Source organism: Meriones unguiculatus, chromosome 9, assembly GCF_030254825.1.
Source record: "Meriones unguiculatus strain TT.TT164.6M chromosome 9, Bangor_MerUng_6.1, whole genome shotgun sequence".
Lineage (NCBI taxonomy): Eukaryota > Metazoa > Chordata > Mammalia > Rodentia > Muridae > Meriones > Meriones unguiculatus.
In genome coordinates this window covers 9333108-9403930 of record NC_083357.1, presented here as the reverse complement: position 1 = coordinate 9403930, position 70823 = coordinate 9333108, and the positions used below count along the sequence as shown (strand labels likewise).

The following is a 70823-nucleotide window of genomic DNA, read 5'->3' as shown; positions in this document are numbered from 1 at the left end:
ATACTGCTCACAAAAATGCTTAGCAGCAAATGGAGCACACACACACACACCCTCCGACCTCTGTTCACACGCTGGACCCCAACCCACAAAGTAAAGGGTCAGGAGAAGTTCTTCTTTGGCTCATTGTGGAACCCTTTGGTAAGCAAAGTCCCCACAACATACGGTGATTGTGTGTCTGACAGTCTGGGGAGGCCACATTTCATTTGGCAGGCTTCCTTCCACACCTCAGCACAAGGCTCAGCTGTATTGTTAGCTCAGTAAAGGCCCATTCATCTGAGCCAAACTGAATTAGCCAGGGAGGTCGGCAGCCAGGAAGTCACATGCTGCATTCCCAAACCAAGTAGAAATTAGTTTTAAATTATTTGTCGGTTGCTATTATCCATGCCACAGCTCCCTCCTATTAGGGCACATCAGAGAAAATTGGCTGCAGTCGATGAATGGATGTTTGGCAAGCCATTTGCTAGTGTGGGGCTGTGTCCTTTCATGTGTGAGGAGTGGAGTCTGCAGCCCACGTTAGCACTGAAACCAACCGGGGGGCTTCAGATAATCTTGATTATATTGGAATCTGTCATAGCCACAGAGCCACACTGGTTAACAACCCCCCCCCCCAAGTATCCAATGTCCACCACAGTGTAAAAACAAGTGGAAGATAATAAATAATAAATAAAAACAAGGAGGAAAAAAAACAAGCGGAAGGTAGTTTCAAAGCTTCCGCTTCTAATCACAGGGACACAATGACCTTGAAGAAAGCGTGGCTCACTTCCATTTTGCTTTATGTATATGGGAGTTTTGCCTTTATGCATATGTGGGCTGATTCTCGGGGAGGTCCTCATTGGCCCATATATTTGAATGCTTGGTTCCAGTTGGTAGAACTACTGGGGAAGGATTAGGAGGTGTGGCCTTGTTGGAGGAGGTGTGTTACTGGGGGTGGGCTTTTAAGGTTTCAAAAGACTCATGTGATTCCCAGTGTTCTCTCTCTCTCTGCCTTCTGGTTGTGGATTAAGACGTGAACTCTCAACTGTTCCTTCTCTACACCATCAAGGACTCCAGCCCTCTGAAACATGAGCCAAATTAAACGCTTTCTTTCATAAGTTGCTCATTCATGGTGTTTTATCACAGCAACAGAAAACTAAGACAGAAGCCATTTCGCCTGCTCGCCCTCACTCTCCCTGGAAAGTGCATCCACCCTGTCACTGAGACGTTCCTACTCTGGGTTAGAAGCCACTTCCTGGGGATTCCAACAGGCTGAAGGCCTGCAGCATTTCTCTAAGACTTCCCTGGGACTCCAGCACTAGACTGGAGCCGCAGAGGCGTCCAGTCCCGTGGACCGAACAACCAGCATGTTCTTGGCCTTTCTGTCGGGAGATGTCCATTGTCTGAGTGACTGGTCCACAGATTGTAAGTCACTCTAATAAATCTCACATATATATATGATTTATATATTAAATATATTAAGTATATAATATATTTCAATATTTAACATTATATATACATATATTTGTGTATGTGTGTGCATTCATTCTATCAGTTCTTATCCTTTAGAGAACCCTGACTAATACAAGGGCATTGGATCCCTTGGAATTGGAATAACGGATGGTTGTGAGCCACCATGTGTGTACTGGGAACATAGGTTCCCTGGAAGAGCAGCCAGTACTCTAACTGCTAAGCCAAAACTCAAGTCACTTCTAAATGCTTAGACTTAGTGTTTTATGACTGACAATGAAGTGCCCTCCAAAAAGGCCCATATGTCTAAGGCTTGGTTTCCAATGCAGTGCTCAGAGGTGAGCCTTTAGGGAAGTGATCAGATCAGATGGCTCTGGTTTTGTGGGTTAAGGCATTGATGGATTCATAATTTGATAGTTTTATTGGAAGGTGGTAGAACCTAGGAGATGGGACTTAGCTGAAAAAAAAATGAATATGGACTTGAAAGATCCCTCTCCTTTTCTCCCTCCCTTCCTCTTCTTCAGCTTCCCACCTCTTTCCTCTTTCCCTTTCCTTTTTTTCTTTGCCATCATCAGGTAAACAGGGCACCACAGCACCTACTGCCTTCATATTCTGCTTCACCTCCCATCCAACTAAGGGTTGAAACCATGAACCAAATAAATTCTTCTTTCCTAAATTGTTTTTCTCCAGTATTTTTTGTCCCAGCAATAACAATTTATGAAACTTAGCTCCTTTTCTCTCCCTATTTCTTCCCTCCATGAGGATGATCTCAGAGACGATAAGGCAGTATATATACCATCCTGCCCTCAGGGGAGAAATTTGCTGCACTGTTTTCTATCACAGTGTGAATGTGACATCAATATTCCCCATTTTGTCCTGCCCCATTGTGATACCAGAATGCTCCACTGTGTCCCACTGTGACATTAAAATATGCAATTATGACATCACACTATCCATTGTGATCTGACAAGTGTAAATTGCAATGATTCAGTGTTCCTTTGTTCCATCACTATTTTGTGTTGTGATGTCAGAATTCACCATTGTGTCATCAGAATGTGAACTGTGGTATCACATCACTATCCTCTCTTCTCGGCCATCAGAATGTTCCATTGTTTCACCCCATTGCTGAATTATGTCTTTACAATGTACCATTGGCCAGGTTGCACCTTTGTGATGGAACAATGTTCCATTGTGACTACCAGATGCCTTATTGTGACATTAATATAATCCTCTATTGTGTAGTGGAAGGGATATTAGACTCTAGAGGGCTTCTCTACCCCAGCTAGTTCCCAAATAATCGAGGCAGAGACCTTTTAGATTAACAAAAGCATTAAGGCACCATAACTGGGCAGACATCAACCCTCTAAGCTATTTTGCTATTTCCCAGCTGCCCACTCTAAGTTACTTGGCATAATTGTTCCTGCCTGGGCTGCTTCTGTTCCACCAGCCCAGCCCCCGTGGCCATGTGCTCATGGTCCATACTGCCCCATGGCGACTTCCTTCTCTCCAGCTTCCTCATCTACCTCTCTCTCTCTTCTTGTCTTGTGGTCCCCATCTGCCCCCAGCCCCATCCCAAGTCTGGGAAACTAAGCTCCTCCTACTTCTGTCCTGTTATAGGCTTCAGCAACTTTATCAACCAATTAATTTTAAATTAGGTAGAGCAAAGTGTACACAACAAAGACTGGTGTATATAAGGATGTACTCTCAACTGCAACCAGATCTTAGGGGCCAGTAATTTAGCAATTGAGTATACAGCACCAGACCAAACCCAACACTACTGAGCCATGATAATGCTGCAGTGTTCAATCAGTGTTCTGTTGTGACACCACAGTACCCCATTTGGCCATGAATATCAGAATGTTCCTTTGTAATGTTACAATGCACCATTTGGCCATCACAATGTATAGGGTGTCACAATTGAGGCATCATGGTACTCACTGTGCCGACACAGTGGGACAGTGATGACAAAGGGAGCATTATGACGTCACAATGCTACCTGTCATGGCAAAGTGGAGCTCTTTGATAACGCAATTCGACACTGTGACAGCACAAAGGTGAATTGTGGTGTCATTTAATGCAGTGATGGTACAGTGGAGCATCTGCTCATCACGATTCACATTTGTGATGCCATGATAGAGAATTGCAATGGTATAATTGAGCATTGTGGTGTTATAATAGGGTATCATTCTTTTTTATAGCATTCAAATATGTCAAATATGTCCTGTGCATACACATGTACATATATATATATATATATGAATTATTCATGTAAATTATAGAAGGTTATACTTTTTTTTGGATTTTTTTGAGAGGGTTTTTCTGCATAGCCCTGGCTGTCCTGAAACTTTCCTTGTAGATCAGGCTGGCCTCCAACTCATAGAGATCCATCTGCCTCTGCTGGGATTTAAGGCATGTGCACCAGCCTTGGCTAGAAGACTATAATTTTATCTCCCAAGTCTTGCTATTACTAGTGCTTGTATTCTGTCTTTTATTTTTTTGTGATAGCAGCCTGTGTGTATGAGGTATATGTGGTACACATATGTGTGTGCATTCATACACACAAGTGTACACAGGGGCCAGAGAACAACTTTGGGTGTTTTCCCCTATGGAAGTCCACCATGGTTTTTGAGACAGGGTCTCTTCACTGAACTCGGAGCTTGTCATTTGGCTAGACCGGCTAGTAAGCAAACTCCCAGAGATCTTTCATTCTCCATGCCCCCCGCCCCCACCTAGGAGTAGAGGGGAGCGCTGCTGTTAGGGCTGCACTGCCCATCTTTATGTGGGCTGGGGGATCTCATGTCTCCATGACTGCAAAGTGAGAACTTCCCCAGCTCTACATGTTGGCCCTTGAGGTAAGTCTCCCACTGGGACCTGCGGCCAGCTGATTAGGCTGCTCGGCCCCGGGAGCCAGTGTCCCCTCCTGACCAGTGCTGTGATCACACACATGCCACCATGCCTGGCTTCTTATGCAAGTGTTGGAGATCAAACTTGGATCCTGCTTACGCTACAAGCACTTTCCCAACTAAGCTCTCTCCCCAGGCCCCGGCAATGGCCCTTCAGTACGGGAGAGAATATCTGTGGCTACACTTCCTTCCCTAGAGATGAGCCCCTCCCCCCAAGGTCCCCCCAAGGTCCTAAAGAAAAGTGAAATAAGATCCTACCACCATTTTTTGGACTTCCTTACAGAGCATGGATGAGGAGCACAAGTAACCCCAAAAGAGCTGCAGCATGAGGTCTTCACCCAGCGTCGCCATGTCCTCCCGAAGCCCCCTTCCCTAGTCCTCCCCAATGTGCAAGTCCTGGGACCCTGTGTAAACCTGCACCCCAATGGCTGGGAGGAGAGGCTGGAACATCCAGGCAGCCCCCAGGCCCATTGTGATGGGCCACAGCAGGTAGACGTAGCTTATCTCATGAAGATGGAGGCAGCTGAGGGGGCAGCATATCTCACTGTGGTTCTGAATCGCGTTCCTCTGATGATTACAAAACTGGGCATTTCCTTCATGTACTTGCTGGACCTTTTCATATGCCTTCTTTTGAGATGTACCTAGTTTTTAGCCTAATTTTGATTTTTTTTTTTTTTTTTGGCATCCATCTTTTGAGTTCTTCATGAATTCTGGCCATCATCTCTTATAAGATGAATAATTTTCAAATATACTCTCCAATTTTGTAGGTCGTCTCTCGGCTCGGCTGACAATTTCCTTTGCTATGCAGGAGCTTCTTGTATATGACATAGTCTGACATAATCCCATTAACTGTACCTCTGGTCCTACCAAAATTATCATCGCCTACAGCTGGCCTCGTGCAGCCTTTTGACATTGCAACATGATATTGTCATCTAGCAAGTTCATATTCCAGACCTGCCCAATTGATTTACAAAAACAAAACACACAAACGTCTCATAACGTTGTAAGCAAGCATGATTTGGTGTTGGTCGCCATTTATCTAGGGGTGCATGCAGACTGCAGGTCTCAGGGTGGGCTCACCCATGTGTGTTCCCCTTATGTTTTCTTGCAGTAAGTTTGGTTTCAGGTTTAAGATCGGGCCTGTGATCCATTTGTGGCTGATCCCTGTGTCCTGTCACTAGAGGACGAGATCTAGTTTCAACTTCCACAGGTGCAGTTTTGCCAGCACCATTCCACGACGTGACTGTCTTTTCTTAGATGTTCTTGGTGCCTTTGGGAAAGATAAGCCATCTGCGTGGATGAGGATTATTCTCTGGTCCTCTATTCGGTTCCATTGTCCTGTGTGTGTGTGTTTATACTATTATCATGCTGGCTTAGTTATTATAGCTTTGCATTATATTTTGAAATTAGATATTGTGACACGTCCAAGTTCTCAAGACAGTGGTTTCTTTTTTCCTTTTTTTCTTTCCTTTTCTTTTTTTTTTTTTTTTTTTTTTTTGAGATAGGGTTTCTCTGTGTAGCCCTGGCTGTCCTGGAACTCCCTCTGTAGACCAGGCTGGCCTCAAACTGAGAGATCTGCCTGCCTCTCCCTCTCAAACACTGGGATTAAAGGTGTGTGCCACCAAGGCCCAGCAAGACAGTGGTTTCTTGTTTGTTTGCTTTTCTGACAGTGCTAGGGACTAAGCCTAGGACCTCAGGCATGCTGAGCAGTGCCCTGCCACTGAGCTACCACCGTAGCCCTTTGCCTCTAGGGTTTTTTTCCTCCCTTCCTCCTTTATTTTTGGCTCTGCTTAAAATTATGTTGGCTATTCATTTTTTTTTTTTACGGTTCCAAATTAACCAGGAATTGTTTTGCATTTCTGTGAAGAAAGTTGTTGGTGTTTTGATGAGATTGCATTGTAACTATAGATTATAGCTATAGTATGGTGATTTTCATGCTACTGATTTTTCCTATTTGCAAACTAGAGCATATTGTTCCATTTCTTCTGGACATGCTCGCTATACTTTTTTCCATCAGTGTTTTGTAATGTTCACTGTAGAATTTTTAAATTTCCTTGGTAAGTTTATTCATAAACTTTTACATGGATATTGCAAATGAGAATTACTGAATTTCTCTGTATAGGGTTCATTATTTGTACACAAACTATTACTGTTTTTATATGTTGCCGTTATAACCTCTGGCTTTGCTAAATATCTAAAAATGCTTTTAAGACCACTGTTTGCTTTTTAATTGAGTACTTGGTTCTTTCTATGGATAGGATCATGTCATCTGCAAACATGGATAATTAAACTTCTTCCTTTCCAATTTGGATGCCATGTGTTTCTCTTGATTAATTGCTCTTGTTAAAACTTCCAATACTTTATTAAATAAGAGCAGTGAGAGTGGCTGTCCTTGCCATATTCTAGATCTTAGAGGAAATGCTTTCAGCTTTCTGATATTGGCTGTGTGTGTGTGTGTGTGTGTGTGTGTGTGTGAGTTATTTTCCTTCTAATTGGACTTGGAGTATGATCTTTTTGATGTGCTATTATTGCATTCAGCTTGCTACCATTTTATTAAGAAGTTTTGTGTCTGTGTTCATAAAAAATATTGATCTATAGTTTGTGTGTGTTTTAGTATGAGTACTGCCAAAGTAATGCATAAAGGAAGTTTGGCAGAGTTCTTTCCATTTCAATGTTTTTGGTACTTTTAGTTCTATTTTTTTTTTTTTTATTAATTTTTAGATAGGGTCTCAGTATGTAGCCCTAGCTGGCCTGGAACTCAGAGATCCACTTGCCTCTGCCTCCCAAGTGCTGGTACTAAAGGTGTGTGCTGCTATACCCAGCCTTGTATTTTTATTGTTGTTCTTTTTTTCTCTCTTATTTTCTTATTATATATTTTCTCTTCACTTTCTATTCTGTGTGTTAGTTCATCTAGTAAAGTATATGCATGTGTGCTTATGCACTGTTCATTATGGTAGTTATTGTTAGCATATAGGCAGCCAGCTTCTGGGTTGCTTAGTAACCTATGATGTCATCATGTGTCGTCCACCAGGTGTGTGTGGCAGGTGTGGTTCAGCTGTGCATGCACAAGCTATAAAAGGACCAACCCTCCACTTTGTCCCTTTCTCACCTTCCTCTCTTCCTCTCCTCTCTTGCTCTCTCTGCGTCCCTTTCTTTCCTGGAGCCCCCACCATGTCTCTCTCTTTCCTTTTCTTCACTATCTCTCCACCTCTGTCCAGTCAATCTCTTTCATATAATATCTGTTGTGTTTGTGTCATCATTTAAAAATAAATACTGTTATTATATTTTTATTTTTCTTTCCTTTTTTGTTTTGTTTTGTTTTTTGAGACAGGGTCGCTCTGTGTAGCCCTGGCTGTCCTGGAACTCCCTCAAGACCAGGCTTGCCTCAAACTTGGAGCTCTGCCTGCCTCTGCCTCCAGAATGCTGGGATAAAAGGTGTGCACCACCATGCCTGGCTTACACTTTTATTTCTAATGATTAACTTTAAAAGAAGAATTTGGTGCTGTGGGGGAAGGAGCATGTGGAGGGCAGGGGCAGCATTTGGGAGTCAGTGTTCTCCCTTCACCCTGTTGGGGCTGAGTAGCCCTGGCTTCTGCGTGCAGGTTAGCTCTGCCCACCCTCCCCGCCTCAGAGGGCCTCCAGTCTGCTCCCGTGCCTTGCCTTGGGAGAGCCGGAGCCACAAGACTGGAGCTCACACACACATGAGTTTGACCTGAACCCAACTGAGTGATTCTCAGGTCCTGAATTTCTGCTTTGCAGCAGGAGTCCTGTAAGCATTTCCCCCGAAGGCTAGTCTGGTTGTGACAAAGTGCCTCAATTTCTTCTCTGTTTATCTTCTAGATCTGGAGATAGTTTTACTGGGGGTGGTATTTCTAGTGGATTTGGTTTGGTTTGGTTCTAGTATCTAAATATGCCATTGTATTCTCTGTTCTGAAAAAATTCTTGTGAAATACTCACTGAAAGTCTAGTGGGACTCCCCCTCTACACAACTTAGTGCTCTACTCCTGCTGCTGGGCCTTCTGCTCAAAGAGGTAGCAATCTACCCAGAGGAAGAAAACGGGTATTTAACTACTGCTGTAGGCTGAAGATTTCTGTCCCCTTCAAACTCAGATATGGAAACTGACACCCAAGGTAACCATGTTCGGAGATGGGAACCTTGGGCTGATGATTGGCACTGAGGATTGAGCCATCACAAATGGGACCAGCATGTTGATGATGGAGCCTTGGGGAGAGCCCCGACGACTCCTGCTCATTGGGAACACAGCAAGATGTTGTTGGCAATTTGAAAGTATGGTCTATTATAATGTTTATGATTAGCCCTATAATTACTACAGCGGTATCATCTAACCCGATATTATAATCAATAAAAGACACAGACGCTGATAGATTTTAGAATAGCGTTCTCTTACCCGGGGCAAGGCATATGTTACCTCCTAAGCAATCTTTACCTCCCAAGCCCCCATCCCAGGCCAATTGTTCTAATAATTTCCACCTGGACTACCTCCCCCCATAAACGCTTGCTTCTTGTCTCATCTGGGCCGCTTCCTCCCTCCATGCCGATCCAGCCATGAGCTTCTCTCCACTCTAACCCACGGTGGCTCTGTCTCCTTCCTCTTCTGGTACCTGTCTCCTTTCCAAGATCCTCCTCTCCTCAAAGCCAGAGAACTTTGGCCACACCTACCTACTCTGCCCTGCCCAGATTTGTAGGCATTTATTTGGTCAATCAGGAATAATTGGGGAACATTCTTTATCATCACCATCACACGGTTCAACATTATAATGATACCCATAGCAGGGTGGTAACCAGATCTTAAGGCGTTGAAATCAGCATTTGAAAACACGGCTGGACTTTCCTCCAACAGCAGGAAGACAGGCATTCATGACCCAGGAAACCAGCTGTATCTGCCCTTGCCTGGGCCTTCAACATCTTACCTCCAGACCTCTAAGAGAGACCTGCTCCTGGAAAGCCGCCCTGTCTGTCTGTCGTGGTCTGCCTCTTGCCGTCCACACAGACTAATGGGAGTATTTTACCACATGGACCAGAGCTGCTCTATTCTCTCTCTCTCCTGCTGATGCACTGACAGAGGTGACTGGGACCTCTGAGGAATTGAACCACTATTAATTCTGGGCCAGCAAGACCAGCCTCAGAGCTATGTTTGTCTGCCAGAACCAATCAATAACGCCGTCTGTCCCTATGACATGTGGGCAAAGGATTTGGACTTGGAACATACAGGAGAAATGCCATTTATTTTTCTTCATTACTCCTAAGTTGGATAGAGTTTAATCCTTGCATTGTTTAAAATGAAAGGTAAAATTTTGTGAAAATTTGGGCTGAGAGTCGGCTCAGTGGTTAAGAGCACTTGGTTTTCTCACAGGGGACCTGGGTTTGATCCCCAAGCTCTCTACTTCCTTCGGCGCCAGGCATGTAAGTGGCACACAGACACACATTCAAGCAAAGCACTCACCCTCACACAATAAAATAAATCTAAAAGAAAAAAATGCCTGGTGATGTACACCTTTGAATCCCAGCACTTGAGAGGCAGAGGCAGGTGGATCTCTGTGAGTTCCAGGACAACAAAGGCTACACAGAGAAACCCTGTGTCGAGAAACAGACAAAAAATTGTAAGAATTGACATGACATTTAAAAAGATTAAATAAGAAAGTCTCCATCACAATTTCGGCACTATTTGCATATAAAAAGACTGAGGTTTGCCTGACTGCTCAGAAGTTGACGGACAGAGGAGAAGAATGTGCGGCAGGCAGAGGAGAGTAAGATGCCCCGCTGCATCCCTGTAACGGTCCACGGCGGTCTGCTGTCAGCCTTTCACACCAGGACGCAGGGCTGAGCTGCCTTCGGAAAAAGACTCACTAGTTTGTCTGTTTATTTTGTATGCATGTGTGTGTGTGTGTGTGTGTGTGTGTGTGTGCGCGCGTGCGTGTATATGCATGTATGTGTGTACGCGTGTGTGTGTGCATTTGAGTCTGTGTGCACGTGTGTGAGTATGTCCACGTGTGTGAGTGTATGTGCACCTGTGAGTGTGGTAAGAGAACAACCTGCAGAGCCGCCTGTCTCCATCCACCTTGTGGGTCCTGGGAGTCAGCCTCAGGTCATCAGGCTTGCTGGCGAGAGACCATACCCACTTAGCCACCTCACGGCTGAAACATGTCTCTTGTCTGTGGTTCCGTATGACTTGGGCTTCTGACATCAGAATTCAATGTCATGGTGTGGCTGGTTGATCTTAACTGTTAATTTGATGGGATTTAGAATCAACTAAAGGCTACACCTCTGAGCGAGTCTGTGAGTAATTCCAGAGAGGTTTAACTGAGGAGGGAAGACCCGCCTTGGTTGACGGTGCATCGTCCGTGGGCTGGGGTCCTGATTGGTGGTGCACTATCCACGGGCTGGGCTCCTGCACTGAATGAAAGGAGAAAGCCAGTGGAACATGAGCATCCATCTCTCTCTGCTTCTTGACCAGCTGTGCCATGCAGCCAGATGGCGTCATGTGACTAGCTGGTGTCACGTGACCAGCTGATGTCATGTGACCAGCTGCCTCACACTCCTGCTGCGTGCCTTCGCCAACGTGAACTGTACCCACAAACTGAGCCAGAACAAAACCTTCCTGAAGCTGATCTTGTCAGGTATTTGTCCCAGCAACTAGGAAAGTAATTGAATAAGATTTACACCATCAGGGGCTTTAGCGTCTATATTTTGGTCTATGATTTATTTTGAATTGATATTTTAAGATAAGTCTTGCTGTGACCCTCCTGTCACAGCCTCCCAAGAGCTGTGACTATAGGAATGTCCAGCTTGAACTAATTATTTTTATTATATTTATTTGTTCATTTATTGTGTGTGTTACTTGTGTACGAGTGCATGTGCCTGGCAGAGGCGGCAGGGTGCACACGGGTGCGTGCGTGCGTGCGTGCGTGCGTGCGTGCGTTTGATTGTGGAGGATAGAGGTCGACACTGAACGTCTTTCTCAGTTACTTTTTCATCTGAATTCTTTTAGAGCCTCTCACTGAACCTGGATCTCACTGGTTCAGCTAAGCTGGCCGGGCAGGGCTGGGCTGGGATCCACCACTGCCGGCAGTGTGGTTAAGGTGTGAGCCACCCTGTCTGCCTTTTACATACAGGCGGAAGAGGCACACTACAGTCCTCATGCTTCATACAGCAAGAACCTGCTGAGCCATTTCTCCAGCTCCTGAGCTAATTCTTACAAGTGGGGCAAGGTAAGGGTTAATCTTCATTTCCGTTTTGTAAGTTGAAGTTCCATTTCCCCAGCACCACTTGTTACCAAGACTTTTGAATTTGTTCTGTGCAGGGAGCTCAAGCCCAGGGCCTCATACATGCTAGGCAAGTGTGACACAGTCCATCCATTGACACAGTCCATCCTATATTCTTTTTAATGACTGCATTCCATGGACCACTGCCTCCATGTTTTCAGTCTGATGAACAATGAATATTCTTGAACCTAGCCCACGGGGTGGCCGACTGCTCTCCCTGTTTCTCAGTAAGGTGGCACCGTGTTTAACAGGGATCATCCTCCAGCTGACATCCCCGCCTAAAACCCCTTAAGAGGCAGCCCTGGCTGGCTTTATTGATGTCAGCCTCTCTCTAAAGCCAGGTGACTTCCTTTGGACAGCCTCGATCCCTAGATTCAGTCTTTCTGGCATGGTCTGAAGAAGAAACCATTTCTTCCTTGGCTAGCTGGACTATCATAAGAAGGAGGCTCATAAAATACACAGGAAAACGGAGATTTCCTAAGAATTCCTTAAATGCTGGAGGCTTGCAGGCATGTCTCTGTGGGTCTCCAAAGGGCAGCCATTGACTGCATTGGCTTTTTGTCATCAATTATACCAGTTAGCTATTTTTGCATCCTTTTTGGTTCCTGAGTGACATGCACATGTGGAGATGTGAGGTATTTGGGTAGGCACCTTTGCATCTCTCCTACCACACCTATTTGGACTTCATTTGTGCCATCGTTAAGTTTGAATAGCATTCATCCCACATTATCTCCTTGAACCTTTCGAACACCCTTATCAAGGGACCTCTGTCTCTTGGATGACACAGCCAAGGCATACAGGAGGTCAAACAATTTGTTTCCTGCCACTTAGAGCTGAATCAAGGCCAAGTATGGTCCTGAACTGTAGAGTGGCATCACACTCCGCTCCAGCCACGGCCTGTCTTGCCCGAGATGAGGGTCAGTGCTCACTGCATCTGAAGAAACCTTCACAATGAGTGTATTATGTAAATAAAGCAAATTGAACAACTCTATGGATTGGTATTGAATTGTTTTCTTTAACTCTAAAGATCACTGTGAAAGTCTTTATAAACCTGTAATGTATTTATGTTTTTTTTTTTACCTTGTTTATCTATTTTTTAAATTATGTGTATGGGGGCGGGGTATGTGCACATGAGTACAGGTGTTCTGAGAGAACAGGGGCATCAGACCCTGGAGCTAGGGTCACAGGCAGTTGGGAGCTCATAGCACAGATGCTGAACCTAAACTCTGAGTCTTTTTTCATGAACATGCTCTTAGCTGCTGAGGCATCTCTCTAGCCCCTGCAATTACTTCTGTTTCAAGAAGTTTTGTTTGTCTAACCAAGATTAAGTTGACGATGCTGTTGCTCCAAGTACAGTTTGATAGTGGATGGTTGGTTCACTTTTATGTCCTGTTACAGTTCTCATCGGCTGTGCTTTTGCTTTGCATGAGGTTGAAGGGTGGCAGTTTCAGGGGGGTGGGAGTAGGGATCTTTTCATAGTGACAGCTGTTTGGAAATGCAAGTTCCCCAAGCAGAAAGTCCCAGCTCGGCTTGCATTTGTTACTGGTGGGTAAGACTGCCCTAGGCCAGCAGCTTGTCCTCGTGGAAGGTAGTTTGTGCCAGGAGACTTGGTTAGCCCTAAGGCAGGACACCTGTGTTTCAAGTGTGTCGCTGGTGGTGGGGAATGGAGTAGGAAACCCATCTGCCCTTAACCATGGCTGCAGATAAGCTCTGGGGGCTTGGCTGCCCTCTTTCTCATCTCTTCAGTAGCCACTCAAAATAAGAGAGAGAGAGAGAGAGAGAGAATTCTGACATCTTAATTTTAATGTGGGCATTTGACCCAGAGATAAATATAACCGCGGGTAGTACGGAGAAGGTTTAATGGGAAATGGTTGGCATTCTTTCTAGATAAAGGCATGGGGAAAGAAGAGGGAGGGAGGAAGAGAGGGAGGGAGGCAAGGAGGGAGGCAGGCAGAGAGAGAGAGAGAGAGAGAGAGAGAGAGAGGCCAAGAGCAGTCAGGACAAAGCTGAGCTAAGAGAGGCCCCCAGCAGCCTTGCCCTCTAACGTGATATTTACCAGACTTGGCCAGCATGGTTGTTCTGAATCCAATGACTCTGGGAATTTATCTCCAACTCTTCTTCCGCTCCATCGCTTCGCAGCCGACTTTCATCAACAGCGTGGTCCCAATCTCAGCAGGTAACTGATGACCACGACTTTCCTGGCTTCCATCTGGCAGGGGAAGGGGTGGGAGGGGTGGAATCAAGGTTGTCTTGCAGTATGTCCTGGTATTTTTACCATTCTGCTCTTAGCAGAGGAAGGCTGATGTTCCCCCAGGGTGCTTCCTGTCACCCGAGCTTGTCTCGGAAAGCCCATCTGTCCTGGCTCCAACCGTTGCTACTCAGCTACTCAAAGCCAGACGGTTGCTTCTCTGTCCCTATCTCTGCTGCCCATTTGCTGCATGATTCATTTTGATCGGGAAATTGGGAGGTGGGGATGGAGAAGTACAAGTTCTAGAGAAATGACTCCCAGATGTTTCTGTAAATCTACCTCTGACCTCCTCCTAGTGGGGCTTACCTCAGGATGCTGGAGCAAATATCTCCCTGTCAACCTTGCTGAAGGGCAAGGGGTCTGCCTGTCAGCACACCCCTTGCTGCCTTGCTGTCTCCTCAGCCAGGCCTTCTTCCCTTCAGCTCTGACAACCCATCTAGAGAAGCTGGGAAGAGTGAGGGCTTCCAGGGGGTTGGTGGGCCAGGCAGCAACCCTTTCTGCAGGCACCAGACTGCCGTCCTTGTCCTGCCTGACCTGGTACAGGGGAAGTATTGGGTTACTGGCATAGCCTTTTCAAACCTTTCTGAGGAAATTCGAGTCTCTCCAGTGGACCGGAGGAAGAAGCAGACCCTCCAGGGAGGGCCTCCCTCCTAGCCTCCTCCGTTCCTCTCAGCCACGGCTGCAAAGCCCTTTTAGCCACACCTTATTTTCTAAGCACCGTAGTCGAGTCTATGTCGATGCCTCTTTCCTCTGGACCCACCCCCGGCCTCTCTCCATTCATAAAAACAGCTCGTGGTCAAGCTTTGCTGCCAAACTGCAGGCCCGAAGGGAACGGTGGGGAGATTGCTGTGAGGCTAATTATAAAAGTGTGAGAAACTGAAGAAGCAGGGAAAAGAGAAGGAAAGGGTCCAAGAGAACCCTGGGGCGGGGGCGGGGAGGCAGACAAAGCAGGTGGTAGTCCCACCAGGAGTGTATAGCAGCGCCTCTCTCGCAAGCTCCTCTAGTCTGCAGATCATTATCCTCTGATCCACCGAGAAGTTTGATAGCAGAGTGTGCAGACACCCTGCCTGGGATTGCTCTTGGGAAGCTGAGGCAGAAGGGTGCTGTGTTCAAGACTGGCCTGGGTTACATAGTGAGACCATGCTTCAAAAATCCCAAGAGGACTTGATAGCTAATTTTGGTCTGACCTAGGGTGTGTTTCTGTGTTATATTTGGGTTATAGATTTCTTTGAGAATCTGCTAAGGACTTGGGAATTAGGGAAACTTGCTTCTCTGGTTTCAGCCTGGCCTCTGATGAGCTGTCTGGCTTCTGGGAGACAGTTGGGTCTAGACTCCAAGCACCAGGGGGTGTCATTTTGTGCTTCCGTTAACTATAGATATTTCCAGGGTCAGACAGCGCTAGATCTGTAGATGCTCAGTAAGTACCTGTTGAGTGAAAGAAGGTGCGGGGACCATTCGCATTTTAAAATTATCTAATTTATGTAAAATCAAGGTCGCTAAGGTCTTCCTAAGGCTAGACAGAAAAGAATCTGTAATTTCTTTGAGCTGCTCACTTAGAGAGGACCCACACAGTGTAGACATGTCTTAGAGAAGGTTTTTGACAGGATGCAGCTTAGTGTAAAGACCGGAAGGAGGGAAGGAAGGAAGGAAGGAAGGAAGGAAGGAAGGGCTCACTTCTTTCAGGGGAGTGGGGTCTACACCTGCAGTGTCAAGAGACACAGGGATTTGTGACTGAAGGAAGACTTTCCCATCCTGTCCTTGAGAGGGCAGGAGGAGGAAGTAGGGGAACTAGATCCCAGGAGCTGTGGTCTCCTGCAGGAGGGGCTGGCAAGTGTAAGTGAAGTCACACGGGTCCCAGCGCAGGGAGTAGGGAGGCCTCTAACCTCTCTCTCCTCCCACCCCAACCACCTATTGGCAGAGCCTCCTACTGGCCAAAACCAACCCAAAGCAGAGGTCTAAGAGTGTGAAGCTCCTTAATGCAGACCACGGGATCAACCTGAGTGGCACAGGGGCTGAGGGGGACACAGACTAACCTGCCCATCATGTGTAGGCTCATCTTCCCGCCCTCTCTCTTTCCCCCATTCCTCCTTTCCTTTTCCATTTTCTTTCTTTTCCCATTCTCTTTCCTCCCTTTTCATTTCCACGGTGCTGGGGATTGAACCCAGGGCCTGGCACAAGCCATGCGAGCACCCTACCACAGAGCTACACCCTTAGCCCCGCAGGCTCTTGAGATGCATTGCTAACCCTGGATCTTGTGATTGGGAATGTAGGCTGCAGACATTCGGCCAAACAATGGCATCAACCACAGAAATTGTTACCAGTTCAGCACAGTTATCTGCTGTCTCCTGCGGCCATCCCTTCCCTTCGATCCCCTCATTTAGATGCCATGGCTTCCCAAAGCAGCGCCCTGAAGTTAGTTCAGGACTTGTAATCAAACAGTTCCCTGAGCCGGGATGACTGGGGTCCTTTCAAAATACTTAGAGCAGTCTGACTTGATCTGACCTCCTCTGTGTCCTGAAAAAGGTAAGCAGTATTGAAGCTGAAACAGCCCCCAGGAAAACACTTTCTTTTGGCTCCCTGGTGACCTTAGGAGAGTCTGCTGTGTGCCTGATGGTGTGTAAGGTGCTTCAGCGTTTCACAGAGGCAGGCAGGGTGCAGCCTGTGTTCTAGGGGGCTGTGCTGAAGTGCTGGCTTCATAGGCACCCTTCAGGACTGTGCTGGTGGAATGTCTCTCACAGGCCTGCAGGAAACGCCTGCCCTCCTGTGTGTGTGTGTGTGTGTGTGTGTGTGTGTGTGTGTAAGGGAGGGGGAGGGCACCCTCTCTTCAGGAAGGACCCTGCTACTGAACTGCCAAATAGCCCCAACTCTCTGAATCAGGTGTGCATTACCTGACAGCCTCCACTGCTAGGGGGAGAGGAGAACCAGGCAGGGAGCAGAACGCACCAGAGGCCAAAGCTGTGACACAAACCTACCATTCCAGTTTGGGTTTTTGGCACACGGCTACCTTGGGCTGGCTCGGCTCTTACCCCAGTCTTTGAGCATCGTTCTCGCAGGCACACACGCTGTTCACGATGGATGCAATGACAACCACAGGCAGATATGTTGATTACATTTTTATTCGTCGCTGTGTCATGGTCAGGGTGCATGTGGTCAGAGGACAGGTTATAGGCGTTGGTGGTTCTCTCCTCCTACCACCTGAGGTCAGGGATGGAACTCAGTTCTTCAGGCTTAGTGGTAGGTATTGAGTGTGATGGCGCACAGCTGTGATCCCAGCACTCTGGCAAAGCAGAAGCTCGAGTTGGAGGCCACATGGGCTAAAAAACAGGGCGGGAAGAAAAATAGTAAAGAAGTGGGGCATGATTTTGAGACCACAAAGACTGGTTGAGGGGGATGAGGCATATGGCCCCTGAGGGTGACATGGACTGCTGCACAGGAACAGGGTGATCACAGATGGTCCAGGGAACACCGAAGAACGGGGTTCCCCCCATTTAGCTTCCAAGGGCAGGTAAGTGACAGATACAGTTCAGGATAACTTTTGTTAAAAATGCCAGGAGCCTAGGGTGTATTGCGTTAGCCATTTGCTGGGGCAATGTACTTTGCTCCGAATCTTAAAACTAGAATCGTTTATTGCTGGAGTTCTTGTTTCGTGGGTTCCCTAAGGGTCATCTCATCTGGTGTGGGATGGGCTGATCCTAGCTGGGCTCTGTCTGGGTGTATGGACTGACTTGGTGCTAGTGTCCACTTACAGATGGAGCGCCGTCCGTGGTTGTGGCTCCCCGAAGGGTAAAGCATTAGACCCATAGGCAATACTTCTGGAGGACCAGACCTCAAACAAGATGTTTGTAATAATCACACACCCATGGTGGGGATGGGGCAGCACTCTTACTTCGAAAAAGATACCTAGAGGTTAGTTAAGATACAGAGGTTAGTTAAGTAACCCGCCCAAGGCCACACAGCTGGATTGTGGGAGGTCTGGAGACTGCTTTAAGTCTAGGACCTTCATCAACGTAGACCAAATGCGCTTGTGGCCAGGAAACGGGCGAGGGGCCTTCTCAGCACTGCAAGGCTGTCCTCCGTCCTTGTCCTTGGACTCCTCTGTGTTCCTTGCTGTCCACTCCCTCCTGCCTCGTCCTCAGATTGTCAGTACCCAAAGTTCCTACAAACAACTGAATACTGATTTAGTCTGTTATTGTTGGTGGTGGTGTTTTACTTCCTTCTAGTGCCCACTCGGCCTTGAACTCACTCCGTAGGTCAGAGTGGCCGAAGCGTCACCACCCTCCTGTGTTAGTCTTGTCTCCCAAATGCTAGGATTACAGACACGTGCCTCCCGGCTCAGCCTGGCATTGTTTTATAAACGTGTGCATGACTTGCCCAGACACTGATTTACCTCTCTGGTACTTCTATCTTAGTGACAACATAAAATCAGAGTGAGTCAGGGTACTTTGGCCTGTGATCATGACGACTTCCATAAACTTTTTCGGGCCTGTGAGCCATCCTACCCTCTGCCTATATGGACATATGCTCCTCTTCCATAAAGGATTTCCCAGGCAGGCAGGAAGGTAGGCAGGAACTCTCCAGGACATTTGTGGGTCCAAATTTCAGAATCCAGATGGGGGAGAAGACAGAAATCTAGTGCAGTAGAGTGAGGGCACATGGAAGGATGAGATTCTGTTTGGGTGCTGGAATCCTCCGCTGCTGCATTCTGTGGCCTATATGATGCCCAGCCTCCGACTCTGCTGCCTGGAAGCCAGCCAGACCACCACTTGGGGAACATCCAGATTCTTGGCACTAGATCACGGGTCATTTATTTGTGTCTGATGCTGATCAGCTATTGTTTAATGTCCTATAATGCACTTGCAAGCCATCTCCTCTCATTTAGCTCCCCATATTTCCTCTGTATAATAAAATCAGAGAGGGTTCTTAAGATCCAGGGCTCTGTAGGGGGTCTCAGGCACCTGCCATCCTTATCCCAAGTCTCTATAGCAGCAGGGGCCTCCCCACTCCCCTTCTCTCTGAAAGGAGAGGTGGTATAGGAGTTGGCTATCCTGACCTACCTCTCCACCCCATCTCGCTACCTTTCAGCATGCCGAGGCCTGCCTTCCTCCCATGCATAACCACACAAAAGCAGCATGGCTCTTTTTGGAGACAGAGTGCCTCTGGCTTCCATGTGACACGCGAGATGCTGGTGACTGGCCTTCCTTAAGTGCTCCTGATGCTCATGAGTACTACCTATGACTGTTACCAGTGTCCCCTGAACCTCTCTATTACAGAGCCCTTGACAGCTACGGAAGCCCGTGATCTTTACTGCATCCCCCTGCAGTAAGGGGTCCTGTGTTTAAGCTCCGACCGTCATGGTTATGAACTGGATGGTAATGGGAGTTCATGTCACTGGGATAAGCCCCAAGTTCCTGTCTTTAAAAGGGGCAGAGCGGTCTCTGTCTTACAGAGGCACTCTGGGAGAATTCCTTCATTCGGCTAAGTTTTAATAAGAGCCAGCCATGTGCCTGCAAGCGGGTCGCAGCACACAGACACAGTTATCTGACCCACAGGTGACTGTGAGAACTTGCCCTAGCTGTCCTGCTGGTGACTGCCTGCGTGCTTTGGACCATGGAAAGAGCAGGGGGTTGAAGGTTAAATTGCTTTAATTGCCAATGCTTAAAAAGTAGATGGTTTTATATTTGAGCCTATTTCTGGCTTTTCTTAAAAACACATTCCTTGGACTGCCGACTGTTGTGATTGTCCTGATCCCTCCTTTGGGGATGACATGTTGACTGTGCTTGGGGCCTGCTCCCCCTCATCCAGTGTCTCCATATCCTCCTGCCTCACACCTGCTTCACTCTTCTAATTATATCTGCCTCTTTGGGCTCCCCTGGGCATGTGACTCAAAAGCCCTGCTAGCTTTCCCTCCCTTTGCAGTCTCAGCATGTCTTTCTAGTTTCCAAAGTTCTGCAGAACTGAACTGGAGGGCAGCACTCCACAGCCCCATAACCCTGTACCACAGCGTGGGTTCCAGTCCAGCAAGAACCACCTAGCTCGGGCAGCATTTCGAGTTCTCCTGGTGATCGGAAGGGTTAGCCTTAGCCAACCATTGCACTATAGCGGGCATCAGAGTCAGTGAGGGACTCGCTAAAATGCAGGTCCCTGGGACCCGTCCAGGAGGCCCTGACCTGGGGGTGCGAGCGTGTGCCCGAGCTTCCGCATCGCCCCGCCTCTGGTGCTGCCGCGTGGCAGGCTCATGGTCCACACTTTGAAAACCCCTGCTCCAGCTCACTGCGGGGTCACTCCATTAGCTTCCTGTGGACATGAATCACCTCCAACACAGGCATAGGACACCTCTATTCTCTTATAGTTCTAGAGGTCCCAAGACTAAAATAATTTTCACTGGGTGGAGGCCAAGCACCCAAGGAAGTTTAGTTCCCTCACGTTTTCTAGATCTAAGCTGTGTTTCTCAGATGCATTGATTCCAGCCTTCTTTTCCATATTCACGTGAAGCCATGCTACTGGCTGCTTCATGCCGCCTTCCTTCTCAAATCGCCTTCCTCGGTACGTTGTGTTTGTTTGTGGTGCTGGGGTGTAAACCCAGGGGCTTGTACATGGTAGGCAAGCACCCTAAAGTGGAGTTGTATACCCCCCATCCCCCTCCAGCCTCTGCCTCTCTCTTGAAAGAACAGTTGTGATTACATTTAGGAACCATCAGATAACCCAGGATCGTCTCCTCACTTCAAATATCTCAGTTGTACCCACAATGCCACCTTTCCCCCAGAAGGTAGCGTTTACCAAAGCTCAGACAGTGATAGGGGCCGTTCAGTGAGCCCCATTTCTCTTCTGCTTTGTTTAAATGCTATCCGATTAAACGAAGCAACAAGGATGCGGTTGCAGTGGAAAAAGGGAAACTCTGGGTTAGTCCACATGGGGTGTTTTCCTGAACTGCTCACCCCATGGGTGGCTGGATTTCGACACTACTGGGGACCCCAGGAAGACAGGGATCTGGGATCGTTACGAGCCAAGTCTTGGGGGCCAATCTTTCTCCCCAAATCGCCGCAGAGGCCTCTCCAGTGGCATCAGGAGGAACACTTCTAGCACTCTGCTCCCTGGGATCAAGATTTCTGTTTCGCATAGCTTTGGGACCTTAGGCACATTGCCATCCGTCAGGCTAAAGGTACCTAACCCACAAATACACTGTCAGGATGGGGGGGGGCTCATTCTGAACACTACAGAGCTTTGAAGGGTGCCTGTCACATAACCTGTGATATATACACACATTTCTGACATTGTTTCCAGATCTCACTGTGTGTATACACACAGCAAAAGGTTATTTACCCTACAGTTCATTGCACCGAACCCCAAAAACCTAAATAACTTTTTGCTTAAAGCACTTAGTGAATTCAAGGAGGAAATTGAGCTTTCTGTGTAGCGCTCTTCATTTGTAAACCAGGCCCTAAAGAAGGAAGACGCTGGGCCACTTAGGGAAAAGGATCTCCTGCCCTGGTGACGGGCTTCCCCTGACGCCTTTAAAAATATACCTGGCACTCTTCCATCTCTGAGCCCCAAGGAACTCTCCATTCAAACCCATACTTATCTCCCCATGGCAACCAATGAAAACATGGGGTGTTGCACACTTGAGAGCTTGGGACAGCTGAGGGAAGCTCGTGTGGTCACCCAGCCAACCATCCGGGGCAAGGACTGAAAAGAGGAAGGAGGGAAGCAGGAATGAGCCATCCAGGCCCCTCCCCTTCCGGCCCTCCTCTGCTCACCCTCCAGCTGCTGTCCTCTGAAGGGGTTGGGAAAACCCCAGCAGCTGCCCTCCTGCTTCAGGGACTTCCCTCTCAGACTCTTGCTTCAGGATGGCCTTTCTAACTTCAGTGACACGGGGAGGCGGGGCGGGGGGGCGGTGACAGCAGCCGACCTGCTTACAGAGCCCTGCCCTCAACTGGAGCACGCTGCTGCTGTGACCCTCCATGAGAACCTGCATTGTAGATGAGGGGCCTGCAGGGTCTCATTGTCCAGAGAGGTTGAATTTGGTTGGTTTGCCACTTTGTGTCCACACAGGGCCAACTTCCTGTTCACCACCATCTTTACTGAGATAGACCTCATGGTGGTTCCTGGCAGCTTCCAAATTCTCCATGGTCAGACAGAAACCAAATTCTCAACATGGAGACTTAGTGTTTGAAGAGACAAAGAGGCTAGGGAGACATTGAGGGAGGCACACTGGTCTGGGTGAAGAGCTCCCTCACTACTGGGATGTCTATAGGCTCAAGAAGAAAGGCCCCATGAATGAACTGACACAGTTCTCAGAAAAAGCAAGAATGGCCAACGAATATATGAAAGCATGATCAACATCCTTAATCATCAGGGATGCGCAAGTCAAAGCTACTTTGATTCTTTCACCCCAGTCAGATTGGCTGTCATCAATATAAGAAGCTGGGCGTGGCGGCCTGACCTGGAAGGCTGAGACAGGAGGACTACTATGAGTTTGAGGCCAGCTTGGGCTATAGACTGAGACCTTACCTCAAAAAACCAAAAAGGAAGAGAAAGCAAGCAACAGTAAAAGCCGTCCCGGATGCGGAAGGGGAGGAGCCCTCCACACGATGGTGGGAATGCAAACCTAGTGAAGCCCTTGTGGAGCTCAGTGTGGAGGTTCCTGAGAAAACTGGAGAGAGAGACGCTATATGGCCCCACTGCACCCTGCATTCCTGAGCCCACCCAAAAGGACTCCACATCAGTACTCTTCAGAGACACCCACACACCTGCGTTTATTATAGCAGTAGTCACAGAAGCCAAAATACAGAAGCTGGCTATGTGTCCATCACAGACAAAAGGGTAAGGAAAAGGTGGCATGTAAGCACACTGCAGTTTTCTTTAGCTGTAAAGGATGAAACCAGGCCATTTTCAGGAAAGTGCCTGCAGCTGGAGATCATGTTGAACAAAATAAACTAGATTCAGGTAATTTTCATGTTTCTCTCACACAAGGACTCTAGACCCTGCTCATAACACAGAGCTAATACCCGTCAGAATATGTATAATCCTAAAAACACTTATTATACATGTATGTTTGTATATGTGAAAACAGGAAGGAACCTGCATGGAGGGAGGAAATACCTAAACGGAGAGGGGAACAAGAGGGAAACGAGGAAGAAAGACAAAACATCCTATGTCTCTCATGCAGAGTCTCTATGTGGCTGTGGTTTGATTTTGTGCAGGACACCACAACCATAGTGAGTTCATGAGGGCTGCAGCCAGGTCAGTTTCCCAGCACCCCATCCACCCCCTCTCACCTGGTTTCTGCCCCCCTCTCCCATGATTTTCCCTGAGGCTTGTGGGTGAGTGTGGGTGTGACAGCCCATTTGTGGCTGAACAGCCATAGTCACTTATTCTCAGCACTTTGACAAGTTTTGAGTCTCTTCATTACCCACTACAGAAGGCAGCGTCACCAGTTCTGTGGAGATTAACACAAACATTTAAAGCAGTTTGCTGCACGAGCACTTAGCAGAACACCAGCGGTACAAGCCTCCCCACTAAGAGAGCCCTCCCAGCCATGGGCTTTGACCAAGCTTTTAGAAACAGGCTTCTGTTTTCTGTTTTAGGGTACAAAGTGTGTCTTCTGTTCTCTCATGTGTGGAACACACACACACATGCACACATGAGACTAAGCAGGAGGCCTATCTGGGAGAAGAAAGACCAGTGAGAAGAAGGGGGACATAAAATGCTAATGGGAGGCACATATGATAAAATATACCAAATATAATAAAACCTATTATTTTGTATACTGTTAAAAATTAATAAAAAGAAAAAAATGCCCTCTGAAAAAAGTAAACAGACTTACATCTTAGACTATAATTGCAAACTAGTTAAATATAAAATACAAGTATAAATATATTTTAAATATAAAATAGGAACTATAAGATTATTAAAACAAAGGGAGATTCTTTTTTCTTTTTTGTCTTAGATTCTTTTTTAATTTTAATTTTTATATTAATTACAGTTTATTTACTTTGTATCCCAGCTATAGCTCCCTCCCTAATTCCCTCCCAATCCCACCCTCCCTGCCTCTCTCTAAGACCACTGATGGGAGAGGTCCTTCTCCCCTTCCATCTGACCCTAGTTTATCAGGTCTTATCAGGACTGGCCGCAATGTCCTCCTCTGTGGACATAGCAAGGCTGCTCCTCCCTTGGGGGGTGGGGGGTCAGGGGAAGGCAAAGAGCCAGCCACTGAGATCATGTCAGAGCTAGTTCCTGGAGATTCTTTTTTTCTTAAGTGGTGGTAGGGTAGAGCAAAATCCAGAAAAGAGTTCTGCATTAAATTCTACTCCACTAAAAAATATGTTTGAGGCCTAAACAAGCTGGGAGAAAAGAATGGAAGAAGAGGAGGAGGAAGAGTAGTCATAATGGGCACTACTCTCCTTCCCGATGAGAAGAAAGAATTAACCCCAGCAGCCCCTGAAGAAAGAATTAGGGGTCTGCAGTGCGTGCTGTCCTTGGTGTCATCTACTGTATGGGAAATGCAAATGAAGACCACACCAGATCTCTGTCTCACCTCTCACAGCTACGGCACCCCCTGTGCCTGGGAGGGAGAGTCGGCTCCGTGGGGTAAAGCAGGTGGCACACGGAGAACACTCCCCCTGCCTGGCACTTCTGTTTCCGGAAATTCTCTGTCACACACTACATGTAAAGAAGCATGGGGTGAGTGCTGAATGTCTGCAAGTCATCTGATTGCACATCAAAAAGAGCAGAGTGAACAAAAGCCTGCTTTTTCCAAGTGGAGAAAGACCATGAAGCTGTATAGAAGAATGCAGGCGCATAGTGATGGAGCACGGGCTCTCTACCATCATCCCGGCAGCAGAGCGACAATCCGTGGGAGGCAAGGGGGCAGGTTCAGGTCATCATCACTCAGTAGCTGTGTCGGTTCAAACTTCTGGAGTCTGACCCTGAGCGCTTTGTTTTAGAGATATTTAAGCACAGCACAATTTAATGAAAACATATCCCGGTGTTAACTGACTCAGACCTGAGTGCACCACAAAGCAGACATAAATCAGAGGAACAAAATCAGCTAAATACAGATTGGACGTGGCTACATCGAAGATCCTTGTAAGGTGCGTAAAGATGGGTGCTGTACGTTGACCGAAAAAAACTGGCTTATGCTAAGGGTCTGCGGGAGGATCCAGTGTGGCCTCAGCCACACAGACAGAGCACAGGTCACCAGGCTAGCAGACACGTCTGCTCGTGGTTTCCTGGACAGATACCAGGCTATACGTTTCTTCTTCTGGAGGCACAGCCTTGCGTGTTCAACATTCCAGATCCTCCTTGTGCTTACCGTGAGCACAAAGACCCCCGGCCTCCTACAGAAAACGGACACAGAATAACCTCTTGGATATGTGTACGGGAGCTGAGAGGGCTGGACATGGTGACACACAGCAGTGATCTCAGCCCTTAGGAAGCTAAGCAGGAAGAGTTCTGCAATTACAACGTTACAAAGAGCTTCAGGCTTAGCTTGGCAACTCGGCTGCCTTGAAGCTTTGTTGTTCAATAGAGTCCAAAGGGGCAACCCTGTGTCCCCCAAATTCTGGAATACAGGGATTCATGTGAGCTGGCAGATACTTGTCTGTTCCTTGAGCAGCCAAGGACTCCCAGGAACCCAGCTTCTCTCCTTCCCATTTGTAATGGGACCCTGGACAACTCATACAGCAAGTGATATAGAAAGGTCATTTAGGGGAAGGCATTAAGTGAGACACAGAGTTTTGTATTTCATTTTTTTTTTCCATAGCGAAGTGTCATTGTGGAAAAATGAAGGCATGGAAACTCAGGGTCTTTCCACCCAGCCACAGCTGTCAGCAGGTGTTGGAAATAACTCACCCTGCAGGCCCAGGGCAGCTGACCTGTGGCCAGATTTCCTGAATAATTCCACAAACTTGGCCTTCGCTGTCAAGCCCAACAGAAGATTTAATAGTGCCTGCTGATTGATGCTGGCTGCTGTAATCCAATTCTGAGCTGAGGCTCATCCAGCCTCAAGGAGGCTTCCTGATGCTCCCTGGTCTCCTAATAACATTGTCTCCTCCTCCCTCTGCATCCACCACAGGCCATTTGGTCAAATTAGAACATGAACTCAAAGAAGCAGATGCCTTCCTTTAGATAAGATACAAAGCAATTCCCTTGCGGAAGGAAAGGGGATGGGTTTGTTTTCTTTTGTCCTTGTGGCTAAAAGAGGCCCTGTTGATACGTGGCTTGGATAAAATAATGACAACCAGGAGGTGGCTCTCTCTCAAGGTGTCTCTACGTCTCTACAGGGGGTGGGTGTCTTGTCTTCATGATGAATGGCTGCAAACTCCCAAAAGCACTGACATCCAGACTGGTCAACAGAAGCACAGGGCTGACCTGCCTCAACCCATATCTTGTAGTTCTAAGTTGCTTGCTTAAAGATTTTCAAGTTCTCATTTTATTATTATAAAGTATTTCAAAAAATTCAAAAGAAATTGTGAAAAGAATTGTTCAGGAGCCACCAATATTCAGCTCACTGCCCTGGACTAAATGGTGCCCCCCTCAAGATTCTGCACAGCCCCCCAGAACCTCAGAATGGGACTGCCGAGGGCATGGAGGGTCTTTAAAGAAGCAACTGAGTTAAACAAGGCCTTGGGGTAAATCCTAATTCCTTCTGGCCTTATTGAAAAAATAGGTTTGGATGTACAAAAGAGACCAGGGACATAGCAAGATGGCACCCAGTTGCCCATGAGCCAGTGAGGGAGGGCACAGGGGAATCTAAGCCTTCAACATGTTGACTTTGGATTTCTGATGATCAGAACTCTGATGAACGAGTGCATGTTAATGAAGCCACCTGGTCTGAGATGTCTCCATACATAGCTCAATAGGAAACCACTTCCCTGATTCCTCCGGCAGCACTTGGCCATGTCTGTTCTTCCATCCATCCATCTTTGTTTGTTTGTTTGTTTTTAAGACAGGGTTTTTCTCTCTGTAGTCTTGGCTGTCCTGGACTCAACTTTGTAGATCAGGCTGGACTCAAACTCACAGAGATCCACTTTCCTCTGCCTCCCAGAGTTCTGGGATTACCGGTGGGTGCCACTGTGCCTGGCTTCCATCTGTCTTGTTAATTATTTTGGCAGATTGTAAAGTGACCTGAAAACCCTGACCACTTTAAAGGGTAGCCCATAGAAGGCATATGTATTTGATAAAGCTTACCAGCTAGCACATTGAGTTGAGCTCTGGCTGTGACTAGAGAGTCAGGAAGGCAGCCTAGAGGTCTGCCCAAAGGTGAGTAACCGTAAAGCTTTATTACAAAGAGAGGATTGGGGACGGAGAGATGGACTCAGCAGGTAAAGGAAGATGCTACCAAGTGTGATTTCCCGAGTTCAGTGCCTGTGGCTCACATTGTAGAAGGAGAGAACCAATTCCTACGAGTTGTCTCTGACCTCCATATACATGCCATGGCACATGGGCACACATATGCACATACATAAGATAAATAGTAAAAACTTCTAAAAAAAGAAAGTGGGATTTTTTATTATCTAAATCTAAATATAATAACCATGTATATGGTTATGTATAATTATGTTATATATAATTGTATAAAACATGTTATATAAATTGTATATAACATATGCTATATATAATTGCATATAACATAATTATATATAATGTACACATACATATGTATGTATATATATATATCATAAAAGTAGAAGGTGATCTATGAAGGGAAAGAAAGGAATCGAAAGAGACTGGGGAGAGGGAAACAAGAGAAGTTCATGAGGGGAGAAAGAATATATTCATGTTTTCTTGTATGTAGAATGTAGATTTAAATGTACATACAGAATTACATGGCCTGAATGCAAAAGGGGGTTTTGGGGTGGTGACAGAATGGAGGAAGAAGGGGCAAGTCAGAGCAAGGCATACTGACATTGAGTGAAAATGTGATCAAATAACTGCTATATTTTATGCACTAACTAAAAATAAAATAAAAGCAGACAGGTCCCTAATATTGGTAAATAGCCATACCTCCAGGCCAGTTTTGGGGTACAACCTCTGGCTTCTCTGGGTGTCCGTTCTCTGGTTGGTACCGGGCACTGTGTTATCAGTCTGTTCTACATAGTGAGTTCCAGATCAGCTGCTGCTACACAGACCTTGTCTAAAGAAAAAAAAAATTCCACTTAGAGTTCAGTACCCTGGTAGGGGATGACTCATCTCCAGGCTGGCACTCAGGCTGGGGGTCCTTTCCTTACTGTGTTTCCGTCATCTTGACTCCAGGGTGGAATCCCCCGCGCTCAGAACTATTGGCAAGAAAAGTCACACGCCCCAGTTCCCAGGGGCGGCTCTGGTGAGCATAGCCTCGAGAGAACCGTAAACCTTCTCTGTTCAGCTCCAGCTCCCAGACAGTTCTGAGATGGATAGACAGAAGCTGGGAGGGGGGTGGCCAGCTGGTTACAGAGTGATCAGAATGGGGAGAAGCTGCCGGCCCCGCAGAAGCAGCGAGAACAGGGAGAGTGCAGATGGCTGGAGGCACTTGAGCTGCCCCCAGCCTGGCTGAGGTGGCTGTGGAAGGCCAGCTCCGTCACAGGGCTGTGTGTAAAATTCCTTATGGACTTCGTTTCCAAGTCAATTCTAGCTATGTAGCCCCGACCTGTTAACATGGGTTCACCAAAAGTCATTTTCTCCCTCACAAAATGGAGGTGGTTAGCCAAGAAGGCTAGTGTCTGAACGTGTGCAAAGTGTTAACCCAGTGTCACAATTATTTTAGTGTGCAAAAGGCCTAGCATGCATAGGCATTCAAGGAATGTTTGTGGACACCAGGGGAATGCTCAGTAGGACTGTCCCGAGACAATGAAGCAGTGGATCTGGAGACAATATTTAATAGAACTCAGGACCGTTGTCATTGAAGCTAAGGCTAGCCCAGAGGTGAGTAAAGGTCTAGAGCAGCTCCAGTACGAGGACAAGCAGGGATTCACAGCCAAGGAGCCAGTCGGGAAAGTGGATGGAAAAGTACTAAAGAGAGACCAGGGTACGGGGATTCTGGTAAAACCAACTCACAGGATCTTGTCAAAAGCAGCCCAGAGCCATTCAATGTCAAGGGTGGAAATGAGGACTTGATCTGCTGAAGAATGAGAAATTCCTTTAGACTGATTAGCTGGGGATGAGGAAAGCAGCTACAACTGTAGCAATGAATGCAGAAGCCCAGAGTCAAAGCTGGAGTATTGTCAAGAGAAGGAGTCAGCGAGCTCCGTCCCAAGTGTGGTCAAGGGGAAGGGGAAGTCTTTGGCAGTAGGCTTTGTCAAGCTACCCACTGAGGTCTGGAGGTGGGACAACAGATTTGAAGGACTGGTAGAATCCTGAGCTCTGCTCCCAAACTTGGAGACTTCTGAAGATGTGTGTGTGTGTGTGTGTGTGCGCGCGCGCACATGCATGCTCATGCATATAGAGAACAAAGGTCAGCTTGCAGGAATTGCTTCTCTCCACCATGCGGGACCCTGGGACTAAACTTAAATTGTCAGGGTTGGTGAGAAGTGCCTTAACTCATAGAACCACTTTATGATTCTTTTCCTTGGATTTTTGAAACAGAGTTTCATTATGTAGCCCATACTGACCTGGATACCCTGGAGCCCTGGGATTGCAGGATCGTAGTTGTTCACCATATCCAGCTTAAGTGCAGACACCTTTGCCTCCTAGGAGAACTCTGGGCCCCAAGGTTGGGTGCTGGAACTAGCTTGGCCACAGACGTCTATCTGTGCAGCAGTGGTAGGTGAGCCAGGGGAGACTGGAGCTGCAACAGAATCCATTTGGGCTGTGATCTGCAATTACAGGCCCCTGTGCTGCAGAGGGGACTGGAAGGCCTGGCACGGTGCCCAGAGAGGCGATGATCCAGAAGTGGTCTTCTGGCCTGGTTGATAAGTCGCAGAGCCACAATTCAGACAGAGCACTGTGAATGTGACACCTGTTGACAGCGGCAGGATGGTCCAGAAACTGATTATGAGTGTGGCTTCACAGGCAGCTCCTCAGCAGTAAGCTGGGCCTGGGCCTAGGCGTTGGAGTGACGCTAAGGACAAAACAATGCCAGGGAGCAGGGGTGTGCCTTTAGCTATCCAGGGCCCTAGGGAGGGTCTCCACGTCCAGAAAGCACAGCCTCTGTAAAGCGAAGCTGGAGAGAGCTCAGAGCTCACCGGGCAGATGCCCTTTCATGTGGGGGGAGGGCAGGGGCGATAAGTCACCCACATGCAAACAGCTATTTCCTGCCAGGGAGGTGGACCGGGATCCCAGGTCCCAGGTGCCGGGTGGCTGGGAGATGGGGGAGCAGCAGAAAGGTAGAGAATTTGCATAGGCGTCTGACTGAAGAAAATACAACTGTTGGTGCCTGGGAGGACAGAGACAAAGAGAGCAGGGTAGGGTAGAATAAGACAGACAGAAAAGAGAGGCAGAGGACATGTACGCAGAAAGATGCAGACCACAGACTCGCAGGCTGTCATTAGGAGCAGACAGAAACTCAGAGTTGGCCAGGGCCCAGGGATGGTGGGTCCCGGTAGCCCGCTGAGCTGGTTACAGGTGTAAACCTTTTAAAGGAAAGCTTGATGTTGATGTTAACAGCTCAGCAGTCAAAAGCCATGTTGCTCTTCCAGAGGACCCAGGTTCTATTCCCTGCACCCACATGGCGGCTCACACCCTCTGTGGTTCCAAGTTCTAGGCAGCCTGAGGCCTCTTCTTACCTCTGAGTGCACCCAGCGCACACGTGGTGCACATAAGTATATGTAGGCGAAACACTCGTGCATAAAATAAAAATGAATAAATCCTTTTTTTAAATAAAATTTTGATGCTACATGGTTAAAAAAAAGAAAAGAAAGAATGGTTTTGCTGTGAAAATGGCAAATTATCCAAGGACTTGTGACATGATGCTGGGAAAAGAATGCAGCTCTGATCAGATGTGGTGGCACATGCCTGTGACCCCAGCACCAGGGAGCACAGGACAGGGACTACTCTAAACTGATATCCTAAACTGCAGTGAGTCCTAGTGTAAGACAGGATAGAGAATGAGAACTCTCCGAAAAAGAGGAAGAGGAGGCTTGGGGAGGAGGAGGAAGAGGGGCAACAGTGGGACTGTGTTAGTTAGTTTTCTATTACTGCGACGGACGAAACGCCATGACCAAGGCAACTTACAGAAGAACACATTTCACTGTCTGTGGCTGCAGAGGGTTAGATCCATGGTGGCAGAGCAAAGGTGGCAAGGAGCAGCGGGGAGCTCACAGCTGGGAAGGCAAGAGGCAGAAGAGAACACACTGGGAACTGTGAAAGTCTTTTGAAACCTCAAAGCCTCTCTCCCAGACTCCCAGTGACAAACCCCTCCAACAAAAATGACCCTAGTCCTTCCCAAACCAGTCCATCAATTGGGGACCGAATATTCAAACAGATGAGCCTAAAGGGCCTTGCTCTTTCAAAACATCACGGCCGCCATGACCACATAGGGGAGCTGGGGAAGAGGAAGCAGATGATGCTATTCAACTGTTGGGCCTCTGAACTGAATGCTCCCTGTCCTGGATGCTGCTTGCTCTGATGTCTTAGACCTAGTTCCCAGAGGAACTGAGTCCAAGCCTTCCCTCTCTCCTCCTCCCCACTTTGTTGGAGAAAACTCTGTGCTTTTAAGGCTCATCTTAAATGCCACCTCTTCCAGGAAGCCTATTCTGACTGCTCATTTCATTCTCTCTCCATCTATCCCTCCTGTAATTCCCTCCCTGGACTCCTCTCTTTCACCCTAACCAAGTTACCCAATAAAATAGGTTGAAAAAGAGCTCTCTTGTGTGCCAGAAACGCCAAAAGCCTTGGCTCTAATCCTCCCAGCTGAGCAGCAAAGTGGCTTCTGCAACAATGCCCATTTCACAGGTGGCTCAGAGGCACATAGCTAGTGAGTGGCAATCCCCGAACTTCAGCGATGTCCCCTTGATGCTGGGATCAGTACTGTTTCTGTGGTATTAAGCAGCACGTTCCTGAGCTCAGAAACCAAGTCTAGTCAACGTACATCTACATCCATGGCCCTCTCTCCATGCTGCTAGCAAGCGGTGCATACGATGAACAGATGCGTCGCCATCCTTTCGTTTGATGGCATGAGTGCTGGAGTCGGCGGACTACAGCCTGAGGGCCAAATCCAGCGTGCCTCCCATTTTCATAGAGTTTTACCAGAACCTGGTCTCGTTCATCTTTGGAGATTGTCTATGGCTGCTTTTATGTACAACGGCCAAGTTCTTTGCCGCAGAGACCGTGCCACCCATAAATCCTAGAACATTTAATTAGCAGCCCTTTGTAGAGGAAGTTTGCTGCTCTGGTTACAAAGCTTGTCACGAAGCTGCTCAAATGAGTGCTGATCACTAAGCACCAGTACCTTTGTCTTTCACGACTGAGAGTATTATATATGTTCGTGCTCCGGTATACACGAAAGTGTCAGTCCACTTTATTATTTTATGGACAAGGTTCCTGTAAAAAAGGTTCGAGATTGGGGATGTGGTTCAGTGGTGGACTACATGCTGAACATGCATGAGGTCTGGGCTCAACCCTCATGGTCTTCCGAAATACATATACATGTATGTGGAGTGTGTGTGTGTGTGTGTGTGTGTGTGTGTAGAAGACTACATAGCTACACACATACATACATGCGCACATGGCTACATACATACACACCCACATATATAGAATAGATATGTAGAGTTTGTGTTTTGTGATTTTGAGTGTGACTTGAGTGCACCCTGCCAGATGCAGCAAACACTGAGCCACGCAGGTCATCCCTGAAGCAGAGTGTCTGTGGGCTGCAACACTGAAGCACGCCCGAGCAGTACTGATGAGGCAGTCTTGAGGCAAATGAAAAGCCACCTGCTCGACAGACTGTGCTGTTTCCTTCTGGTGGTGTACGATGATCATTGCCCGGAGCTCCCAACCTCACATCCTCTCCCAAGCAGAGGACACAGACTGCTCTACAGAAGCATTGGTGAGCAGCTAGAGCAGGGCTACCCACCCATCCCTGCACCCTGGTGCTCAGGACTGGCCCCTGAGAAAGCCTGCATCTGGGACAGAAGCAATATCAAAGCAGGGATTGGCCGACTCCCACCACAAATGCCAAGCAGGCCAGGCAACGGCAGCACTTGGGGGCGTGACAAATCTCAGCCTGTCTCCAGCTTGTGTTCCCAGGCCAGTCTGCCTTGGGCTTTGCCACACGATGACGGGCCCATCATTCAGCTTCACTCACCTACTCCTCACCATTTCAGGGCTTCTCTGTCACTCAGCTGGCTACTTGGGTAAGTGTGTGTGTGTGTGTGTGTGTGTGTGTGTGTGTGTTAGAGAGAGAGAGAGTGAGAGAGAGAGGAGAGAATATGCATGCATTATTTTTTTTTTAAAGAAGACTGGAAAGCAGGCTCGTCCTGGGAGCATCAGCAGTATTTAAATTTGAAATTCTTCAGCCAGTGTTAAGATTACAATGTGAAGGAGTGTGATGGAGTCAGGAGGGGGCCTTGCCTACAAGCCCATGTGTGTGAGTTTGTTTGCTGTCCCTCTTGTGACCTTGACTCTGGGGTGGCTGGCAGCTGCTGTCCCCTGACTTTGAAGTAGAACCATGCTCTGTGGTCCATGACTCCCCCTGGCATTCAGTGGCTGGGATGTTCGCCATCATCCCAGGCCAATTGGCTTAGGTGACGGGGCTCAAAGACAGCAGCCACCCAGTCACTTTCTTTGCAGCTGTGTCCTCACTTGGTGCCCATGCCTGCTCGGGTGAAAACTTCCACCGTGGCCTTTCAAAGACTTTCTAAGTGTTTTCCTCTTTAGGATCAGAACTTGCTTTTTCTAGGCTGTATGGTCAGCACCTGGGGTTGAGGAAAAGTCCTAGAAGGCGGGCTTCTCAGGAACTGTGAATTGTGGACAGCTTTGGGAAAACTGCGGTCAGCTAGTGTGTGGTTCCCCCTCTTGCTGTGCCTTCCAGCCCCGTGTGGATGCGCCCAGTGACACCTGAAACAAGCGCCTTTCACCTTCTCGCTTCCTCTGGGGTTTCCGTCTAGCACTAGTCCAGCAGGTGGGAGAGAGGCAGAAATTTGAACCCTGTGCACAGGCCGGTGCAGAACCACCAGCATATGGCATTTTTTAATCTGCCAAGGCAGGATGCCATCTTCCATGGCTGCTTCCTTTGCTGACTTTTAATGCCACACTGGTTTTCCAGGAGGGGTGCTGCTTGGCCTAGGAGGTTGGCATAGGAGCGGCTGTCTTGTGACCTGTTGGAGGGCTTCTCTTACATGTAGGGAAATGAAGACAGACCCACTGGTGATCCTGGTGTCATACCTATGTTTAAAACTGTCTCTGGAGGCGGTATGGGCCAAACTCTTCATGGTACAGATGAGGAAACTGAGTCCTTGGTTTGAGAAAGCGAGTGTAGTGTATCGCGTGGCCACAGGTATTCCAGACTCACACTCTTAGCTGCAAGGTCCCGTGTTTCCAGGTGTGGATCGCTTTCCAAGAGCATACCTCAGTTTCTCAAATCGAAGCAGAGAAAAAGCTCCTTTGCAATGAGGGGGAAATCCCAAACACTTGCCCAAATCTTCATTAGGCAATGGCCTATGGTCTAGCAGCACAATAAACACAGATAACATGACACTGGTATGTTTAAGTGAGGACGGGTGGTCCTGGAGCACCTTGATAGCTGACATTGCCAGGGCAGCTGCCTGGGGCTGAGCCATGCACGTGGTGCACCTGGCCACAATGGGCACCACGGACTACACACACACCAGTCTCCATTATAATGGAGCCTTCTGGGGCTCTTCCAGGTTGGACCCTGAGCTTAGGTACTCTTCCAGCAAGACAGCACAGGCCTGGAAGAGACCCACAGGACGCACAGCACCAAAATAGACATGTGAAGCCCCGGATTAGCAAACAGGGAGAGTGAGGGTGGGGGAGCTGCTCCCAAACTCATCCACCTGATGGAAATACTCAGTGCTGGCATGAGCTGTAAATAAACCAGACTATGCTAAAAACAAACAGCTCCTGGGGTTGGGGGAGAGGCAGAAAAGGAAGGCCTCCACCTGCTGGGATGAAGTAGGTCAAGGGGGAGAGAGGGAGGGATGGGTAAAAGACAGACGCTTCGGCAGCAAAAGCAGCTGGTAATTTATGTTCACCATAGATGATGACTGCTCTAGTTTCCAGGAAGAAGCGAGAGAAGTGATTGCCTTGGGAGACCCAACAGCTTTCTTTAGCGTAGCTCTCAGGGTGCAGGACAGGCCACACTGGAGGCCACATACCGACTGGAAAAACAATGGTTATGGTGCAGATTAGCCATGTGACCCACTAGGCCCCAGGTGGTCTTTCAGGGAGGGGCCCTTTAAAGAGCTGTAGCCTTGGATATTTGCCGTCTAGTGAGGCACAAGAGTTTTAGACAGTGGGAAACTGGATCTGGAGAGACCCCAAACAGGCTCTGTGGCTGGGTGTACCTGCCACCCTCTCCGCTAGCCCAAGGTGGAGAAGCTGAAGTTGTCCACTCCTGGCTTCTCAATACTGGCAAAGACCTGGTGATAGAGTAAAGTTTGAAAACGTAACAATCACTTTCCACCAAGAAAGAGGATGGTAGGGCCTGGAGAGATGGCTCTGAAGAGCAGCCACTCTTCCAGAAGACTAGGGTTCAAATCCCAGCACTCACATGGAGGCTGTTACCTCAGCTCCCGGAAATGCCCCCTTCTGGCTGTCTCCGACACTTCTTGCACACCATGCAGAAACATGCATGCAAGCAAAACATGCACACACATAAATTAAAACTTACAGGGAAGGAAGGGAGAACAGTGACCATGATGCTGGAGCTGCCCGGCCCAGTGTTTGGGGTATCCCCTACCACATATAATCCCACAGACTTCAACCTCAGACAGCAGGGCTCTGTGACCCTGATGGATCAGGACAAAAGCAAGAATATCCCCCAGGTCAGAACTAAATACAGGCAAAAGCCAAGGCTACCCCACCACAAAATGACTATTCTCATCCTTGACCGTGACTGCTTCTTAACCAATCAGCTTTTGGGTTGCTCCATTCCTCTTCCTCAGAAGACTTGAGCCAACTGACCATAGAACAACCTGTTCTTCTGAGTGGCTGCTCCAAAGTGAAGCTGGACTTTGCCTTTCGCAGTTTCCTCCACAAATCTGCAAGGATCTGGAATCCTACAATAAGTTTCTCTTTGTGCCCCTGGTTCTTCCTGTGTGTGTTTTCCCTTCTTGCCGTGAGCCAACAAACCTAATTTAGTTCTTCTTTGGATGTGACCTCGATCGTCTTTGGTTGGAAGGCATTGGTACAATGGGGCTGTGGGAGGCCCCTGCCTCCTTCGTGGGTCCTAGTTTCATTTTTACCCATCTGGAGTCAGTGTTCAAAGAGAAAGCTCTGGAACCAGCCTGCCTGAGTGTAAGTATAGGTTCCACTGTAGCTGTATGACCTTAAGCAAATTGTTCAAGTTACTGGCTTGGTTATCTGAGTGAAGTGGAAAGGACAATGGTAGTATTGGCAGTCAGGTCTCCCCTTCCACCGTGGGGGTTCCAGGGATTGAACTCAGATCATCAGGCTTGGCAGCAAGTGCCTTTACCCACTGGGCCATCTTAGCGGCCCAATGATGGTAGTGTTCGTGGTGCTTGGCCCAGGTGCCCGCAAAGACTTGGCATATATGAACCACACAAACGGTGCCTTGATTATAGTCAGCATTTGTCACTAAATTGTTAATTCAAAAACCATTTCTAGAGCTCTAGTGTCTAACACATATACTGTTAGACCCTGGGGAGGAAATCTGGTCCCTTCCCCCAACTCACAAGAAGCACAGTTTATGCTGGGAGGAAGAAGGAAACAGTTTGAGCCCATGGAGAAGCACGACCACAGGGACAAACAGAGAGAAAAGCATAGCAAGGTCCCCAAAGCTTGGCCTGGAGGTGAAGGAAAGCTTCCTGGTGACGACATTCAACATGGAGCTCGGGGCTGAGAGGCACAGGGAGGCCACCAAAGCTTGCTCTGGGAGGTCAGAGATCCCAGGAAGAGAGGAGGGTAGAGGTACCAGAAATCTGAGGCCCGAACTAGGAACCAAAAAGATCTGGCTTTAATGGCTGTCGCCGCTACAAACATTCTCGTGCACCTGCCCTTTCTACTGGTAAATTCCTAGAAGCGAAATTGCTGAGCTGTAGTGTGTGTCTATGTTTAGCTTTAAAGGAAAACACCAAGCAGCCAGGCATGGTGGCACATGCCTTTAATCCCAGCACTCAGGGAGGCAGGTCTCTGTGAGTTCGAGGCCAAGGCAGCCAAGGCTACACAGAGAAACCCTTTCTTGTCGGGGGAGGGGGGGAAGAAGAAGGAAAAAAAACACAAAGCAACTTTTGAAAGAAGATAGCTTCCTCCATTCCCACCTGCGAGTATACAATGACAGTTTTGGTTGTCCCACCGCCTTGCCACGTTTGTCGCCTGTCCTTTTCATTGTAGCCGCTCTGGTGTGTGAGCCTTGACGTGAGCCCAGTGCGCATGGATAAGTACATTATGGTCCTATCCACACAGCAAAACTCTGAGCGGACTGCAAAGGGAAGCCTGTCCCACTTCCTCCAGCGCTGGGTTGAGTAAGAGAAGACAAACGTAGGCATTCACATTGCGAGGTGCAATTTGCATAAAATACAGACATCCTCCCGGTGCGTCCCTGGCATGAGACCCAGTGACGTGTGGGCACACAGACGCTGGCGTTTGACGGCCTCTGCCGCCGGCAGGTTTTACCAGCTCTAGCCGCTGTTGTCTGGAGTCTGCTCACCCTTGCTGTAACGTGGGATCTGAGTCTCTGTGCCTGCCTTAACCCAGACTGCAGACTAAAGCCAAACTTAGAAAAGACTCCGTGCAAGAAGCCCAGTGGCCATTCACAGCCTCACGCCTGCACACTGGGACATTTAAGTGGAACTCTCTAGTGAGGTGGAGCATGCAAGCGAGAAAGGATAGAGTCTGTTTCAAACCTTGGCTCTGAGTACCTTGGAGTCAACGCTACTTCCAGCCCTGGTCACCAATCTGTGTAAACAGCTTCCCCCTGCTTCACCATCACCACCTTCTGCCTAGCCGTGGGGCCATGGCGGGTCTGTCTAAACTTTGCATTCCTTGCCAGGCCTACAGAGGTAGTCTCTGAAGGAGAAAAGGACGCACACCTCAGTGTCTGTGCCATCTCCACTCAGCAGAGGCAAGAGAGGGTCTGTGTGTGTCTCTGTTGCCCTGAGGCAACAGGCGGGGCCTGCTCAGATCTCAGGTGACCGTGTAAGTGTCCCTTGGGTGTGGCGGGCACGACGCAGATCCTCACCCCGTGCTAAGGAGCAGCAGTTTTCTCTGAACAGCCCTTCCTGGCCTGGATCAGAAGAAGCGGGGCAGCCACAAAGCATGCTGCCTTCCGATGCCCCCACCACCCCCGCTGTTCCCGCCGCCATTCTCCGGAGGCAGCCGCAGCCCGGTGAGTACTCTGGACTTGGGTGAATAAAAATCTCCAGACCCTTCCACGTCAGCCCCGTACCTGGCTCAGCGTGGCCACCTCAGAATGTCATTGGAGAGAGGCCTAGATTGGGCATTGTGCCAATTCTGCCAATTTCGCCACAGTTATGTCCCCCTGCCTTCTTCAGTCAGTGGAGGTGGAAGTTTTTTCTTGTCTGGATGTAGCAAAACACTTCATCTTTTGGAAAAGACTAAGGTGCATTCATAGCTTCCGAGCGCCCACCAGCTGATCAGATACAGAAATCTCCATTTCCTTTCTTAAATCAAGTATTCTTGAAACCCCTCGGGTGGGGACAAGAATGGAAGAAGGGAAGACAAAAATGGAATGTGGAGGACAGAAACAGAGAAACAGGGTAAAGAGGGGTTAGATGACAGGTTTCAAAAGTCGGTTAGATATGAGACGTTAGGGTGACTACAGTCTGTAATAACTTATTGTCTGTTTAAAAAAAAACAAAACAAAACAAAACAACTAGAACAATAAAAGAGCCCAAAGGGTCCCATTGCGTAGAGATAGAGCCTAGCCGAGTCCAGGGAGAGGCCTCTAACCCACTGCTGCTTTTCCCTGAAGCTTCTCTCCCCAGACATGAAGAATCTTCTGGAACTAGAGGCTTCACCATCCCCCTGCATTCAAGGCTCCCTCGGCTCTCCTGGCCCCCCCGGGCCCCAGGTAGGTGCACCCTTCCAGGCTCCTCCTGTGCCTTCCTGTAGACAAAGATGCACAGTGGGCAGAGCCTCACAGTGCCTGGCCCTGAGGTGTGCTGTGTGTCTGGTTTTCCTCCTGTAGCTTCTCTCCAGCTGCAGAGCCCCAAGAGACTCTGGCTGAATCTTGCCTGACCCATGCAGCCCCTGCCAGATAGATTTGAGAGTCCCATAGGGTGCTTATGGTAATGGCTGTTGTCACTGTCACCAATTACAAACATGACCATTCACCCCACTTGTGACCTAGAAGGGCTTGTGCTCAGTTCAGGAAAGTGGCGGTCAGAGAGACCAGTTACCCGCTGTCCCGGGCTCTGGAACACAAGCAGCCCCCACCCGAGGTAAAAGAGAAGAGTGAGGAAGGAGCAAGCCACTGGAAAGAACTTCCTAGTGCACTCCAGAGATCCCCATGCCAGGGCTTGGGTGCTGCCATGAGGGCTTTTCCAACTGCTCGGAGACTCTGGGTTCTCAACGTGGAGGAGAAAGAGGAGACAAGGAGCACATTTGCCCTGAGTCCTAGGCAGAAGGCACAGCCATCACCACTCAGCTATGTGAGCCTCTTGTGGTTTCCTAGTGTTAGAAAGGCCAAACTCTCTGACTTGGAAAACAAAGTCCTGTGAGTGGACTCTGGCTTGGACTGCACCGTCAGCTCGCATACCCTCTGCCTTCAATTTAGCTACAATGTCTGCCCCTCTTCCTCAGACACACCAAACTTGCCTCAGGCTTGGCTGGTGCCCTCCAGGGCCCTCCTGATGAAGTTCTTTCTAGCTCCTCCTGAAGGCTCAGAGGTTGGTTTTCATGCCGCCTCCCTAGAGATGCTTTTCTCAGCCAAGCACGGTGACAGATAGCTCTAATTCCAGCTCTCAGAGGGTGCTGAGACAGGAGGATTACTATGAGTTTGAGAGCGGACTGTAACTCACTACATAGTGAGTTCCAAGACTGCTTGGGCTCAGCACTGGGGTTTCTTCACTTGTCAAACACGGAAGGCTTCTGGGGAGGAGCAGAGAGTGGCAACTGCCTTGCCATGAAACTGTGGAGAAACGAAAAAGTGCGGGAGGAAGAGGAACAGCGGGGAGAAGGGGCTGCAGGGCTAAGAGGTCCCCGAGAGAGGGTCCCTGGAGCCCCCACACCGAGAGTCCACCTGCTCTGCAAAGAGCCAGTGCTGCAGGCCTCCACCACAGGCCCTCCCCCGACGTCTCCCCTTGGTTGGGTACATGCCTTCTTCACCTCTTATCTCCATTGTGTAGGGTCCACCTGGACTTCCTGGCAAGACAGGACCAAAGGGAGAAAAGGTATGAGCCACTGCTTTCTAAGTACCACCGGGCCTTGGCAGTGACAGCTTGCTTTCCGGGAGTGCCACTGAGAATGTGGCAAAACATGTGCTCATTCTGTCTTAGCAGACAAGGAGGGCTCCCCCATGAATGGCTGCCGCTGTGGCAGGGGGTGCTGTAACTGGTCAGGTGACCAGCTGGCCAGCTGACTGACCAAGCCACAGCCATGCCCAGTCCTCAGCCCTACCAAGTTTTCTGATTCGAGAACTTCTCTTTCAAACAACCTTTGTCTATCTGTGTTCTCTATGCGCAGGGGGATCTTGGCCGCCCAGGAAGGAAGGTATGATCCATGCTGTTCTGTCAGGCACGTGTGCTGCACGCACGTGTGAGTGTGCTCGGGGGCCACTCGTACCCCGCTGATGACATCAGCATGCTTGCCTTTGGTTAAGAGCTGTAGCCTGCGGCTGCTAGGTATCTGGCCAACATCTTCCAGAGGCTGCTGGGCCTGACCACACTTCTCCAGCCTCATCTTGACACCCAGCAGGGAACTCTCCAAGCCCCCCAACCAGTGACGCAAAATGACCTTCATCACCTACTTGATTAAACTGGAATAAAGTGCTTGGACAGACAGGAACAAATGCCTTTGCTTTGGAAATTACAGTCGCTCTTAGTGAACCAGCCATGTGCCATCATTAATGTCAGAGGAAAAAAAAAAACCAGCAGGCAATATTGCTGTAGTCAGTGGGTGCTGGTACTGAAGTTCTAGGTTTTGAGTGTGATGAAGGAAGAGCAAACCCAGCCTAAAAGATGCCAGGGGCTGTATTAGTAACAGAAACCATACACAGACTTTAGCAAAGTACAAATAAGGAGGCCAGCCACAACTCAGTGACCGTGTTGAATGCTGGCCTGGACAGAATGCCATTGTGGCCCCACACTGAGAAGCATCAGGGTCTCTGTTGATTAGTAATGTCTGCCATGAGCATGGAAGGCAGACGTAGAGCATACACGCCAGCAGCCAGCATCCGGCACCTCCGAACTCTCGGCTGGGCCGTTTGAGCCCTGTGCTAACTGTGAGGTGGGCCACTGAGTGCGGAGCTCACGACACACCCCCTCGTCTATAGCCCTTCGTTGAGGTGGGGGTCTCAGGAGCAGAGTGGGTGAATTCTGAAGGAGCACTGTCAGGAGGAAGCTGTAAAGAGAAGAGAAGTGTGCATAAGGGCAAGCCCAACTCTAGCAGCATGGACTTAGGCGCGAGGATAACCTGTCTATTTGTTCTTCCTTGACTTCCTCATGGCAAGAGATCCAGGATGTTGGCTGGGGGGTTCATAAGTGACTGGGAGGCTCTTGTGCCCCGCAATGAACTTCACGATTACAGGCTTTTATAGAAGCCGACAGTGTGGCCCCTGAGGGATGGTGCAGCAAGCAGGCAAAATGCCCGTGAGGGAGTTCCAAGAGCATCTGCTGCTGCTCCGTACGCAGCCCCAGCTCATAGCCAGAACAACCTGTGGAGAGTGCACAGGAAGCAAGGGCCAGTGGGTACACTGAATAGAGGTGACGGAAATTGAAAAACCAAGAAGTTTAGAATCCCTCTGTCCACTGTCCTCTATTTTTTTTTTTAAGTAAAATAAAACCTTGTTTGGTAATATAGTTAGTAACAAAAGTCTAACTTATATTTGTTTGACATGGTTTTTAAAGCCCTCATTCTTTGTAGGGTAAGAATGAAGGCACAGGGACCTATGTTTGGTGGCTTCATACTTTTATCACAACCCCAGAAATTCTTGGCTGGAGCAAAGCATAGCGAGGTGTCTTGACTCTTGTTCTTGGTCTTTGAAGGGCAGACCCGGACCCCCAGGTGTTCCTGGCACGCCCGGGCCCATTGGCTGGCCAGGCCCCGAAGGTCCCAGGGTAAGTACTGCATGCGTTTGGGGCTCGTGTAGTATCAGAAAATGAGGGGGACTATGACCACCCTGGGTCCTGGGCCAGCAGTCAGGCGCATCACTTCCTTAGGAGGGAAATAACTGGAAGGTGGCTCCCAGACCCCATGAGCTTCTCCTTCATGTGGCCTGTGGACCCCGGTCAGCGCTGTGGCTCTGCTCCTGTGGAGAAGTGGGGCTGTCCCTTTCTTTTCCTGGAGCCCCTGTTTCCCCTTTGTCCCGAGACTCAGTGTGCTCAACTTTGGCTTCTCTGAGATGACCCAGAGGGACCTTGGGTCTGGGGAGTCCTCCCCAGTCATGCTGATCTGGCAGGTGGAAAGTTGAGGCGTATTGGCAGATGCTACAGTGAGCAGGGATCACCTCCTCCTCAGAGAGAGTGTGCAGAGCAAACACAGCCCATCTTTCTTTGGTTTGTGTTCTTGCTGCCCACCACAGGGTGGCACAGTAATGACTTGGGAGTTTGGCCAGCAGAAGCCAGGGCAAGGCAAGCGAATATCCTCTCTGCTCTGCCTTACTGGCTGTGTTGGTAACACAAAAGTCCCAAGATTTCTCCTAACCCACTGTATCCCGGGCTGGAGAGATGGCCCACAGTTGAGAGCACTTGTTGCTCTTGCAGAGGACTTGTGTTCAGTTCCCAACACCCTCACTGTGGCTTATAACCACCTGTAACCCCAGTTCTAGGCACACAATGCCCTCCCCTGACCCCTGTGCTTACTGGGCATGTGCCTGGGGCACATAAATACGTGCAGGCGATTTTCAGTTCACTGTATGGCCAGGGCTTGGTGGCTCATACTTACAAAACTAGTCCTTGCAAGGCTGAGATAGGATCACTGAGTTAGAGGCCAGCCTGGGCTACAAAGGAAGTTCCAGGTGAGCCTGACCTACAGTGAGATTCTGCCACAAACAACAACAACAACAACAACAACAAAGCCCCACAAATTGATGCCCCCAACCAACATATAGTTTACTTTATATTTTGCTAATTAGAGGTGGCATGCAGTTGTGTAATACAGAGAACACTTACACTTATTCTGAGGAACAATGGAGTCCACCCTAGCGTTAACCACCTTCCTCTGGTGTCTATGCCCAGAGGCTGACCTTCCCTCCACTTGGCTTCAGATTGAGGGTGAGAGTGTAATGAGATGTCTGAGGCCCTCCCTGTGCAAGAACAAAGCAGGCAAAGAATCTATATGTGTTATAGTCTTCTGAGGCCCTCACGCTGTCTCCCCTGGCCTCTCGCAACCCTTTCCAGGAAAAGAGCAAACAACACCGTTTACAGCAACTTAGTGAGTATTTAGTTTGGTGATCTGTTCCACCTTGGGCATTCTTGTTCTCTGTTTGAGCTCAGGGACCACAGGGAAAGGTGGACAGTAGGGCTCTGGGAAGAGGGGCCTATGAAACCTCAAGTCTGCAATCCAGCCCCAATACCCTGGTTTCACCCTAGTTTTGCCCACAACTCCAGTTTCTATTCCACCAAGAAATGTCAATAAGGGTCTTCTTTTCCATCTTCTAATTGCCACAGGGTGAAAAGGGTGACCTGGGTATGATGGGCTTGCCAGGGTCAAGAGGACCGATGGGCTCTAAGGTCAGTTTGTGGTCCAGACGGATGTTTCCAGTCCTCCTCGCTAACACTAAGGAGCTGAGCTGTCTACACAGATGGGAAGGGCAGTGCTGGGGCACTGGGGCTGTGCTGGTGAGCCAGCCCTTGGGGGAAACATCACACCCTGGGCTGCGGGGACATGGGAATTTTGTTCCTATTCTCTTTGGCTATCAGGGTTATACCTCTCGATTAGGCATTTGGGGGCTGAGGAAGGCCATGTTGCTTTTTAGATCTGGTTTAAACACAAGCTCTCAGACATCTTCATGTTCCCATAGAACTCACAATGCACTGCAGTGCTGAGCCTCAGCACCACATTCAGGGAGTCCCCATTCTTACAGCACCCCTAGCTGTCTTAGGGGCCAATTATAAACATCTGTCTGCTTTCTTTTAGGGCTTCCCTGGATCCAGAGGGGAAAAGGTCAGTGCTCGTCTCTTGTGGCATCCCACATCCTGGTCTGGACACAGCTCTGGAGTTGGTGGTGGGTGGAAGACAGACTAAGCCCTCTCTTCAGTCATCAGCTGAGGCTATCATTCCTAGCTATTCCTCTGTCCTTCATGGTGTGGGAGCTGAGGGAGAAGTGAGGGGCCTCCCGAGGTAGGACAGTTCTGGTAAAGAGGGACTCTAGTAAGGCCCATGTTCCACACAAGAAGGAGAACAAATGCTAGCTGGCAGGGAGGAGAGGGGTTCGGTCAGTCAGCACAGGGGTGCTGGAAGAAGAGGATTTGTCCTCACGCCGAGTTTCTAGCCAAGCTTTCTCACCTGCCAAAACAAACACCAGCCAGCACCTGCAATACAGGTCCTGCGTGATGAGAGGCTCTGAAGCCCTGAACTTCCGATTGAATTTCCTTTCATTGACTAACATTACAAGGTCTCAAGGGTCTAAACGGAGAGCATCTCTTTACTTTACAAGCCGCCTGTTAGCTGAGCCCAGAGCGTTGCAAAAGTGAGGAAGTTGGCCTAAGGACTTTTTCCTATTTGAAATGCTCCAATACCAACCCCCAACACAAGGGCAGTAGTAGAGCATTGACTCTGTCTTCTGGTTTCCTCCTAGGGATCCAGAGGTGAAAGGGGTGACTTGGGTCCCAAAGGAGAAAAGGTAATGGCAAATGTGCGCAAGGGGTATGCTGCAATAGAAGTGTCAGCTCCTTCCCCTCCCCCACCCCAGCCGGTAGACTGATGTGCAGCCATCTTGAAAATGGCTGACCAAATCCACCCTCAGCTCTTCCAAGTGGTATTTCAAGACAATCATACTATTTGGTGTTCTTTTCACAGGGTTTCCCTGGATTTCCTGGAATGCTGGGGCAGAAAGTAAGTATGTGGAAGTAGGGAGGATAACCTCAGGCAATCCCAAACAAAGCAAATGGAGCCCCTCCTCTTTGTCCTTCAGGAAGAGAAATCGATTTAACCGTGGAAAGGTCCCGTTAGAGGTGAGGAACAAGTTGTCTTATATACTGGGGGGAGAGTAGCAGGAAGGTCTGAGGTCAACATCCAGTTAGTGGGAAAGGCTTTTGCCAATACCTCCCCCCAACACACACACACCAGGGTGAAAGGCCCCTCTCTGCCTCTCCTACCTCATGGAGCTCCGTGGCAAGGTTAAAAAGCTGGACATTTCTCCTAGCTGAGTCACAATGGTCAAGGCCCCTTCTTCCCCAGGCCCTGGAACGAAGTAGGGAGGGGTATGTTTGATTTAGTTTCACTGCTCCCTAAACACTCAATACGGACTTCAAGGGTGGCAGATACTGTTGGAGGGACATGGGGTTATTTTAAATAGATGAAAACTGTTCTACTTAAATAGTGAGATATTTAGTATGTCTCTTGAGATAGGCCTAAAAGGAGGCAGTTTAAAAGGAGACAGTTGTAGATATTAAAGAAAAGCTTTTGAGTAAATAACCATGGGTGCTGTACTGATATATCAAAAATTGTGTAGGTGGCAATAGAATGACAGATGTGGGGAAACTCTGACTTAGATTTGGGACCTGGAACAAAGTTGGGTGTTAGATGAGGGAAGATATCAGAACTTAAAAAAAAAATGTAGCCAGGCACAAGTGTCACACTCTTGTAATCCCAGCACCCAGGGAGGTAGATTTCTGTGAGTTCAAGGCCAGCCTGGTCCACAAAGCAAGTCTAGGACAGCCAAGGCTACACAGAGAAACCTTGTCTCGAAAAAAGGAAATGCATAAATGACCATGTAGGACAGTCCCTAAGCTGGCATGAAATTCTGGGTCCTCACAATGTAATGCATTGACTGTAGGACAGTCCCTAAGAGGATGGGGTTGCTTTTCTCTTGCTGTGATAAGATACTGATGAAGGCAAGTTATAAAAGAGTTTCAGAAGCTTAGCATCTATGACAGGGGAAGGAAGGCAGAGAGTCAGGAAGAGCTGAGAGCTTCCGTCTAGATCCACCAATGGGAGGTAGAGAGTGAAAGAGCACACTGGACACGGTGCCCTCCCTAATGGCACACCTCTTCCGAGACCACATCTCCTAATCCTTCCCAGACAGTCCCACCAGCTGGGGACCAAGCAATCAGATACATGAGCCTATGCGGTTCATTCTCATTCAAAACCACCACATAAGCACGATGCTTTCAGTCATTCTGCAAGTCATGTAGCTTACCCTTAACCTGTCAGAACCTCAATTCCTGCTACCCTCGGCGGGCTGCTACGTTTTAGAATTAGACTGATCACATCAACAAATTAAGGCAAACTTGAGAGAAGAAAATACCTTAAGATATTTGGTCTAGATTTTCATTCCCCGCAACAGAGAATCTCAAAGACTCATAAGTCACTGTAAAATTAAATGTGACAGCTTCTCTGGCTTCTGCACCGTTTACTAGACGTGGCATGGAGAGAGCCGTCTTCCCCCTTTCGTGGCGGGCTGTTTTAAGACAGGCCTGATATGATAATCATAATTAGGTCTTAGGAGAGAAATTAGATCAAGAAATCACTGCCTGCTTCCAGCCGGTGGAGAGAAGGGCCGCACTTCCTTCCAACTACCTCTTTTTTAAAATTCCTACTCTGTGTGCTGATGTCTTCTTCTCCTAGCCAAACAAGACATGGCCTCCCTGGGCTCCTTTAAACAGCCCAGGGGCATTGTAAAAACATCTCCACGGCTAAATGGCACCATTGACCCCTCATACTCTCACTACTGAGAATCCTGAAGGAAAAGATGTTAGAAAGATAACATGGACTTAAGGAAATTTTTTTCTTAAAAATTTATTTTTTTTGAAAAGATTTTCTTATCATATGTATATGAATGCTCCGTTCTCATCCATGCCAGAAGAGGGCATCAAATTCCACTACAGATGGTTGTGAGCCACCACGAGTTTGCTGGGACTTGAACTTGGGACCTCTGGAAGAGCAACCAGTGCTCCTAACTGCTGAGCCGTTTCGTCAGCCCAAGAGATTTATTTTTAATTGTGTGTCTGTGTGTCTGTATGCACATGTCAGTGCGGGTATCTGTGGAAGCTGGAAGTCTTGGATCCACCTGGCAGTGGAAGTTTGTGACAATTCACAACCGCCTGGAGTTACAGCCAGTGTGAGCTGCCTGATAGAGGTGCTGGGAACTGAGCTTGGTCCTCTGGAGAGCCCGTGGGAGCTCTTGCCTGCTGCCTGCGTTGGGGAGGGACAGAGTCATCCTGTGGCTAAGCTGGAAGGTCAGCTTGGGCGTGGTCCTCAGCATCTGCCGGTACCCTCTGGAATGTCCCTGTGTCACAGAGCCCCACATGAATAGCAGCCTGAGTGCCTATTGCTCTCTCTGAGTGACTCGGGTGGCCCTTCACGGGCACTGGCTGCTGGTAAGTAGAAACTCCGCTGGTAGCAGTTGCTGCGTGGACCATGTTGGTGATGCAATTTGGGATTGCAGGGCAATTGATTAAAGTAGGAACAATGGACTACGTGAGTCCATAATCCTCAGTAAACGGGACAGGAATCCTAGACAGACAAAACTAAGAAGAAACTGAGGTGACGAAAAAACATTTAGGGGTGTATGTATGTGTGTGTGTGTGTGTGTGTGTGTGTGTTACACACTCCAGATGCAAGTCTAGAGGTCGGAGCTCACCTGGTGGAAGCTGTTTCTCTTTCCAGGTCTTTGGTTTAGCTTGAGCACCTTCACTGACAAAGCCATTTTGACAGTCTGAGTAATAAATTTTTGCAAAAGGTTGGCCTTGAACTTTAAAAGAGCTGTTTTCAATTAGCAATGTAATTTACTTGGCTTTACACATTTTAATGCTATTTCATTGATGACTATTTGAACACATACTTGAAACATCTCTGCTCACAAAAAGTGTTTTCATCTGAGCTGGGCATAGTGGTACATTTCTGCAACTCCAGCACTTGGGAGGTAGAGGCAGGAGGATTAAAAGTTCAAGGTTATCTTTGGCTCCATAGGGAGGTAGAGGTCAGCCTGGGCTACTGAAGACCATATCTCAAAAAGAGAGTTTTCTAACTAGGTAGAAGTGAGTTGAGACTCAAAATAATATTTACTGAAGTGTGGAGAGCTGCTCAACATAGCGGGATACATTCTAAGCCCAGCATGCAGGAGGCAGAGGTAAGCAGATGCCTAGCTGGGCTAGCCTGGCCTACATATCAAATTCCAGGCCAACCAGGAATACATAGTGAGAACCTAGCTAAAAAAAAAAAAAAAAAAAAAAGTGGAGAGCTACATAATCCTAAATAAGGATCAGAAACATACCAAACATGATGGTGAACAAGATTGTTCCCAAATATAAAAAATAAAAACCAAAGCAAACCAAAAACCTCACAGGTGTGAGTTTGTGCTAAAAACAAAACACAACAAACCATAATGAAAAATTTCAACTATCCAAGAAAGCCTTTTCCTAGTCTGCAGTGACAGGCTCACGTGCGGCTGAAGCGCAGAACCCTCTGCTGACCGCCGTGGATGGGGTTGGTTCCCCTGCTTGACTGCTGGAGCGCCCACTGCTCTGCAGCACTAGGCCACACACTCGGGTTGCCTTGTTTCCTTCTTCTTCCTCGGCTATGAGCTCACCAGTCTCTCAAGCTCCCAGGACCGTTTCTGTGGAAAAGACTTGGAATGATGAAGAGGAGGCCCTGGCGGCCAGCGATTAGAGAGACCAGAACGGATGCGGCCACTCTTTCTCTTGCTTCTCTTTCTTCTCCCCAGGGTGAAATGGGTCCAAAGGGAGAACCTGGGCTAGCAGGAAATCGAGGCCCCACAGGAAGACCAGGAAAACGAGGCAAGCAGGTAAGGACCCCGGGGTTTACTCCCATGAGGTCACTCCTGGCTTGGAGATGTGTGGAGAAGCAGGCAGGTCGCAATTGGAACCATCCCACAGTCCTGGATTCAAGTATCCTCGGGGCTAGTGGGCAGAGCAGCCTCACTACTGACCTTCAGGCTTCTCCCAGCTGCCATGGTTCAAGGTTACAGGTGCCATCCAGGGTCAGAAGCAAGAGTGGCCCTAGTTCGAAGGAACACATATGTCTTAACCAAAGCAGCTGGGAATGGAAGGAAGCTGGGGTCATTACGCAGAAAATGGAGTTTTCGAGAACAGCTAGACATTCCCTTGCTATTAACAGATCTCTTGGACCTCAGTGACAGTTTTTACTACACAAGCCCATAACTTGGAAGTGATCCTCCTCAGTGGGTTTGTACTGAGTTTAGGGAAGTTGTTTGCTTTGAGCAACCCCACCCCATATTGTGGAATGACCATTCATGTTAATATTCGTATCTTTCTCTTCAGATAGTTACTGTTCTTTGTCATGAGACTATTTGAAATCTGTCTGGCTCCTTGGCTTTTTATCTCCATCCTGTTGTTGGTTATGGTTTGATCTCAGTATTAACGGCCTTCCATAATTCTTTCTTTCATTTTAAAGTTCCTTTCTTTCTTTATTATGTTGTTGTTGCTCTTTCTATGTCCAATATGTAGTTATTTTGTCCTTCACTTATAACTCAAAATCACAGTGTGTACAGCTTCTTGTTATTGTAGAAATTAATGAATTTTAAAGCATCTTCTTAAAATAGCTGCATCCTATTTTAATAAAGAACGAAGCAATAGATTGCTTGGAGGCCCACCCGGATCATAGGGAATGCTAAGAGGAACACACCTGTGGGAACAGAGCTTTTCTATTGTGCTACTTTCCCCCCAAGATCAGAGTGAGGCTCCTCAGACTTAAGTGGAATCAGCATCACCTAGGAGTTTACTGAACCCAGATTCCCCCCGAACCCCGCAGCTACAGTGGCTGCACTTGAGTTTGCTTCTGGTCCTCCCTGTGCCTGGGCCTTGTCTTAAAGACAGTGGTGTAGCTGGCCTGGAATAGACTTCAGGATATGTTGTTGGAGCCACCTGTGGGATTCTACTGTGAAGCCGGGAGTCTGAAGCACAGTGATGCTATGAAGCTAATAATGATCTTTCCTAAGTCAATGCGGAAGTGACGTGGCTCCACCAGGGATAATTCAGACCCTACAGGAACATGGCTTGGTTTTGTTTTTCAACTGAAGACAAAGCCTTGATTTTTGTACAATTATTTAAATCAGATATGTCAAGATTCTATTTGTTTGTTTTCAAGGTCACAAAAAGTCTCATTTTGACAGCTTCAAGGGTGGCATTGGTCACATGGCTTTGGAAGCATGCCACAGACGACAGTTTCCTTAAGTCTCAAAAAGAAAGAAAAAAAGAAAGAGGGGAAAAATTCTCCCCTACCATGACTTCATTCTAGAATGTTTAAGAATGGGCTGTTGGCTTCTGCCCTCTAGACCTTTTCTGGGGCAGCATTCATCTTTCTTGAAAAAGCCAGAGGCAAGTAGGCTATGTGTTGATGACAGTTGTAACGTTGGCGTGACAGTAAGAGCTACACCAAAATCACTTGGCGGTCTCAGAAGAATCAGGGAGGAAGTCCTCCTTTTTATAAGATGCTGGCGCTGACCTGTATGCCCTCCAGGGTGTCCTTCCACTCCACAGACACTTGGACTGTTGTTGGAAGTCTGACCTCGCTTCCTTCATATCTCAAGTTCACAGATATGTAGAATCATATATCCAGAAGGACTATGACTTCTGGAAGTAACTGTATGTTAATTCAAAACTAGGAAACAGAAATCTAGGAAGATTCCGGAGTACAATTTCAAAGACAGGATTTTAGAGATCATTTAGATCATTTTAGAGATCATTCCCTTCATATCTCTTCCATTATTCTTGAGGAAACTAAGGGCTGTGAAGTGGAGTTGCTTGCCAAGACTGTTCAGCTGAGCCAACTTCCAGGCCAGGGTTAGAATTTGCTATGGCTCTGTCATAGTCCTGCTTCCAGACTTGTCTCCAGGCAGGTCCAGGAAAGCAGCTGTTGACTTGATGATAAAACCCTTCAGGGGCTGGGGTTATAGATAAGTGGTAGAGTGTGTACCCAGTGCACAAAAGGCCCTGGGTGCAAGTCCCAGCACCACAAGAAAGAAAGAAAGAAAGAAAGAAAGAAAGAAAGAAAGAAAGAAAGAAAGAAAGAAAGAAAGAAAGAAAGAAAGAAAGAAACAATCCTTAGGTAAGGATTCAGATAGGTTCCTCAAGAGAAACCTTGTAAGTTTGCAGCAGATAAGGAATAAATAATGCTTTTCCTGGATAATTCAGCTCAGTGAAACCTACCATAAAGACATGGCACCTTCCACACAATGATCAGTGAAGCAGAAAATTCCTTCACTGCTTGTGTCAGAGTCAAGGAGTGCTTCCAGCTCCTTCGAGCCATGCATTTCCTGTGCTCAGAGCCAGCTGGCCTGGCTGTTAGAAAAACAAGCCTTACTGGCTATATTAAGCTCGTGTGACTTCCTTTGCCATTCTGGGCCCCATCTTGGTTACCATGTGGAATGCTTCACCCTGGTCTGAAGATTAACGGCCTCCTCTGTGAGGGCAGAATTGGAAACAAACTAACCTCACGGGTCCCATGGGACAAGTACAGGAACATCTGTGGTATTCTGGACTCTGCAGAATTCTGGACTGTGGTATATCTGTGACTATGCAGGACAGCACCTCACTGAGTCAGTGTTGTGATTGGAAATGGAGTAGCTACAGGTGAGACTTTCTTTAAGAAATCAAGACTTCAGCAGGGTGTGCTGGCGCACCCCTGTAATCCCACTACTTCGGGAGGCAGAGGCAGGCGAATCTCTGAGTTCGAGGCCAGCCTGGTCTTCCAAGTGAGTCCAGGTCAGCCAAGGCTATACAGAGAAACCATGTCTTGAAAAAAGAAAAGAGAAGAAAAAGAAAGGAGATAGGTAGGTAGATGGATGGATGGATGGATGGATGGATGGATGGATGGATGGATGGATGGATCAGAACTTCCTGGGCATAAGGAACATTTTGCAGGGACATCTGTGATCCCATTGATCATAATGATTGATCAAGCTGGGGGAACTCACTGCTCCATGTGTCTCCTCCATGTAGATAAAGATGACCTTCTTCACCAGAGGACTGTTGCTTGATCAAGAGTATACAAGTAGTTGTGCTTCCCTGTGAGACTCCCCAGTGGGCTCTCAGAAAATCAGATCTCCTTGAGAGAAGATGAAGCCTGACCAGCCACCAGGACAATCATCTTGTTGTCCTGTCCCCCTTCATTCCTCACAAAGCATATTTTCACTCCTGCCATCTTGGTTAACCTCACAATGAACCTAGGTGGGTGCATATTTACTGGCCCTACTTTAGAGAAGATAAAACTAAGTCACAAAGCAATGACATGAGTTACCCAGGCCTTCACCATCAAAGTCAAATATTTCCTTCTTCATTTCTTCTGGGGAGAGAAGATGAACACGGTGGATTCTAGCCCGCATGGAAGCTGTGGCACATGGGGAGACAATGATGAAATGACCACATAATAATTCGTGATCAACGATCTGAAATAAATGCTAGGAACAACAGAGTGTGTGTGTGTGTGTGTGTGTGTGTGTGTGTGTGTGTGTGTGTGTCTGTGTCTGTGTGTCTGTGTGTGTGTGTGTGTGTGTGTGTGTGGTTTCTGAGTCTGAGTTTCACACTGTAGCTAGCGCTCACTATGTATCCCCAACTGCCTTTAAACTAGCAGTAATTCCTCTGCCTCAGCCTGTTGAGTGTTGCGATGAGAGGCGTGCACCTCAGCATGCAGCTTGAAGGGAAAAGCTTTGAGAGAAGTGGTGAGGAACACCAGTGCAGCCTGAGGAGGTCAAGGAAGGCTTCGCTGCTGAGACATCAGAGCCTGAAGGCAGAAGGGCATAAAAGAGAGTTTAGATTTAGGACAGAACAAGAGAATTTTTTGAGAAGTGGGATAAGAATCATGGTGTCTTTTTTTTTTTTAACTAAAAAACAAAACAAAACAACAACAACAAAACCACCACCACCAACAACAACAAAATAAAAAGCTCTGACTTAAGGCTGGAGAGCAGGGTCATGACCAACTTCTTGGGCTCAGTAAGGATCTGGGTCTCTACCAAGAGAGCAATGGGAAGTCTGTGGGTAGAAACAACTCTCCTGATAAGATGAAAATTAGCCTAATACGTAGATGAGAGCTTAAATGACAGGTCTAACTCAGCCACGTGAACACTAGGACTTTGCACAAGTCCTGCTCTTAGACCCTGTTTCCTAACTCATGCCAGGGGATGAGGTGAATTGGTTCTGCCATCCTGTGCCGTGTTTCTAGAAAAGAGCAAGAACTTAATGAGGCCTTCAAACTTGCAAAGATCATTGGCTCTGTTCTTCTCAGCAGCTGGGTGCTGGAGACCAGTTATACCCCACGATGAGCTTCTGCCCATCTGAGCCAGGTGGTCTCTGATTTAGAGGCAATGTGGAGAGAGAACTTTTTCTTGCCATCATATCACAATGGGCTCTGTCTTTCTCTCTGGTAGGGTCAGAAGGGAGACAGTGGAGTTATGGGCCCACCAGGCAAGCCCGGGCCTTCTGGTCCACCTGGACTTCAAGGTCCTCCAGGGCCGCCAGGACCCCCATCTGCAGGTAAGACTTATGGAGCTTCACTTGATCTACATAGTTGCACTCCCAACTGGGTCTCCCAGAGAGGCCACAAGGAGATGCCAGCAGGGCTCTGCTTTGTAGCTCTTGTTAGAAACTGCCAGAGTCTCTTTTGCATGTCTTCGTAATTTCTCTATGATTTGGCGCATTGAATTTTGTTTAATATTTTGGCGAACACACACAGAGGAGGTAAATTATAATGGTGATGTCATTTGTACTTTCAGTGAAAAGGGTACCTATTTCATCAACTAAAATCTTTTTCTAGAAAAACGTTTCATGGCTCCAAACACCTTAAGCCCAGAAGTAGAGTAGGCATTGTAGATTTTTCTGTCTTACACAGTGTGGTGAAAGATTGTTTATTTGCATTAGAAATATTGGGTACATTGGAAGGAACTGCTAAAAAGAAATTAAGAGCCGATCATTGAAGATGAAATAGGTATGTTTCTACCTTGTTTTGCCTATTTAATTGAATTAGCTAAGTCTTTTATTTTATTCCTTTATCAGCTCATCATTAGGCCTTTCAGGGAACATCACCTGTATGAAGACAGCATTCCTAGGTGTAGCCTCAAAAGGAATCACAATTTTAATTACAGTTTTCTCTTAAAAAATTGGAAACATTTTTTAAAAATTCCACAATGCCTTTCTTCTACTGTATTTATGGGAAAATGTTTGCCATTACATTGTGGAGGTTATCATGAAATGTCCTGTTCTGTTAGATCCCTTAAACCAAAGGGAAGAGAAAACCCTGAGACTCTTTCCTGTCAAGATGCCATGAAGAATCAGTCTCATTCAAAACTCTTCTTGGGCTTTTTTATTTCCTACCTTTCTAAGTGCCACAAAAGGGTTAGGTGAAGAGCTAGGTGGTGGTGGCACACGCCCTGAATCCCAGCACTTGGAAGGCAGAGGCAGGGGATCTCTGTGAGTTCCAGGTCAGCCTGGTCTGGAGATCAAGTTCAACGACAGTCAGGGCTGTTACACTGAGAAACCCCATGAAGCAAACAAACAATTAGGTGAAGACCCTGGTAAATTATGGTGGGAAGCTGAGGAAGGGTCCTTCTGCTTTCACCTTTGACTCACTCCTCTCACAATCCTTATTTAGTTAATGGTCCATGTATACCTGGGGACCAATGTCTCAGGCTGAGCTTGGGCATCACAGCATGTGCAAGACAGGAAACCTTGGAGCACCATGGGATACCAATCAGGGACTGACAATATGGTGCAAGCCTGGTTTTACCACAATGGAACAAACTTTCCTGGGCCTTGGAGTGTTTAGGGGGCAAACAAACAAACAACAAACAAAAACCCCTGAGGATTCTCGGGATATGGTGGTGATACAGACTCATATGAAGGTGGTTGGCAAACTGAGACCTTAATGGTCCTATTGTGCTTATGAATCTTTGTAAACCTGGCCCCATCTGACCGTAGATTCCTTCCTGGGCCTGGGGACTCAGGTGAGCAGGTTCTCAGAATGCCATGTTTGTGCAGTCAGTCTTGAAAACCGCAGCCCAAGGATTTAGCAGCAAGAACAAGTTTCCTTTCCAGACCTTCTAGTTTCTTCTCTTCCAGATGGGTATGACTCTTTCCCCCTTTACCATCCTATCTTCTCCCAACAGGAGCTATTGTCCTTTGTTATGGCTTTTACCACTGGTGACTTGATCTTTCTTTTCTCCTTTCCTTTTTATTCCACTCTATTTGTGCTATTTGTGTGTGTGTGTGTGTGTGTGTGAGTGTATGCATGTGGCTTTCAGAGGACAACGTATTGATTGGTTCTCTTTTTTAGCTTGTGGGGTCTGAGGATCAAACTTGGGTTATCAGGCTCGGTAAGTGCCTTTACCTCCTGAATACTCCCGCTCTCATTCATGTCTCTGTATCTGTCTGTCTCTCCTTCCTTCCTTTTTTTGTTTTTTGAGATAGGGTCTCATATTGTCATATAATCCAAACTGGCTTTTAACTATGTAACTGAAGATGATACCAAACTCTCGATCCTTCTGCTTCTACTTCCCAAGTGCTAGGATGAGACGTGTGCCACTGAGTCCAGCTCAAATGATGTGACGTTCAGCATATGTGTGTGAGTGTGTATCTGTGTGAGTGTTACTGGGTGTTGGGCACAGGGCTTCATATACACTAGGCAAACTCTGATGCTGAGCTATAACCGCAGCTGACTCGCTTTTTGCAGATGTGTTTCATCTTCCTGCTAGATGCCAACCCCCGTGAGAGCTGAGTCAGCATCACATCCCCCATGGCATCTGCTGGGTGGAACCACTCAGGGACTGTTCCCTCCACAGACTCATTCTGCCCTCCTGAGTCTCACCTGCAGTCTAGCAGGAATGTAGACCATCTCTTCAGACTGATGCTCCCTCCCTATTCCTTCCTTTCTAAGTATTTCCTTTCTGAGGAGCCACCCAGAGGAAGAGGGCCAAAAAGAATGAGGAGGCAAAATGGGGCAGTATCCTGCTCTTTGTAAAAATCTAGGGTACAGGGAGTATAGGTAGGGGCTCAGAAGGGACATCCCTGTGCCTAACGTGGATACTAATACAGAGTTAGAGCAGGCCTCTGGAATGACTGCCCGAATTTAATCCGGTACAAGCCCCAAACCTGCCAGGTATTGTGGTATCCATTCAAGAGAGTACAGGAAGTCCTCTAGGCTAGCCTAGAGGAAACAGAGGAGAACAGATGGAACAAAGCCACAGAGCCACTCAAGAGGGAAATGTGTCCTCTGCTCCTTCCTTAACTCCTGGTCTGGATATGCTTGGGCTCCAGAGAACACAAGACAGTGTGTTCATCCACTGCTCTATCTCAATCCTTCATGTCTAAGAACCACAAGCATCCTCAAGGCCACAGGGCTGACCGGTGGCTCCCGATTCTACCCGTGCCTCCTGAAACCCCCACACAGCCCTTTGATTGTCATGCCCGGTTCCTCTGCCTTCTCACACTGTCCCTTCCTGACCTGCTACCCACAAGAAGCTCCTGGGGAAAATGGAGAGTTGAGGACCCCTGACAACAGGGCATGGCAGCAAGTCTGGGGTGAAGGAGTTCAAGTTGTGCCCTTCAGGGCATTGTGGCAGAAAGCTGGCAGGATGACGGATGTCCTCTGACAGCTGGGAGGAAGCAGAAGCAGTGGGGAAACTGCAGGGTGGCAGCAGGCTCCCTGCCACGTCCTGTTGGGAGGCTACCTCAGGTCTGGTTCTCAGTACCAGGGGCCAGCTGGTGCTGAAAGAGCTGGGAAGGGTGGGACTTTTTAATTACTCAAGTTACAGGGAAAGAGGGGATAGGCGTGAGGAAGGAATAAAGGCAAAATTTAAGATGTAACTTGCCATAATACTATTACAAATTTGGACAATTCTTTCCTGTATCCAGACAGGATCTAAATGAATCAACATGGTACCTGGGAGTGACAGTTCCCCTGGGAGCACCTGAGTTCTTGGATCTGTCAACTGAATGAAACTGAGTTAGGTGAAGCATGAGTTCAAATCTCAGCCATTCCACTAATTAGATGAATATCTGAAAAGCCTTACAAGGCTCTTTACAAGACTGCGGTTCTGGTGGAGTTCTGGTGGGGTTGTAGAACATTCCAGAAGGCTGCTCTGATACCACTCTCACGTTCCTCCTTGTCACAGAGAAGTCCCACTTCTCCAAGTGGAAATCCCTGATGTCCCTGGGTGTTTGCTCAGGACGTTCCAGAGCTGCTGGTGTCCCTGTCTCTTTGGAGTCATCTGAAAACATCAGAAGTCAAAGCTGGAGCTTTCCCCACAGAATTCTCGTTAGAGCTGTAACTTGACATCTGATGTTGGACCAGCTTGTGAGCCAGCTCAGGGAGGCTTAAGGTGGTGGAAGTCTTCTACGGGGTCCGTTTTAGTGTATGGCCTTGTCTGTTTAGTCCTGACCAGATCTTGCGCCCTTCTAGGATGGGCAGTTCCTGACTGCCCCAACTGGACTGCATAAAGCCAAGGACAGGGTGGTGTCCAATGGGCCTTATTGTTCTTGGAGGAGGGACATGTCATCACTCTTTTCATCCTGCTCCTTCCTCTCTTCCTTTATCCTGTCAAATGGCCCCTGCTTCAGCAGCTTTCTCTCAGGCATGTTGTGACTTCTAGTCTTTCACAAAGATCTTTGCTCTCTAGTTACTCAGTCATCTTCCAAATATGTGTCAAGCCATGGCCTGCCCTTGTCAAACTCACCCTGAGGACAGAGAGACCTTAGTGGAATAATCTTAGGCTGTGGAGGCTTGTAAGTCAATGCACCGAAGTGAGTGTGCCAGATTGGGAGGATTCGGGCAGGCGTCTCTGAGGAGGTGATGTTTGAACTGAGAAGGGCCTTGGAGAAGGGAGGGATGGGAGGTGAGGAAGATGATCTGATGTGGAGATACTCTGTACACATACCATTTCCTTTGTGGTTCTCCATCAGGATGCACAATGGAAGCACCTTGAGAACTTTTAATCCTATAGATGCCCAAGGGCTGGCTGGGAGTGTGGCTCAGTGGCAAGTGCTAACCAAACATATGCAAAGGCCCTGGGTTTCAGCCATAGCACTGAAAAAAAAAAAAAAAACAACTATGGATGTCTGTAGGTCTGTCTAAAATACTTAGGGTGTGACTTAAACATCAAGGTCTTTGAAAGCCAAGGTGAAACATTGAGTATGATAGCTTCAGCCTGTAATTCCAGCACTTAGAAGACAGAGACAGAAGAGTCACCACCAGTTTGAGGCCAGCTTGGGCTATATAGAAAGTTTCTGATCAACCTGGGCTACTGAGTGAGACTCTGTTTCAGGAAAACACCATTTAAAAAAAAAAGTCAAGGCAAAACTGGGTATAGTGGTACATACTGGATCCTCCAGTCACTTTGGAGGCTGAGGCAGGAGGATTGCTTAAATCCAAGAGTTCAAAACCAGGCTAAACTCCTGATGAGACCTAATTGACTAGGATCAGAAGGAAGGGAAAGAGGACCTCCCATATCGGTGGACTTGGGGAGGGGCATGCAGAGGGCAGAGGAAGGGAGGGATTGGGACGGGAGGAGGGAGGGAACCACGGGGGGATACAAAGTGAATAAAGTGTAATTAATAAAGAATTTAAAAAAAATAACAAAACAACAACAAAAAAACCAAAACCAGGCTAGGCAATGTTGTAAGACTTCATCATTTAATTAATTAAATGATGAGTAAAATTAAAATGAGACCAGGCGGTAGTGAGGCATGCCTTCAATCCCAGCACTCGGGAAGCAGAGGCAGATCTCTAGTCTACAGAGGGGCCAGCCTGGGCTACAGAGTGAGTTCTAGCTCATCCAGGGCTACACAGAGAAACCCTGTCTTGAAAAACAAAACAACAACATAAACAAAGACAAAAAACAAAACAAGAAAAGAAAAAGAAACTTAAAAGACAGTGAAAGTTGGGCCGGCAAGACAGCTGGAAGGGCGAAGGCACTTGTTGCCACACCTGATGGCCTAAGTTCCCCCTGCCGGTCCCCTGTGGGAGGAAGAGAGAACTAACTCCCAAAAGCTGTCCCCTGACTTCCATTCGTGTGCCCTGGGACGTCCCTCCTCCCCCAAATAAACAAGTCATTCTTTTTGAAATACAGTAAAAGCTTTCCATCCACTGCACATCCATCTACCAGAAGATCCCTTTAATGATCGTCACCAACAAGGAAATGTAGAGACAATCAACAGATGATCTGTTAGCTCGTTTGAGCCTTTGGGTGTCACTCTCCGGGCTGTGGCTCCCACAAAGCCCTTATCTTTCTTACAGGCTGTTACTTAGTGGTCAGACTGAGGCTGCTGTATTGTCTGGCTTCAAGGCAGGATTGAGGGGAAGGCTCGTGACTTGCTGGTTTTTCTCCCCTATTCCCCCAGGTCGTGGCGGGGGGCCTCTCCCTCTGCCTAGAACTTTCAGGTCTCTTCCTCAAACAGGTTGCTCATGTCTCCTGACCTGCTAGGCTTTAGTTACACAACAGTCTGTTGCTTCCTAGGACAACTTGTAACGGGACTCAAAGGGGAAAGAGGATTCCCAGGGCCTCCGGGAAGATGCCTTTGCGGACCTCCTGGGAATGTGAATAACCCCTCCTATGGGGACTCCATGTATGGGCCCGGCTCCCCTCGAGTTCCTGCGGTAAGGCTCTTTGGGGCATGGTCCTGGTGGGTGCTGAGGATGCTCTCTACCTGCTCCTAGGCCTTTGTGGTGTAATTTAAGAAAAATTCACTTTCCCTTGTTACAATGGCTACCCACATCACTATGGGAAATTGCAAAGTGGGGACAAAGGCAAAGGAAAACAAACTGTAAATTTGGATGTGAGGCCACTGAGGGCATTTCCCCTCTTTTTACTTTCAAGGCTAACTTTGATGTGTTAGATTATATTGTCTGAAAGAACTGTGCATGGCTAAGGATGCAGCTCAGTAGCTGACTGCTTGCCTAGTGTGCTCTGAGTTAAATACACAGTATTGAACAGGATGAACATCATTGTTAAAGATCATTGTGTGATCATTGTTGAAGAGTCATTCCCAGATGTCAAATTACTTACCTATGTAGCATCATCTTTTAAGCCTTGGTAACATATTTTTTTAAAAACACTTAAATATGTTAAATCAAGGTAGATAGTTGTATTTCAAACTCTGAACTGGCTTGACACTCTCCCCTATGTGAAGCAAACAGAATTGGTTCCTCTGGCTCTTCCTGTCATGTGGGGAAGCCTTTCTAGGCCCTGACCACTATGTTCTCTGGCAGATTTTTGTGGTCAACAACCAGGAGGAGCTTGAGAAGCTGAACACCCAGAATGCCATTGCCTTTCGCAGAGACCAGCGATCTTTGTACTTCAAAGACAGCCTTGGCTGGCTCCCCATCCAGGTACTCTGGGGCTGGCCCCTTGGGCTGTGATCCTCCTGTCCTCAGCCAGGAAAGGGACACTCCTCTTAGAAGAGAGAGAAGCTAGAAAATTGGGGATGGACAGAGCTTCTGCTCTGTGTCTGCAGAGAGGGCCACGGGTCCTCCCTCATCTTCTGGGCAGCCCTCCATAGACTACCCAATCAGAAGCTACTCTTGAGCCAGGATTCCCTTTGGGAAAGATGGTCTCTCTCCCCCCTCCCCAGAGGAAGATGAGGGATGCCTCCTAGACCCAGAGCATTTGTTCCCAGAGCTAGAGACTGTCCTACCTTGTGGCTGCCTAGGCATGCCACCGTCGTTAATGCTTGTGTGTTTCCTTGGCCAGCTAACCCCCTTCTACCCTGTGGGTTACACCGTAAGGCAGCGTGGCACCTGTGGGGATGGGGTCCTGCAGCCTGGGGAGGAGTGTGACGATGGTAATCACGATGTGGGTGACGGCTGCATTGGTGAGTGGGGCCCAGCCTGAGAGACCTGGACAGCAGAGGGGGTGGGCTAGGCCCTGCTATCAGCTGTGATGTTTTGAGGCAAAGGCAAGGGACAGTATATGGGAGAGGGGGGACACTTTGAAGAGCTGCTTCCCAATCCCAGGCCACACGTTCATTTTCCCCCCACATAAGCATGTCAACAGAGGTGTTCAGGGGCTTATCTCTAGAGATGCCTTCCTTGTCCCTGGCCTTCTTCTTCCAAGACTGACTTCTTGGCAAACCCATATTGCAAGCTCAGGAGAAGATGGTGATGGCCCTCACTTTGTATACTAGAGAGAAAGGCAGAGAGACAGGCCGAGACCAAATCAGAACTCCTTTTCTAGGTAGACACTAGACACAAGCTGTCAGCTGTCAGTGGTCAGGTGGGGCAGCTAACACTGCTTCCAGGCTCTTGGACAGTGCTAGGACCTGGCTCTGGAGGATTCGCCATGATTCGGGCGTTTTGTTGTTGTTGTTTCCATAAAGTGACCAGAACAGGAAGTGAGACAGATATACAGTTTTCAGAGTCAAAACAGAGTTCAGTAGCTGGCTCTGGTTGCCACCCAGTTCATCAAGGATGGCAGTGGGGACCATTTCCAGCTGAACCTGGCTCTCTTGACTGTAAGAGAGGTTTGAGATGACAGAGGCTCGTGTCTCCATAGATCCTTCCAGCTGATGTGTGAAGGGGTTGTCTGGATGAGGCTTGGGGTCAGTGCATCCATCCATGACTCAGTTTGCCTAAGTAAGAAGTGGAAATGTGTGGGCATCATTGCTGTCCTTCCTTTTTAGAAGCTCAGGGGACAGATGACAGACACTGAGATGAAGTTCCACTCAGGGCTGAGAGGCAGGGGGAGGTTATTATTCTCTCAGTGGAGTTGCACCAGACCCCTGACAATTTTTGGATGACAAGCTCTGAGGTGCTGGCTTTTCCAAGAATCCCTTCAATAGGAGCTGTCATAATCAAAAGAAAGTAGTGAAGTCTCCCTGCCCTCTAAAAATAAAGGTGAGGCAAATACAAGCGTGGTAGCACATATCTGTAGTCCTAGCATTTGAAAAGCCGAGGCAGGAAGATCATCAAAAATCAAAGGCCAGTATGGACCACATAACAAGATCGTGTGTAGGTAGGTAGGTAGGTAGGTAGGTAGATGGATTCACGCATGCACGCATGCATGCATTCGTGGGTGGGTGGATGGATAGAGTCCTTCTCCTGGTATGAAAATAAAAGTCTCTGTGAAGGCCACATGGTCCCTTCAGAACCCGGGCAGAACCTAGTAGTAGCCTGCCTCCCCAGAGCGCTGTGCTGACGGAAGCTGCACCATGCTCTCTCACTGGGGTCTGGTAGTCCAGTCTCCTAAGCCTTACCTTACCAACGCTCCACAGTAGCTCTACGAAGGGGGGACAGTGCCACCCTCCCAGTTTTGCAGATCACAGGAAGGCCCTGGTCTCCCCGGGAGGTTTGTTATACAGAACCCTCAACTCATCGTTCTTACCTCAGGCTGTGTCAGTGCGATGCTTGGTCCTGGGAGGGTCTCAAACCCTATGGAAGCAGGTTCTTACATGGGTGCTCTTGGGGCTCCACTGGGTCAGACTGTCCTTACTGTGTGGGCAAGCCTGTTACACCCTGCTCCTTCTCAGGACTCTACTTCTTGTACCTCTAGACTGTCACCGGGCCTACTGTGGAGACGGTTACCGGCACCAGGGCGTGGAAGACTGTGACGGCTCTGACTTTGGCTACCTGACATGCGAGACCTATCTCCCTGGGTAGGAAGGCCACCCGAACTCTCAAGATTTCCCCCCTCCCCTGCTCTCCTTCACAGATAATTTCAAGGGCCTTCTGTGTTCCTGGTACTTTCTCAACACTGAGGTCGGGTTAGAGTCCATGTTCCCCAATCATCACTCTCACTCCCCAAGAGGCCCCGGTCAGAGCACTCTCAGCCCATAGGTCCATGCTGGGCCAGGATAAAGCAGGCTCCAGGTCAGCTAGTCCCAGCGGTTACTGGGATGTGTGGCCTGGGAGGAAGTAGAGAGGGGAGCACAGAGCAGCAACGAGGGCATTTCACAGACTCCATCTGTCTGCCCGGCTGAATTCCCAGAACACTAGCCACCTCCATAAATCTACAGGAAATCAGATCAGAATCAATATGTAACCTTAGGATCTTACAATATAGCTCAGAAAGCCAAGGTTCAATTCTCAGTCCTGCAAGAAAGAAAAAAGAAGGTCTGTAAGATGACTCAGTGGGTAAAGGCACTTGCCATGCATGCCTGGTGACCTGAGTTTGATCCCCAGAACCTAGGTAAAGGTGGAAGGTGAGAACTGACCCCACAAACTTGTCCTCTGACCTGCACGTGTACTCCGTGCGTACTTCTGTCCCATCACACACACACAGAGAGACAGAGACAGAGAGAAAGACACATACACATAATTTTTAAAAAGTAAAAAGAACAATGTCTAATCTCACCAGTTCATGATCTCTCAAAGAAAAGATCCCCTTCAAGGACCCCTCTAGACACCTCAGAAAATCCTCAGAGGATATTCAAATGTGTTAATGTCCTGCCTTCCACAGTGGCATCTTCCAAGTGGCACCTGAAGCCCCAGCCTCCTGCCCAGAATGTACCCTTCCAGTGCAGAATGGCACTAACGGGTGCTGTGCTCCCCTGACCCTACTGGAATCAGCGGTGTGGCACTCTAGGGAGCCGTTCATCTGCCGACCCTTTAGATCACTTCCTCTCTCAGGAGTCCAAGCCTCAGCTTTGGCTTTCGCCACTTAGCTTCCGGCAGGCCTTCAGCGGGCTAGAAAACAGACAGCTCCCTTCCCACAGTCCCCTCCATCCCACACTCTCAGGTCCCTCCTCAACACTCAGCAGCCTATGCCACCTGGCTGCAGGAGCCGCACACCTCCTGTCACCCCAAACTCCAACCCTGGTTAGGCTCAGCCAGAATCCCACTGTGGTGTATGTGGGAGGCACGGGGCACTGTCCTATGCCTGATCTAAGGAGAGCTCCTAACAGCCACCTATGGGACCTGGCCAGACTGAGCTGCTTACTGGCCTTATAGGGTCACGTAGTGTTAACAGCTGGATCGAGCCTGGGGCTTATTCTCTAGCTCGCTGGAGCTGCTCGTCCAGTCACTAGAAGCCTCCAAGAGACAGATGTGAACATGTGTAGATAAGATACTGGATGAAGATTACCATTTGGGTTTGCGGAAGTGTAGACCACTCTGTCCAGCTCGGCAGCCCCTTTCCAAATTAGCTATCGTTTTAAAACCGTTAGAATTTTAAACTCAGTCACACTAGCCAGATTCCAAGGGCTCAGCAGCTGTGCCAGGCCTCGGACACAAATAGAGGACATCTGCCTTGCTTTTAGTCCAGAGTGGTTTCACAGACAGCACGAGACACCTGTAGGCCTTGAGAGGGGTTGAGCGTCTCATAGGGGATGTGTGGACATCGGGGCTGTCCTACCACGCCAGTCCCACTGCTAGAGCTTGAAGTAGAAAACCCCAGAGACCACACCCCGAATGAGGCAGAAAAGGTTTCCTAGACTATGGCTCTCATTGAAGGTTACGGATCAGCAGTCACTCTTCAGTGTGCTTTTCCCTGCCCACTACGCTGTCTGCTGAGCAGTACTTTTTTTTTTTTGCCTCCCTCAGATCATATGGAGACCTTCGGTGCACCCAGTACTGCTACATCGACTCCACACCCTGCCGCTACTTCACGTGAGAGGCTCAGGGAACCGGCGGGCCGCAGCCCCTGTCACTGGCGGCTGTTTCTCTGCCCTTCACATCAAGCTGGCCTGGCCCTCTCCTGGGACAGTGCCCACTGACCTTCATGAGACAAAACAAGGATACATTCTTGCTGCTAAGACGTGCTCTGGGCTCAGTCTGACTGGAGGAGTTTTGGACCACTGCATCCTGTCTTAATCAAAAGAACCAGAAACCCTCTACACGCCCACCCCCACCCCACCACCATCTGGCTAAACAGCTGGCTGTAACGCCTTATCTCTTCTGAAAAGATGCTGGCTCAGGCCACATGTGGACTTGGCTTAGCACTGTTAGACATACAGGAATCTGCGGCCCCGGCGCGGTTTGTTCTGGTCTCACTTGGGTTGAGGAGCGCTGGTGTGTAGGCTTCCGCACCGCCACGCACAGCTGTTCTGACCCCAGGCAGCCAGCTGTTGTGTCTCTCACGATTTAAGAGCCACAAAACAGGAGGTGAGCATATTCTCGTGGTGCAGCTCCCAGCTTCAGACGTGCTGAGGGCCCCTTCAGCTGGCCAGAACCTGCGTCAGCCTCGTGTGAACAAGGTCCAGGCTTACTCCCAGGAAAAAGGTGGACACTCAGCTGAGGCACTTGCCACATGAACCCTATCAGAACAGAAGCCTCCCTCCTCTTGAAGTTCTCCAAGGGACAGTGGCTATAGCTTCAAATCCCAGGCACCATCTTGGCCTTGTGGTTCTCTCTGCATCTTGACCTCTGTCTTGACAGTGCCCTTCACAACGATGTCCTGTGTGGGAGGCTGACTCCACACGCCCTGTCCAGGACAGGCGCTGGTGTTTCCTCATGCTGGCTCCCCGGGTTTGGGGTTCCACTGCTGAGTCCTTGCTGCCTGCTGGAGAGGCCCTGCGACCCTCCTCCAGGCCTGCCATCCTGTACACCCCTGTATGTTGTGTTGTCTTTCCTTATCCCCGCTGTGTGCCCAACCTCTTCCTTTCCCCAGGATTCCTTTTTCCTTAAGTCTGCATATCTTGAGAACTGTCTTTCCCATATTTCCTCGAGTGGGTTTGGCTCCATTTTGGAAAAAACCTTTTGCCCACCTCCCCAATCCACACATCTACCTTGTCGTCACATAGGCTGCCCTTGGGCTGTTACACGAAACTCTTCAGTGAGCCGAAAATCTTGGGAACTCAGCAAGTCCGAACTGTGAACTGTAGTTGCTGAGGGAAATCAGCAGGCGGCTGTCTTCGCAGGCAGGCATCTATGTCATTTCCATTACTGTCTGGGGCTTCTGGGTGGACGAGCAAGGAATAAAGGTGATTCCTGGCTGTGGCCTGCTCTCCCTCAGGTGCTGGGGCCACAGTGCTTATTGGTCCCAGATGGAGTGGAGAGAGTGGGTTCAGTTCGACTTTCCAGACTCGGATGGATTTGCAGAGCACCTATTTTCCTTGAGGATAAGCGAGGAAACTGCTGCCCAGAGGCTAGTGAGTCTTGTCAGCCCAGCATTGGCGCTGACCTTGCTGGAGGACCTGCTTAAGATGGGTGAAGACCGAGTGCCACCTGAGCAGCTGAGATTCTGACTAGGTCTTTAGAGATGCAATTAGCAACCAAACAAGGCTATGCCAGCCAGCCGAAGGCTGGTATTCATTGAGTCACAACTGAAGTGTCCAGTGGTGGGTAGGCAGAGGTCAGCGAGTGGCCCTGCTTTATAGCTCTGCATCCCCTGCTGCCAGGGTCCCTCCTGCTAATGTCAGCTGACCGACATGCTGTCAAGCTCTGTCTGCTCTGCAGCACGGCTCTGGGGAGTAGAGAACAATCCCACAGGTTCTTAGCCCCGAAGCCCCCAGGGAAATCTTGCCGTTAGACTACTCAGCTTGTTTTGGGTCCCAGGCCTGCTTTTAATGATCAGAAACACGGTGTGTGCTGAGTCCGTCAGAGCTGGGTCCTGAACACATGCTGGCAGCCTATCCTCTGAAATTCTCCATGGTTACCCAGCTGACCACTGAAGAGCAAGAATAAGGGTTAGGATGCTGTTTTGATTCTTTTCTAGTTGCTGTGAAAAAATACCCTGACACAAACGGCTTTAGGGTGGCGTGGGGTAGGGCAGTGAGATGGTTGGGCAGGTAAAGGCATCTTCCACTGGCTTTGATGACCTGAGTCAGACCCCATTAACCCCCATGGTGGAAGGAAGAACTGGCGTGCTGTTCTCTGAGCTCCACAAGCACACCGTGGCCTCTATGTCCTGCATAGTTTACACAAAGGACAAATAATAACCATAATTTTAAAATATTTTAAAAGAAAATTTTATGGGATACAGGGTTTATTTTTACTTAAAATTATAGGCTACCATCACTGTGGGAAAGTCAAGGTGGCAAGAACATGAAGCAGCTTGTCACCTCACAATGACAATCAAGAGTAGAGAGAAGTGAATTACCGGGGCATGCTTACTACCCAACTCACTTTCTCTTCTATACAGTCCATGAGCCAAGCCCAGGAAATGACGCTACCCACCGTGGGCTGGCTGGATCTTCCCACATCAATGAACATAATCTCTCTTCCAAGGTGATTCCAGAGTGTGTCAAGTTGACAAAGCCAACTATCATAGATGCAAACGCTCTCCATCCCAGTGGCCACACTCTGTCTCTCTCTGACAATAAGCCAACACTTGTAATAGATGTTTAGGAAGACTGTGCATACACAAGCTCTACACAGGTTCCCTTAGGCCTAGTAAGAGAGGCTGGCTCACAAGGATACCACAGTTCAAGAAAGATGAGGAATTTGTGTGTGTGGGGGGGTGGAGATTGAATTCCTATAAATGGATTATTATTTACTGGCTTGGGCCTGGTAAATCATTTATTTAGAGAGTCAGCAGTGTTTTTCTTTCTCCCTTAAAGCTGGTTATGTGAGATGGTTTGGGGCATCTGTTTGGACCACAGCCCTTACTGAAAAGAAAAAAAAAAAAAAAAAGACTGGTTTTTATACACAGTTGCCCCTTTCATGTGTTCCACCCAGGAGGGAAAAAAAACATCAAGGTAGACCAAACCCCAGAACAAGGGACAGCTCTTCAGGTCAAGACAGAAGGGACAGGGTCTGGGGAAGGATGCATACAGAAGGGACAGGGTCTGGGGAAGGATGCATACAAGCTAAAGGCATACTGAACTGTGATGAGCCCCGCTCAGCCAACAGCAGAGTACACAAACGAATTGACATCAGGCCCCGTGGCAAAGTGAGTGCAGGACCTGATCCTCCGAAGACTCCGGAGTTGAGATGAACATGGAGTGTTGTGCCTGGAAGCCTGTCAGGACTCCTGAGCCTGGTAGCTAGGGAGGCAGGTCTGCGAAGGGCTTACCAGACAAGCACTAGGACCCAAGTCCTGAGCACTGTCTTCAGAATCAATGTTTAAGGAAAAAAAAAAAAAAAAAAAAAAAAGCTGGGCATGGGAGTCTGTTATTGTAATATAAGTGCCAAGAGGCAGATACAGGTGGATCCCTGGGCTCAATGTCCAGCAGCTAGCCTAGTCCACTCGGTGAGTTCCAGGCCAGTGAGAGATACTGTTCCCCTTCCCCCCAACACCAGAGGTGTCTAACCTCACACACATGTACCTGCATGCACACTTACATAAATGTAGAAAGAAGGAGGGAAAAATAGGAGAGGGGGGACAGAGAGGAGGGAAGGGGAAAAGGAGAGGGAGAGGAGAGAGGGGCAACCCTGTGTTTAACTCCAAGTTGAAGCTACTTTTCTGTGCCAGCCTGACCCCTGAGGGTCAGCTCTCCCAGGCGACAGTCGGATGCTCCATTCCTGCTGATTGACTTTCAAGGCACAAAGGATTACGAGCCTGAGAGTTGAGTCCCCGAGGTTGGCAGTGCTGGGAGTCAGGTGCTGACAGTGACAAAGCGAGGCTGGAGATGTCACGGACAGGCCACTTGAAACTGCAGTGACAACAGCCTTGGGAGAAATGTCACTTTTTTTTTTTTAAGATGGTTTTGTGGTATCTGCTGAGGCAATCTGATGAATGACAGGGGCGTAAGGTGGCGCTGACTCCTCCTGGACTAAGGTTCCACCCTTTTCGTACTGAACTGGCTTTTGATGATTTCATCAGTGAGAGAGGCCCGTGTTCTGCCCAACTGACTCACAGGGACACAGTCTGCCAGAGGTCAGCCCAGGACTCCTCACTACCCAGCCGTAAGGTTATGTGACGTGTGTAAACAAAGTATGGTCTCTGGAGAAAGTCTGTCAACTAGTACTCAAGGAAAGTGATGGAACAGATTTCTGAGTATTTCTGCAACACGCAAGTATCCGTCACCTTAGTAGGGACACGGAGAGCACTGGGCATTTGATGAAGAACCTCCAAGGCTCATCATAATCGGTGGGTCAGCCTATGCCCCAGTCACCGCTCCGGAGAACCTTCTCCTACCCGTCTCCTGTAGCAGAACGAGTCCATTTAAATCATCAGTGAAGTTCGGTTCTCCCACCTGTGTGAAGAGATCAGCCCCTGGGTCAAGGCCCTTTGGTCACTGGCCAAGGATCTCATTCCAACATTAATTACATGTGCCAAAGGTTCCAGGAGCAAAGGTCCTTCAGCATATGGTACAAGAGTGAAGCTGGGTGTGGTAGCACAATCCTGCGATCCCAACACTTTGGAGGCTGAGGGCAGGAGGACCATGAGTTCAGGCCAGCTTAGGCTACAAAGCAAGTATAAAGCCACCCAAATCAACACAGGGAGGCCTGGTTTCAAAGAGTGATAGAATACTCGACCCCTACCTTGCCCAACTAAGTAAATAAAAAAAAAAAAAGGAAGGAGATGACCACTCCTGGGTAGATGGAAAAGAAGATTTATGGTAGATAAAAGGAGATCATAGTCAGAGGCAGACACATCTGGAGAGTCCAGAGTGAATGTGGCCAGACTGGTCTGGGCCATGTGAAGAGAGGGGAATGGGGAGAGTAGCCATAGACCAAGATGGGTGGCCTGGGCCAAGAGGCTGGCCAAGAGAGTAAAGGGTAGACCAAAAGGCCATGTAACCAAAGTGACTGGTTTATCTAAGGAAGGGAGCAACTGGGGAAAGGGCAGCCCAGCCCCTGGGCTGGAGAAAGTTAGGGTAATGGATAGGCTAGGCTGACCATACCCAGTAACGGAGACCTGGTGGCCAGGTCTGCTTTGATATGTTTGTTTCAGGTTTGAGACCCAACATCAACTCCACTGAGTTGCAAAGGAAGTGGACCCACATTGCCTTTCTCTGAAGGGAAATTCTTCCCGGTCCCCAACAAGTCTCCAAGAAACACAGTCTTAGTGAAGGAAGACAGTAGGGGCCCCTGCCCTGTTTCTCCTGGCTTTTGTAGGTGTGACACTTTCTGTTGCAAGGCTCTGCTGTCTCTAGTGTCCAATGGTGCATCTGGGAACAGCGGCTGAGGCAGAGGTGAGTGAAAAGCAGAGGCTGGGGTGGAGCTTTAAACATGCATCCATTACAGCTATGAAATCTAGGCCTCTCCTTTTGAATGGGAGAGGGGCTGCTTTGACCAATAGAACACTGGCTTCTTCAGATGAGGTCATAGGTGACACTGCTTTCTGAGAATACATCAAGAAGGAACCAGATTTTCTGGAAGAAAGCCAGCCACCCTGAGATGGCTGTGCAAAGCCAGGTAGGCCCGGGCCCTGATCCAACCCATCGTGCCAGACCTGTGAATGAAACCACAGAAGCAGACCTGCCCAGTCAAGTGTGATGCCAAACCTTAACCAACAGTTTCCATGATATGAAGTGGTTGTTGTTTTCTACTAAACTTTGGGTGGTGTGTTACAGCAACTGGAATCTGGAATGTCCCTGGAGTAAGGAAAGCGTGGTAGCCCCACTTGTCAACTTGACACACCTGAAAATAGGGGTCCTCTATCAGATTAGCCTGTGGGCAAGCCTGTGGGGCATTTTCTTGATTGCTAACTGGTATGGGAGGGCCAGGCCCACCGTGGGTGGTGCTACTCCTGGGCA

The 70823-nt window shown here is 48.4% G+C and overlaps 1 protein-coding gene across 5 annotated transcripts; it reads left to right on the top strand.

The window, feature by feature from the left end:
- Positions 1-13517: 13517 nt before the first annotated feature.
- Colq (collagen like tail subunit of asymmetric acetylcholinesterase) lies at positions 13518-66225 on the top strand. Of its 5 annotated transcripts, none has more exons than XM_021641730.2 (17): positions 13535-13806; positions 38211-38323; positions 38930-39028; positions 40305-40349; positions 40642-40668; positions 42162-42233; positions 43785-43847; positions 44254-44280; positions 44915-44959; positions 45136-45171; positions 49004-49084; positions 53687-53792; positions 59765-59904; positions 60517-60636; positions 60998-61118; positions 62795-62897; positions 64783-66225. In XM_021641730.2, the coding sequence occupies exons 1-17, from the start codon at positions 13701-13703 to the stop codon at positions 64850-64852; spliced, it is 1374 nt and encodes a 457-aa protein (XP_021497405.1). In that variant the 5' UTR covers positions 13535-13700; the 3' UTR covers positions 64853-66225. The 5 variants fall into 5 exon arrangements, with proteins under 5 accessions (XP_060246843.1, XP_021497405.1, XP_060246842.1 ...); XM_060390859.1 differs by having other exon boundaries at positions 38197-38323; XM_021641731.2 differs by lacking the exon at positions 13535-13806 and adding an exon at positions 32988-33149.
- The last annotated feature ends 4598 nt before the right edge of the window (positions 66226-70823 follow it).

Bases quoted from the DNA above. Each gene is read 5' to 3' on its own strand.
- Colq (XM_021641730.2), top strand. From the start codon at position 13,701: ATGGTTGTTCTGAATCCAATGACTCTGGGAATTTATCTCCAACTCTTC. The intron at 60,637-60,997 runs GTACTCTGGGGC...TTCCTTGGCCAG, and splicing joins TTGGCTGGCTCCCCATCCAG to CTAACCCCCTTCTACCCTGT. The intron at 62,898-64,782 runs GTAGGAAGGCCA...TGCCTCCCTCAG, and splicing joins TGCGAGACCTATCTCCCTGG to ATCATATGGAGACCTTCGGT.